Source organism: Emydura macquarii, unplaced genomic scaffold (assembly GCF_026122565.2).
Source record: "Emydura macquarii macquarii isolate MOO-44397 ecotype Brisbane River unplaced genomic scaffold, CSIRO-AGI_Emac_v2 contig_2676, whole genome shotgun sequence".
In the NCBI taxonomy this organism is placed as follows: domain Eukaryota; kingdom Metazoa; phylum Chordata; order Testudines; family Chelidae; genus Emydura; species Emydura macquarii.
Window position 1 is genome coordinate 13,957,893 of NW_027132813.1, and position 72,089 is coordinate 14,029,981.

The 72,089-nt window shown below is 42.8% G+C and overlaps 1 long non-coding RNA gene across 2 annotated transcripts; it reads left to right on the forward strand.

Annotated features, from left to right (window-relative positions):
- Nucleotides 1-33,095: 33,095 nt before the first annotated feature.
- On the forward strand, nucleotides 33,096-37,571 carry LOC137164508 (uncharacterized). 2 transcript variants are annotated; one of them, XR_010923061.1, is made up of 3 exons: nucleotides 33,096-33,617; nucleotides 34,604-34,765; nucleotides 37,330-37,571. It is a non-coding gene; the product is annotated as an uncharacterized lncRNA (long non-coding RNA). The 2 variants fall into 2 exon arrangements; XR_010923062.1 differs by lacking the exon at nucleotides 33,096-33,617 and adding an exon at nucleotides 34,310-34,399.
- Nucleotides 37,572-72,089: the final 34,518 nt, after the last annotated feature.

Sequence of the window (72,089 nt, forward strand, 5' to 3'; positions counted from 1 at the left end):
AATGGGAGCTTTCTTAATGTATTATGTACATTTATATTATTTTCACAGTAAAGAAAGTTCTAAGGTGCTGTAAATAAAATATTTTTCAATAAAACACTTGCTGTCCTATAGAAACTGGAGACCTAAAGTCAATATATGAAATTGATTTAACAGCATGACCATGATAGTTAAGGACCAATCCAGAGCTCAGGACTTGTTTGACTTCATTGTGAATCTTGCCTGTGAAAGGAGAATAGGTTTGGGTTAACCTCCCCCCCCATTTTTCAAATGTGCTCAGCAACCAGAAGCTCTTGTTAAGAAACAGGAGCTTTTGGGTGTTGAAAATCTGCGTCCAGATCAAACAGTTTTTGTTACACATTGGAGTGAATTTAGAGCTTTTGAGATGGAGGATCTAAGAAAGGGTACTGGCTACAGCTAGGCATAGCGTGTGCTTAGATTACAGATGCTGTGTTCAGTGTCACAGCATAGCTCCACCAATTCATATTTGCTGTTCTAGTGCCAGCTTCTGAGCAACTCTTGTGATTTCTGCTGTGGTTTTGCAGTGGACCAGAGTCAGTAAAGAGACTAAGCAGAAATTATTAAACATATTTTGGGCATGTGAACGAAACAGAATTTAAATCTAGATTTCTACCTGTGAAAATTATCCTTAGAGCTTTAATCCGCTGTGCTATATAGCTCCCAGGATGAAGCTGTTGGTGCTTACCATCTGGAAAAATGCTAACAAAGGGCCAAATCTTGCTCTGTGTAACAGATGCACTAGTGGGGGAAAGAGGGCAAAGGGAGCCTGGTTCCTGTGAACCCCATCTAGTGAACTGGTGCAGGAGCAAGGCAGGACACCTGCTCATGCCCCCTTGAACACTAAGGACTAATGCACTCAGTGGTCAAGATCTACAAGAGAGGCCCCTGCCTCCCTCGGAGTATGCTGCAGTGTGTAGTGAGGGTGCACACACAGCTGCAAATTTGTATTAGCAATGTTCAGCCAGAACAGTATTAACTGTGCCTGGTTTTAGTATTTCTATAGACAGTAAAACCTCAGCATTACGAATCCCTCGGGAATGGAGATTGTTTGTAACTCTGAACAAAACGTGATGGTTAGTCTCTCAAAAGTTTTCAGCTGAACATTGACTTAATACAACTTTGACACTTTACTATGAAGAAGAAAAATGCTGCTTTTAACCATCTTAATTTAGGCGAAACAAGCATAGAAGTAGTTTCCTTACCTTGTCAAATATATATATTTTTTAACCCCCCCCCCTTTTTTTTTAGTAGTTTACATTTAATACAGTACTGTACTGGATTTGCTGCTTCTCTTTTTTTAATCTCTGCTGCTGCCTGATTGCATACTTCCGGTTCCAAATGAAGAGTGGTTGACCAGTTGGTTTGTAATTCTGGTGCTTGTAACGCTGAGGTTCTATTGTAATAAAGATTATGGAAACATGAAGGTCAACTTTAATATTGATTGCTATGTCTAATGACTAAAGCATTAATGTGAGTTACATTCCCAGGGTCCATATAAAAAGCATGTTTGGGAAATCTGCATGTTCTATGGTAACGGGAGTAAGGGAAGGCTATAACCCTGGAGCTAGTCACAGCTTTAGCTCTGACATAATTAACGTATCAAAATTTGAAAGAACTGCACATATTGACATGCTTATCAGCCAGCATCAACTACTTGAATTTCAACGCCTTGGTGACATACAGGCCATTGTTTTGCTTTGTCTCATTTCATTGCATACTGGAGGACAATCTCTTTTTCCTTACTAGGAGTGGTTGCCACTGTTCAGGTATTTTCCTATTCTCAGGGAGTGATAGAATAATTGGAAATAATTTGGTCTGATGCAGAAAGGTCACATTTTTAAAATAACTTGCAAAAACAAGCATCCACAAAATGTGGATGTGTGCATGCAAACCTCAATGTTTATACAGGCAAAATTATTTGGGCTTTCAAATTCTAATTTGCATGGGCAAATACAGATGTTTGGCAAATGTGGGATTTTGTACACACTCATTTTTGAGAGTCAATTTCAGGAGACTGTTATGAAACATTGCCCCAGGATACCAGTGCACGGATGACAAATTATGAGATGAGATGTTGTGCTCCAAGGATTGGGATGTGGAAATCAGCGTGGCCAGAGGTAAATTCTGAAGGACCACATGAAACATGATGTTACATATGTAACATTTGACATGAAATTAAAGTACTGTGTTAGTGCAGGATGCAGCCTGGGAAATTACAGACATAGGAGCCATCTGATTAATGTCTGGAGGAGCCCTAGCCAGTCATCTGCAATGCTGACTTCTTCAGATACGTAGGGCTTTGTCTTCACTGACACAAAGGTGGGGGTTTTTTTTGTTACAGCAAGATAGAACTATTGCATGTTGGGTATCTTGTTGTAAAATCCTAAATGGAAACAAGGACTTTGTGGAGTTTACTGCGAAGTATCTAGGCGAGGTCAGCATTATCACCCTCCCAGTCCTGCCAGTGGCTGACCTCACCTAGTTTATCTTGCACTAAAACTATAGTGCTTTGTCTCCATTATGTTTTTACAGCAAGACAACTAGCATGAGTTAGCTGTTCCACTGTACAAACACACCCTTCTTGTCAGTGAAGATCTAGCCATAGTCACTTAAGTGTGAAGTGTTATATGTAAAAACTCTGAATTACACTCACCTTTTCATGCTCCACATAAAGTTATGTACTGTAACATAAAGGATAGCCACAATAATGAGACTAAACAAAATGCACCCTGAGCCCTCACACAGCAGCAGTTGTCTCTCCTAGTGCAGACAATGGGCAGTCCCACCCATCAAAAGAATCCTTTGTTTCTATCCTAGCCCCCAGCTGATCTCTCAAACCATGCCCACCTATAATCCAGCTAATAGAGAATGGTAGCCTATTACATGACCAAGAGGAAAAATGTAGCTAATTCAGATTTTCCTCAATGAAGGAGGTGTTCATTTCGTCTGCTAGCAGTGTGACAAATCCATGGCTGCCCAGACATAGAGTTATCACTGTGCTGTGTACCATGGCCACTTAGAACTCCATAGTGACAGCAGGGATATAAGTCAGATGCTTCTATTTCAAAAGGCTCTCCCCACCCCGCTTTTGAGCTAAAGGACAATCATGGTTAGCAGAATAGGTCCTGTGCCGCTCAGGTCAACAGTTATGATTGTATTCAGGAGTGGGCAGTGATGTGCACTCTCTTTCTTAAATTATTTAGAACAAGATGGATGCTCAACAGTCTTCCATGTGCAGGGATTTGTCTTGGTGGTGGTAGCCGTTCTGTGATTGCTCCTCATTTTCTATTACATCTCCTCAAAAGGCCAGTCTTGGTTGGACAGACCTATTGTTATATAGGAACTAATGTGTATGTACCACCTGAGCTCTGTGCTCTGCTGGATGGAATATCAGATCTACTGAAGTGTACGTGTCATAGAATTGCGGGACTGAAAGTGACCTTCCTAGGTCATCTAGTCCAGTCCCCTGCCCTGAGGTAGGGCTAATTAGTATCTAGACCATCCCTGACAGGTGTTTGTCTAGCCTGTCCTTAAAAACCTCCAATGATGGCGATTCCACAGCCTCCCTAGGGAATTTGTTCCAGTCTTAACTATCCTGACAGTTAGAAGTTTTCCTAATGTCTAACCTAAATCTCCTTTGCTGCAGTTTAAGAGCAATACTTCCTGTCCTGTCCTCAATAGTTAAGAATAACAATTTGTCACCCTCCTCTTTATTACAACCTTTCACCTACTTGAAGACTGTCCCACCTCAGTTTTCTCTTCTCCAGACTAAGAAAACACAATTTTTAAACATTGTTCCTTGGAGGTCATGTTTTCTAGACCTTTGATCATTTTTATTGCTCTCCTCTGGACTTTCTCCACATCTTTCCTGAAGGGTGGTGCCCACAATACATCAGGTGAGACCTTATCTGTGCTGAATAGAGTGAAAGAATTTCTTCTTGCTAATAAAACCAAACATAATTCTGGGATGTTCATTTTTGTTTTGCAACAGTATTCCACTGTTGACTCATATGTAATTTGTAATCCACTATAGTCCCCAGATCCTTTTCTGCAGTACTCCTTTCTAGGCAGTCATTTCCCATTTTGTATTTGTGCGATTGATTATTCCTTCTTAACTGTAGTTCTTTTCATTTGTCTTATTGAATTTCACCCTATTTGTTGCAGACAGTTTCTCTAGTTTGTCAAGATCATTTTGAATTCTAATCCTGTCCTCCAAGGCACTTGAACCATCTCCCAACTTGGTATCACCCGCCAACTTTATAGATATACTCACTGCTGTTATCCAAATCATTTATGAAGATATTGAATAGAACCAGACCCAGAACAGATCCACATGGCACCCCACTCATTATGCCCTTCCAGCTTGACTGTGAACCACTGATAACTACTCTTTGACTATGGTTTTCCAACCAGTTGTGCACCCATCTTATAGTAGGCTCATTTGGCCTGTTTACGAGAAGATCATGTGAGACAGTACCGAAAGCCTTACTAACACTGAAAAATATCACATCTACTGCTTCCCCCTATCCACAAAGCTTGTTATCCTGTCAAAGAAGAATACTAGGTTGTTTTCATATTGGCCTGTTGCAAGCCTTAATATCACTATAGCTAGTAGAGGTTCCCCTTTAGCACAAGCAGCAGGGGCTGGGTTTTTGAGGTTGAAAGCCCTAAGTTATCTTCCTACTGACAACTGTGGAGTCCTGTTCAACTATAGAATGGACATGCCATTTTCCTGGTCATGAGGGCAGGATATAGCTCCTCCAAAGCCTGTCCATGAACATTTTAGATTAGCTGGATGGGAGTCACTTGAGAATTATGCAAGGAGCCTCCTCTCAAGAAACTCAACATACTGTCTCTTCAGTTCTCTCAGCCTTTACCAACCGAGGAAAGAAGGAAGGGGTTCAGCTCTTGAGTGCAAGAATTTAGGGCCAAATTCTCAGGTGTGGAAATGAACACAGCTGCACTGACTTTTGCCCATTTCACCAGCAGAGAATTTGGCTGTTAATTAGGGTGACCATATTTCCCAAGAGAAAACGGGACACTGCATGAAGCTGGCCAAGGCCACCCCCACCCCCCCACAGCCCCATGCAGGACTAGCTGAGCCACTTTCCCAAGTCCCCTCTCCCCCATGCAGGGCTGGTCTGAGCTGCCTGGCATTGCTGCTCACTTGAGCCTCGCCACACAGGGCTGGCATTGGCACTCCCCGCCTCCACCCCGAATGGTCCTCTTTGCCCCACTAGGGAGGCATGCCCAACTTTTTTGAAAAATACTGGGCATTTGTCCCATGTACTCTTGCCAACTGATCATCAGTTTTGCCAAAAAAGTCAGGATGTCTAGGACAGGTCTTAAACAGGGCACTGTCCTGGCCAAAATGGGATATATGGTCATCCTACCCTTAATTCAGATATCCGCTATGTGGCGGAGGGTTGGGCTGCCGCTAGGATAGTGGACCAGTCCTACTGTGGAGAGTATATAGTACTTCATCGGTCACTCTTAGCAAGTGAAAATTTGTTTACCTGGGCACAATTAGGAGACTACAGAGCATTAAGGCAATGTTCTGTCTCCTCCGGTCCTGAGACAGAACTCAATGGCTCTCTTTATCATGCTATGTTTGCAACTCACAAATAGCAGTTAAGTCATATTTGGTTTTGATACAAGAATAATGGAGCTATCAGGTATTCTGTACTGGTCAAAAAATGATCACGTGAGACAGTAGCAGCAGGGGACCACGTGAAACAAAGAGGATTCCATCTGACAGAACTCTTTCAGAACAGTTGGTCACTTGCCCGTGGCTTCTTCCAAGCCAACTTCTCTTGCACATTGCCATACCCATTGCTGCCTGAACAGAGGTAGCCTTCTTTGTATGCGACACACACAAGGCAAAGAATAGCCAAGCCAAATGTGGTGTCTGGACAACAAGCCATAAGAAAGAGAAGCATGTTCCTTTTGCAAAGTGGAAGTTGTTTCCACTGTTATTGCCAACAGTGGCTTCACTGACTGAAAGGGAGTCAGAGAGACTCCAAGGAAGAAATGCCTTATGTTGCAGTCAGCAGCTGAGAGTTGTTACTCCAATCGCAATAAAATACAAATAGAGGTCACTTTTTACTGTGGGGTCACATCCAGGTGCATCTTCCCTATCTCATATATCCCTCTAACCTGTCCCTTTAAAAGTGGGGTGGTGTGATGTATGGAAGTTGGGTAGTATCCCTTTAAATTGTTTGAGAGCCCTCTAGGGTCTCCCAATCTTCTTTTGTAGAAGCCACCAGTACACTGCCAGAGCAGCAGTGTATATATACCTATCTATATATATGTAGTTAGGCATATATATCTATATCTATATCTATATATGTTTATACATAGTTTGTAAACATGGTTATCTGGAGTGCAATTGTGTCAATGTGATTTCCTCCTACTCTTAATGTTGTGTAGACAGCACAGAGACAACAGGTGATCCGTCTATAATCAGACCCACAAGACCTTGCCAGGCAGCCATTTACACTTGTCTGACTAAGCTGGGCAGAGGTGTGTCAGAATTAAAGCTATCTATTTTGATAAAGGTCATAGCACATGCTCATGTTTCATTATTTTTGAACCAATGTTGCTTGCAATTGTAAAGGACTAAGAACATGAAACACAATCTTTTCAATGAGCGCTAGTGCCAGTCTTGTAGTCTACTATCAGTGTAGAATGAGAGATTAATTATTCAATCAACTCTGAGGTCTGATTTCCCCCTGATACCTAAGCCCAAATCCCATTAACTTGAATAGGTGGCATAGGTACCGCCTTTGATGTGTGGGAAGAGGGAATGTGGCCACCTTTGATGGTTTTAGCACCTCCATCCCCATTTCACTTACATCCTCCTAAAACTTGATCTGAACCCAGGTCTCCAGAGGTGAAGACTACAGAAATAACCCACTGCTAAACCAGTACCTGTATTTTCTGTATTCTAACAGCTATCTAGATTGATTCTTGAGGAAAAAGAAAAAGATTATTGGGCAATAACATTGTTACTGCACTTCTGGCAAAATACTCACACAAAGTAGCTACTGATTCTTTTGGGAAAGTGCTACACTGCTATTTAATTCAATGGATAGCTGCTGCTGCTGCAATGTATTTCTAGTTCTTCACCAGTGCCACAGCAAAAATGATATGGAAGCTGCTTATCTCCCCTTTGCAACAATGTTAGGGCTGCTGCCCATCCCTGGTGGCTCATCTCTGGGCTGCTTTGAATCTTTTGGTTAGTTTACTCAGCTACTGTCCCCTGATCACCGGCCTCCAGGCATCTTGGGCCTCTCTCTAATCTCTTTTCCTCCTCCAGTTATCTCTAGGCTGCCAATCTACTCTGTGCAAGCCCTCCAGGGCCTAGATGAATTCTTCCCCCTTGGGGCCTCCCATCTTCAGCTATTATGGATCTTTTGTATGACTCGTGTTGTTTAATATAATCCATGAATATCCAAAGAGTGGAGGATGAGCATACAGGAATGAAGAGGGAGTAGACTGGAAAGGCTACAAGTTAAGAGGCTAGGGGAAACAGATTTGAAAGCTCACTGACTTTACAAAATTGTTACTCTGTGGCCTCTGATCTCCTGTTTCATGTCTAATCTTGGAAGCTGAAAATATACAGCCTGCTGATTACTGGTTTTTATCTTTTTACTGGAAGCCTACGAAATCACATACTGTTGTACAATAGCCATGTTGTAAAAGAGGGTTGAGTGGAGGTTGACACTGTGGCCCTTTGGTAATTATTCATTATTTGGATACATTTAAAGAGAAGAAAAAAGGAACCCAGGATGACTTGTTTCAAAGTAGTTGTCAGAAGTGGGTCACTGAAAAATAGGCCACGACATCATATTATGCCAACAGAAATGCAGAAAGCCATTTGGTTAGCAGGTATTTGCTGATATTAATAGGGATTAATATATATTATTCAGATATTAATAGGGAATAAAGTTAGTTTTGGGGGTCTAGCAAGAGTTCTTCTGGACAATTCCCTCCAACCTCATTTAGAATCATTTGTTTTTTTCACTTTGACACTGTTTCCCCAATTTTCTCTCCTGCTGTTGAATGCTCTTTCCCACTGGTTAGACTGGCAAAGCCTACAGTCATCTCCAAGGGTGTTCAGAGCATGTTCCTATTAAACAGAAGGATACAGGAGATCAGGGACATTGACAAGCAGCCTTCTTCCTTAACTGCACTTCCCTCCCACTTAAGAGCAAGCTTGATGTACCATACCTAAAAAGGGGATGAGCTGAGCCTGACCCTAAATCTGGATCACCTACATGCTGGAGACTTGCTCTGCCAAAACGCTTTACACGGTAGATCTGGCCAGGGATGAATTAAAACAGTCTGGGATCCCAGGCAAATCCCCACAAGGGGGCCCCGTGGCCCCCTATCTGTGTTCTGGCCACATCGGCATGCTGTGGCTCTACACTTCCTTGAGGTGGCAGTGGCAGGAACCACCCACACAAGACTCATCTGCTGGGCTGGTGGTGAGAGCTGCCTCCACCACTCCATTTTGGGTGGACTGGGCCTCCTCATATCACCCTTCCTTGGCGGGAGTCTGTCATGTGAGGAGACGGAGTCTGCACCCCCTCACCAGAGGTTCTCAGCAGTCAGCACCCTTTACATCATCACCCCACCATGGTGAGCTGCCTACAGAGAGTCCCTTGCTAGAGAGGTGTCAGTGGGCTGCCAGAGCAAAGGGTGTCTGAGTAAGACACACACACCATTCACATTGTACAGATGTAGTGTTTTATGTTGTCTGCATACTGAGGCAGATGTCACTGTGCTGGTTTATACTCTGTTCACGTTTTGAAGGCTCTCTTTGCAATCAGGAAGGCTAGAAACAATGTCTTTTCTAAATCAAAGCTGAGACTGACACCATGGCAGTCCAGGAGCTGGGGCACAGAACCTATGCCCATAGTGCCTTTTTCTTAATCTAGGGGGGAAATGAAGATGCTACATCAGCATGTGAGTGGCAAATAAAGTACCAGCATTTATCTTTAATTTCCATTCATATCTAGCTGTGTTTTGCAGTATGCTTTATACAAAATACCCTGTCCAGGTTGCAAGCTTCTAAGAGCAGGAAACTATTGACTCTGTTAGGTCTTGAACATCAATTAATGATAAGCCTTAAAAATCTATGAATAAATATTAGCTTCTTCATGCTATTCATACTTTGCAATTGCTGTATGAAGCCCCTTTTAACTGAGGGTCTTAAAGAACATACAATCATGAATTAAGCCCCACAACACATTTGTATAAGGTCAATGGTATTCTAATTTGCAGATGAGTAAATTGAGTCTTAGAAAGGTTAAGTAACTTGCCCAAGGTTGCACAGCAAGTTAGAGACAGAACTCTGGAGTTTTCTTACTTGGTCTGTCTGCTCATCACCTGCTCTAACGTCCAAACCATACCACCTCCCAAACAGCAGAGACATTGTAAGAAAAATATGTCCTTCTAATTTGTATAATATTTCAAAGGCGTTTTAGTGAGTCTGTGATGAATATAAAACTAAGAACAGTTGGTTTGTGTGTGCGTGTTGCTTTTACTTTTGGTTGGGGGGACAGGGGACGATAAATTTAAGTGTTTCAGCTTTAAGTACAGTAGTGCTTGATACAGACTCTTTGGTGTGTCACCTCTAAGGTGCATGTCACAGCTTGAGCAGTCAAACTTCCTGAACTCTATAAGATTATAATCATGACACAGCAAACATGCATTAGAAGTTAATGCTCATAACAGCATTTCATGTGGTGAAAGATTTCTAGGTTTTACAACTTTGAACCCATTATCCCATAATGTATAATATAACCTTCTCAAAATTACTTACCAAAGTGATTGCAAGAGCATTTGTGTTGAGATAGGAAAATTTTCTTTGATGAATGATTAAACAAATCTGACTAATTCAATTGTCTTATATTTCTGAAAAAGAGTGCATATCTCAGAGATTCCATGCTATTAATCTTCTACTCTGCTTAACTAAAAAAAGACATTTTGCAGATTTGAAAATTGCTAAGACCACTCTCTCCTCTGACGTATACCCATCAGCATGCACTGTGTCACTCCCATCAACAGTGGTGGGCACACATGCCCTGACTGAATATATTCCTATGTCATGTTAGATTCCGAGTGTTGAAAAAGGCTGAATTTGGTTTTGCAAAACTGAGTATTTTAGGGAAATTTCTCTACACTGTTATTCAAATACTGATGAAGAGTGAATGAGTGAGACTTTCATACCTTAAAAATGTTAACAAATATCTGCACTTTCTATAGTGTATTATTTTTATTATTATTATTACTATTACTACTTACTGTGTTTATTACAGGAGCGCCTAGGGATCAGCGAAGATCAGCGTATTATTGTTCTAGGCACTGTATAAACAGAGTCAGTCCTTACCCCGAAAAGCTTAAATTTAGACAGACAAAAGGGAGGGGAAATAACATGAGCAGAATGATGCAAACCTTATGTTAGCTGCACAATTTTGTTTTTTAACTGTTTTTGGGTGGGGGAAATCACTTTTAATCATATTATTTATGGTTAAAGGGCCTGATGAATCTTCCTAAACTACTATGTAGCTGTCTATTAACTTGAAACTGTTAATGGAATTTTTGACCTTTGATTACTGTTTGGTGGCCTATGAATTGGTGGTGTTGAATCCAGTGACTAGCAGGCAGGAGTTTAATAGATCCCTCCCCGCACCATGGATTAAATATTGGACCCATTGAATTCAGTGGGAGTTTTGACATTGACTTCAGTGAAAACAAGATTTCATTCTTTGACTTTGATTGATACCTCAGCCTCAGCAGAAATAGTGAAGACTGAATGAGTCATTGAACTATCCTCTAATTCCCTGAAGGGGGATCACTGAGTCAGCTTTGAAGACCAGTAGCTGGGTCCTATGCCACTGCTGTACTTGTGGAGACAGGAATGCAACAGGGGCCTGATCCAAAAGCCTATTAAAGTGAATGAGAAGGCTTGAGGGGGCTTTGGGTCAGCTCCTCAAAACCGTATACATAGACTAAAGCATTTGATATAATACCTCCTGCAGTCTTATGTAAAAATATTCAGATTGGCAGGAATCACCCCTTCTTTTATGGAAATCATGCTGAATTAGCATGCTGTGCAAGAACAGACTTCAAATTAGAATAGATTTGTTTATTTCCATAGTCTGTTTCCTTGTCAGATTATTACACTGTATAGCTTGAAGTCTGCTAAGTGTTCCTTGTTGTAGTGAGATGTCTGTTCTAAACTTTTGCTTTGAGTCACTTATTATAGAACGCTCCGATGTTCTCTTTTCTAACCATTCCATGAACTCACTATTGGTAAATAGCTCCTGAGATTGATAGCCATAGGTAGAGAGTCTCCCTTACCACAGACCCGAGAAGATCACCTCTGGAAGTGAGAGTCATCCAGTCTGACAGTAAATCCTTTGCTGGTAAATGTAACATTAGTGCTAAGTGCGGCAGCTGTGTGACATAGTCCCTTGTATCTTCCCTCCCCTACCATCTGTCTATAGTCATCTGTTGTCTTCTACTTAGATTGTAAACTCCTTGGGACTGGGATAATCTTTGTGTTCTGTATTTGTACCACACCTATCACAATGGGGTCCAGGTCCATGACTAGGGTTTCTAGGCATTACAAGTTATTACTACTTCTGCTACTAAAGATACGGTCACAGATCCGCTAAGAACTGGCTTGAAAACCATCGAGTTTTTGCACATAGGATGCTAAGCAGCTCTTAGCTGATAACAATGGTTGAATATTGTGTGTGGGCAGAGATGTGACTGACAGTGTGCTTTACTCACTGCTGGATGGCACCTCCTCCTGGCCATTCTGGGGATTAGCTCTGCCAGGCCAACATCCCTTTCTGCAGTTTTACTGCCTCACTTTCTCTCTCTGGGCCACTCTCCTGTTCCAGGAGCTGCAGCTTCCTCTTCATGACTCAGCCCTCCAGCCAGGCCACTCAGCAGTTTCCCCTTCTGTGGGGCAGGGGGTTCAAGGTTTCAGTCCACAAGCAGCATCAGGCAGTGCCCACCCCTATTGCCCTGACTATGGCACTCCAGCAGTCTTCATATGCACAGCCTTTACAATACCCTTCTGCAGTGGTTGGTGGGAGAACCCAGGCCCATCTTCTACTGCAGGTTCTAGTCCAGTTAAGGTCTGCACAACCTTACTGCTCTCACCCCTGGACCACTTCCTACACTGCTTCTTTTCTTCTTCCTTCTCCCTTATCTCAGGCTTCTTCCCTGAATTTGCCGGCCTCCTGGCTTTATAGAAGCCCTGCCTATTCCTTCCCAGGTGAGTTTCCTCCTAATTAGCTCCCACCACATAGCCTAAATCTCTCCCATTTGCAGCTAATTATACACACAAAATCTAAATTAAAAGAACATTAAGGTTGCAAAGTCAAGCACTCAAAAGTTAGGAAAGGCCAGAATTAAAGTTGCCTGAGCCAACCTCAATTTAGCCTTCTTGTACGCATGTCTTTAACTACATACTATGCAAAAGGAGGCCAATTAAAATTGCACAGGCTCTGGCCATTTCGTCTTCTCTCTAACCACACCCTCTTACAGAATCCATTGGAGGATTCTCTAGCACTGACAGAATACCCAATCAGCTGGTTAGGCCAGCTTTCCGCCTGCTCTGTGCTGTTGGAGTAACACAAAGCAGCAGAACCAGGGGCAAGGATCTGACCCAACATATCAAATTTTACACTAGAGTAAATCATTGACTTTAATAGACTTCTTGCACTCAACTTGAGTGATGTCAGTGGAATGACTTCAGATTTAAAGTATTGTAGTTGAGAGCAGACTTTTTCCTGTCAAACTTATCTCATTCCCATTTAAGAGTTATTTCTACTGTACCCTCATTGATGGTACAGTTTGTGCTGAAGAAGCATATACTTACGCTTTACATATCCATTACTTCACCTCTATTGCATTAAGTAGTGAATTCCAGTAGCATGTGTAATAGAGAATTTACATTAGATGTCTTGATATCTGCAATTGCCAGACCTACATGTAGATCTAAAGCTTTTCCTTCTGAGAAAATAATCTTTCCATTTTCCACATACAACAGTACAAATTATGCCCTGAGCTACAACTGTGCAATTTCCCAAAAGTTGCTTGAGTATAAATGAGGGCAGAATTTGACCAAGTGTTTTCATTTTCTTTTTAAGTTACGGGTGCCTTTTAAATTGCCCTATAGCCCTGTCAATGCTGGGATCATAACAGCGCTATTTCTTTGATCAAGGAGGGCAAGGAATATTTTTGAGAACCATAAATAGATTCCAGTGAAGCTTTATAACAATGCTTATGGTTCACAGACATAAGAATCTCCCAATCCCGTCTACCCAGTCAGGGAAACCATGTCAGTATATTGTTATCAACACCCATGTTTCAATATGGTTGTAGCTAGCTTGGTTCTGCTCTTAGCATGGGCAGAGCCAACACTGCTATGTGGCCTTGGGTCATCTGTTCCAGGTCCAAATTGACTCTGACATGAAGAAATTAACAAAAGTTCTAATTCCTCACAGCAGTCTAACTTGGGGTACTGATGGTAATGAAGACACACACAAACACACACACTAGATACCAGTAGAAGTGAGGAAATCAAGAGGGAGGTCTGAGACAGGAATGCAAGTAGGGAGAAACCCAAGTTATGAAGGGGATAATCAAAGCTGGAACTACCTTCTTTTCCCTCCTCCCATCAAGGATTTTTAAGATCAGATCCATCCCTGAGACTGTGATGCAAAATGCTGGTTCTGGGAGTTGCTTTCCTTTCCTGGGTCTCAGTCAAACATCTAGGGCCTGATATGCAAAGGTACTGAAACCTTACACCTCCCAAAGGCTTCAGATGGCCCGAGTCTCCTTTCACTTGTACCACTTTTACACTGATTTTACATTGGCTTCATGGAGTTACTCCTCATTTACAATGGCATGAATCATAGGAAAATCAGGCCCACAGTATCTCTTGATGTCCCAGTCAGGACCTGATCAAAGCTCAATGAATTCAGCTGAAAGACTCACTGACTTCAGTAGGCTTCAGATGATGCCCAAGGGTGGGGTTCACAATAATAGCCAATGAGTGGTTACATTAGCTTCTGAGTAACAAAACATTAATAATGATGATTCATAAAGAGGTGACCAAAGGCCAATTGTCCCAGCTGAACCACATTGTAAGCTCATGTACTATTGGCTACCCACTATCACCCCATGTATTCGTAAGCATTGCTGCTTTTCTCTTCCTATTCAAAGTGGGGTTCTACTCTGAAAAGGAACTCTGAAAATGGCACAATGGGGTTTCATGTTCATTGCCTCCCAACGTTTGCCTACTAGAAGTGCTCAGTTCACAATTAAAAGGGATTTTTTTCTTAATAGCCAGCATAAAAACTTACCCTGGCTCTGAGCTTTGTCTGTAATAAGATAACACCAATTCTCTAGTGTTGTCCTCACGTGCATCTCCCTCAGTGGCTTCAGAGTGGAAGCTGCACTGTGGAAAAGACTGAAGAATTTTCACTACCAAATCATCTAACCCTGCACTAGTAGCAAGCAGTATGGACAGAGCCTGAAAGTCAAGATGATCTCTTTCCTCCTTGTTAATCATTTTAATTTCTTTTGTAAAGTTTCTGCAGGCCAAACGGTTCCCTCAATTATGTCACTGGTTCTGGTGTTCCAGCCAGGTCTCAGTCCATAGGATAGCTCTCCTAGCAAGATCAAGTTGAGGATTTTTTTTGAAAGTAAGATTAATGCAGTACTGTATCAGATGTAAAGTCTGGAGATGTGATCCAAGTCCACTGAAGCTTCACATTGGTTTCCAGGGGTTTTGGATTAGTTCTAAATGTCTGAGCTTTTTGGCTGAGTTCTCCTTCCTCCTTTAGTGCAGCTGTTTACATATTAAAACACATACGCCCCTGTTCAAAGAACATGCAGCTTTATGTAAACCTGAAAAGTTACAAGAGTAACAGCACTCAGATGCATCCAATGCAAACAAACCCAATGAACCAAATAGTTCAAGGTGGTAAGAGTCCTGGTAGCAGGTTTACTGCATCATCCCCAGTAAACAGAAAAGTGAAACAAATTCTAGAATAAACCAAGTGAACTTAGGCACACCTATACCTGAAGGACTACTCTTCTGATTAGTACACAATCTTGCAAGGGAAAATATCTTGCAGAAGAGAAGAATGAGAGGGGATTTGATAGCTGCCTTTAACTACCTGAAAGGGGGTTCCAGGAAGGATGAAAGTAGGCTGTTTTCAGTGGTAGTAGATGACAGAACTAGGAGCAATGGTCTCAAGTTGCAGTGGGGGAGGTCTAGGTTGGATATTAGGACAAACTTTTTCACTAGGAGGGCGGTGAAGCACTGGAATGGGTTACTTAGGGAGGTGGTGGAATCTCTATCCTTAGAGATTTTTAAGGCTCGGCTTGACAAAGCCCTGGCTGGGATGATTTAGTTGGGGTTGGTCCTGCTTTGAGCAGGGGGTTGGACTAGCTGACCTCCTGAGGTCCCTTCCAACCTTTATCTTCTATGAGTCTATGATTCAAAGTGATGACTTTTCCTAACCCCCCATTCCTAGAATCATCATTTTTAATACTGTTTTAGGATTTTTCTTGGAGATAGAAGAAGCCTTCAGTAGATTCAGTTCTGTATTATGTTAAATACTAGTTATTTACCTAGCAGCATAAGCACAGATGGTAATTTATAAAACAGTTAGTAGTCTACCATCGTGATAAACTGTAAACACTGAAAGTGGCTGATGATAAAAAAAATCTAGATTTTTATTAGAGTAACATATAGTCAAAGGAAAACAAAAGGTTGTTACTATCTCAACCTGATGCACCAGGATCTCGAGATAGTTGTCTAGCCAGATCACTAGCCACCAGAAAGGTGGGATGTAAACCTCTTCTCCAGCAGTTATTTGTGAGAGCCTGCTCAGCACTGAACTCTTATAGGATATGGACTCGGGACCACTTTCCAGAATGCTCTTTAGATTGGGAGAGAGAAGAATTTCAGTCATTTTGTATTTGGTTGCTGAAGGCTATATGTTGATTCTTGTCGGTGGGTATCTAGATATTTAGTTATTACATTTATGCTTGTTTTCTCCTTTGTCTTATTCTCACACAGTCCCTATCCTAAAATTCTTCAATTTACCAAAGAAAAGACATAAAACAGAGGACTAAACAGTTCTGGCAAGAGAAAGTGTCCTGAGATTATAGGGGAGGAGACCAATGTACAAGGAATTTGAAATCCTGTAACAATTTATAGGGTTTTAAAGAGGAATTTCAAGGAGAAGAAAAGGCTGTTGGTGGGTAAGAAGTAGGAATCTTGGAATCTTCCAAGCACGGGGGTGAGCATGATAGAAAGCACTGAGTAGAGATGAAGTAAAGATAAGAGTTTGGAAACTATACAGGGAACAAGAGTTTGAGGAGGAGGAAATGAGGCTAGAGAAGTATCTTGAACCCTGACTACTTATTTGACACTTATCCAACCTGGTTTGGTATGGAATCTCAGCTCCCCCCCAAAAAAAAAAAAAGATTTCTGGTAATTTTTGGTGTGTGTGGAGGAAGGATGGAGATTGTTATGTTCATGGTATACACACAGAGCTAGAAACAAAAACATAGATTTTCTTTCTGAAAGATTGCAGTGTAACACTACTTTATTTCTTAGACTCCAGAAATCTAACAAACAACAATCAAATACAGAGAGTGATATAGCAAGCTGCTTCCCAAGGCAGAGGGGCAGAACTCAACCCACTTTGCTCCAGACTGGCTCTTTTGCAAGTGATTATTAAAGACCCATATTCCACCCTTCCCTACAGAGCCCCCTAGCTTCTAAGGAGGATCAGAAAACCCCTTAAAATTGCAAGCTTTAAGTATAACATAACATATAAGTATATTACATCACTTTAAGTATAACACTTTTCAATACACCACAGAAATATTTTCCAAAGACCCTTTTACTCTGTATTTGGGTACCTTTTCTGGATAAAATCAAGGTATTAAAAGGGGCATAAATCAAATATGGAAAAAAAGTCTTAACCTAACTTTTCTCAAACGTCTAAAAGTTTCAGGTACAGTTAATGTTTGGGGTGAAGTTTTCAGCTGGTTTTTATTTTATCCAAGCTGGTTCTCCTTGCCCTAATTCCTGCTACTAATAAGCAGACTAGCACCAAAAGGATCCAAATGGAAGATCTAAAACTCGGGATCCCAATGCCATCCCTATACCCCCAGCTTGGGAGGGTTTGGAAGATGTAGCCAGATCCAAATGTGACTGAATGCTCTTTCTAGAGTAAATGCGCTCAAGACCTTGACGAGGCATGGTAGAGTATCTTCTCTTGGTCTATTGAGGCCTATTAGTCTGTGTTTAAAATCACTTGTATTATTTCTGCACAAAATGTATGTGATTGTGTTTGCATGTTTATTCCTCTTCAGGGACATAAAAAGCTAAGCTAACAGTTATTATGATTATTGTCTGAAGGAGCTCAAAGGTGTTTGTGACAAAGGCATCTACATAGATTTTTGAAGCTTCAGTGGGATTTAAATAAAATGGAGAGCTATTGGGAATCAAAGACCAAATCACAGGGGGTAATTAAAGATATTGAAACCTGATAACCCTCTGCAGGGAGTCGGACAAGATTTTTCCATTCTATTTTCTCCTGTACAATGAGGATGTTCGTTTCCCTTGGGCCCCAAGGGAAGTGTTGTTGTCCTTATTTGACACTGTCCCCCTTCTCTGCAAGGGGACCATGCTTAATACAGTGGAACCAATGTGTGCCTATGAAGTAAGAGGTGGGCAAGCCACAGTAAGACTGCACCTGGGGATTCTACACTCTGTACACAGTGGAAGCATAAAGTAAAGACTAGGAGGGCAGATGGGGTGGACTCAATCAGTAATGGACAATATAGGTGTCTTGACTGTTCTGAAGATCAGTACCAACCCTGATGTCTTCCCAACCATTTTTGACCATCTCTGCTTCATGCTTGATGTGTTTATTTAGTTGGTGCTTTAGTACGGTTAATTAAACATGTGCATTTCAATTCTAAGTCCTATCACTTTATCCATCTCACTGAGAATACAGAACGGTTCCCTCTTTTCTAGTATTTTGCTCAGTCTAGTTTTCAGTTATGCAAGTGAGAGAGTTTCCACCACTTCTGTGGGAATATTCCACAGCTGACTAGCTACTAGGTGTTGGAAAGGTGGGGGTTCCTTTTATAATTACCAGGTTATTGGACTTGGGAGTCTACAGCTAGAGTTTACATCCAAGCCCTTCTCAGACAACAGCAGAATTGGCAGTGCTTGTGGAAAAAGAGCCCCAGACTCTGATATGGAGAGTGAAAGCTACTGCCTAAGATTTCCTTTGTGGGCAACATGAGAAAACACATATGCAAGCAGCAAAACCCAATAACCTAGCACAATCTGTCTACTCAGCAGCCCTGAAGTTTCATTGACGTAAATGCCTGGCCTGTTTGTGCCGGTTATCAGAGCAGTTGGTGACACTGAGTTACGTTGCTCTGCTATCAGGTTTTAATGGCAGTTGTCAGGTTCACTTTATGGTTCCAAGTCAATATTTTGCAGCCCTTATGATGTGACTATCAAGACTCTGAAATCTTGCTCTTTATATGTAATAAAACATCAAGCACTCCTTCATTGTAAAGAGGAGTTTTATATGCTAGGCTTTTTTTTAACCTTTACGACTGTAAGTGCTTACACATGCTCTATGAACTCGTTGTACTTGCAAGCTAGGCCATTCCTGTCCTGAAAATGTGTTGAGCATCAATATCTGAGCCAACTGTGTCACTGGTTCCTCGCCCCGCCCCCCCCGACAACTTCCTAAACCATCCATCGGTACAGAACCATTTCTATCATACATTTTAGCACCCACCTCTTGGATGAAATCAGTATCCATTTAACCTTATCATTTGTATTCCAGTAGAGTTGAGCTAATAATTGATAATATGGTCTGGAGGCAGAACTGAAACATTGGGGAAGAAATGGGTTTGGATCAATGCAAAATGTAAATTTTTAGTGTCTATTTTCCAGAGTGAAAATTGGAAAAAAACAAACTTGTTTTGGCTTTTGTTTTCAGGTGTTTTACACCCTTTTAAAAAAGTTAAATATATCTAAATTTTGAAACAAAATTTTGCACCAAAACATCAATTTGTGAAATGTCGAAACAAAACATTTAGACTTTCTATATTTTTTCCCATTTTTAAAAAAGCCAAATTCAGGTTGTATTTGGTCAATCGTTTGTGTCAACCCCAACTGCCATTTTCAGTGAATAAGCTATTTGTCCAAATTTTTTTGCCCAGGTCTATATTCCAGTAATACCTAAAGGCCACAATTGAGATCAGATCCCATTGTGTACATCCATACAATAAGAGACAATCCCTGTTCTTACAGCCTATCTATCTCAGGGTTTTATACCACCACCCATCATCATAGTATGCAAGCACCTTCTGCATACAATTGGTACCGATAGTGAAACCCCTAATGGACGTCCTGGTGTCTGTGGCATTTTTCCCCTTTTAGGGTAAAGATCACTGCCTGGCGCATGGCTTGTGTTTTAGATTTTATTAATTTACTCTTTTGTGTGTACTTTTGGTTGATTTGTTTCAGTTTTCTATTTTTTTGTTGGGGTTGGTTGGGGATATTTGGTTATTTGGTGGATGTCAGTGTTGTGAGTATAATTCTTGCGGTGGAATTGCCTTTAATCTATACAAATGGAATGGAGAAAGGGTGAGAGGAATGAAGCCTTACTATCCCCATTTTACTGATGAATAAATGGAGACAGAGAGAGACAACAACTTGTCCAGGTCACACAGACAGCCTGTGTCCAAGTCCAGAATTAAACATAGAGCCCCTGAGTCTCAGGTGGTGCATTAACACACAGAGTTTACTATAGGAAAAGTAGTGTAGGGGAAACTGAAGTCCTGCTCCTCTTCCTATTGATGTAAATGGCAATTTTGCAACTGACTTTTGCAACGAGCATTGGAACATGCCCATAGACAGGCTGAATGTGGTTGCTCACACTGGAATATGGCTAGGATCCCACAAGGATTAACACCTCTAGCCTTGGAAAAAGAGCCGTGGAATTGCTAACAACCAGAAGTGGTCAGGACATTGGTGTTTCATCTCATCCAAAAGACAGCAGACAAATCCTCAGCTAGGGTGAATTGGTGTAGACCCATTGGACACAAATTGCAATCTCAACCACTCAAAAATCAGACTCTTAAAAATCATGAGACTGTCTTAAAAGTCAGGAGATTAAAAAACAAACAGCTTGGGTTCTCTTTATTTGCCTTCTGATTTCTGAGCTTTGAGGGTGCACTTGCTTCATGTTTTCCTGCTTTTCTCCGCAATCAAAGATTAGAAACAAACTTTAAAGAAAATGAAAGCTAAGATTCTCATACAGTTGCCTGATTCCAACACTAGGGATTTAAGGCACTCACCAAATATCTTCAGACTTGTGGTAAAAATAAGTTGCCAGCATTGTGATTTAAATCCGCACAATGCTGGGGTGTTGGTTCTGCATTTGCTCAGGGGGAAGAGCACCATTTACTGAAACATCAGCATCTCTTCCCGCCATATTTGGGCTTTCTTTGGAAGTGCCTATCCAAGTATTGTCCAGCTTTTAGCTTCACAGGTGACAAGATCAAACCCTGAAGTGTTATGGCCTTAGGTTGGTCAAACCCTTTAAGGAAAGCTCATCCTTCTGGAAATATCCAGGTTATAATGTACATTTGCACGATTAATTCTCATATCAGAGAATATATTTTGAAGCTATATATTACACTTCTTACATGTCTGTTGAAATAGAGTATGGAGTTTTAGAAAGTGAAGAACTACTGCCTGTTTTGTGACAATCACACTGCTTTTCCACTCATATCTCAAGGCCTGATCCAAAATCTACTGAAGTCACTGAAAGCCTCCCATTGTTTTCAGTGGACTTTAGATGAGGCCCTCAGATGTACATCTCTGTATATCTTCTTTACGTATGGCAGTCTCTCTGCTAGCTGTGGTTTATTGATGTTTCATCTCAAAACCTAATCTTTTTTCCCTCCATGTAAATTTCAAATGTACATATAAAATGATCAAAAATTCAGTCTATAATAAAGAATTTAAAAACAGAATAAATCTTGGGCGGTTGCATCTGGTAATGCAGACACATAACTGTTGCTAAATGTCATCAACATTAAATAGTCCCATGAGGGTGTAACAGAGGGCATAATTTGCTTTACAGAGATTGGATGCTGGCAAAAGAGATAGCTGGCTTCTGTTCTCACAATCTTAAATATAACGAAAATGAGCCCTCTAGTGGACCGTAGAAAAAATTACTCAGTGTTGCTGTTTCAGTGTCTCCGAATGCTTAATAAGGGCCTGAGTGGAAAAAGTTGTCCTGTCAAAGAAAGTTGGTCAGAATTTTTCACAAGTAAAATTTCTCATGAGAAATGGCTTTATTCATAAATGAATTTTTGTGAAAAACTAACATATTTGAATTAATCTGGGATATTTTCCTCAAGTTTCTGTACCATTTTAATGCTTTTTAAAATTAAATAAAATAATTTGAAATCAAACAATTCTGAAAACAATTTTGATAAAAGTTTGTTTAAATGTATCAATAAAATGTCACAAGAACGGTCATGAAAAATTTGTCCATTTTGAACCCTACAAAGAAGTTTAAAAGTTGAAACCATATCAAAGGACAAATTAAGGCTGCCTGTTTGATAACGTGTTCTACACGCCTCCTGCTTACTTTCCTCCTCCAACACACCGCTGGGCCACATGCACCATATGCTTTTCATTGCAAATAATTCTCTTTATGCTCCTGCCCCCTCAGGTGCATAGTGTGTCCACCAGTTTCTATAATTTATCTTGTCCTTGTGCTGGTGTGTTCAGCTTCTGAGTTTCATGTTGATGGATTTGGCTTCCCCTCCCCCCATATTATTCTGCGTAATGTTTCTCTAGGTCACAGAGAGAAGATGTTTTAAGAGCCAGTAATTATGTGCAATGAAGCCTTATGAGAAACACTGCAAATAGTCACTGGCTGTTAAAACATCTTCTCTCTGTGTCTCTGATGAAGCAAAGATATGTCAGGCAGGATGGCACTGCAAAGTGTCCTGCAGGATGTGTCGCAACTTTAAGCTTCCTGGGGAGGCAAACACTTTTTAACTCCATGCACCCCTTTCCTTAATCTTATTTATAGTTTCCAGGAATAACTTCAAACACAGCTCGCTCTGTGATGGTGGGCAGCAGTCCGTTTCCCACACAGGAGACCAGTGGAAGGAGGGAAGATTTTGGTCCCAGGCCTAAGTCTGCTCCACACTTGTAGCAGTGTGTAACATTCGTGTAGCCAGAGGTGCTGGGGTGCATCTTGAAGTGGTTACCGTATACAAGGGGTACAGTTTTGTTCAATGGCTTTTAGCACCCCCACTATAAAAATAGTTCCATCTCCACTGTGTGTAGCTACACACCACAGTAAAAGCAAGCTGCATCCATGCTGCGCTGTGTAGCTAAATAAGAGTGTAGACGTGGGAGGCACTGCTTGGGAGTGTAGAGATTTGTGTTGGGTTTATACTCCAGGGTTCTGGTGTGTCTGACCTCTATTCACCAAGCTGTGCCTCACAATCTACCCTGCTGTTCAGACCTGTGCTAGCTAGGTCTGTATTCCGCATCCTCTGTAAGTGTAGACAGATGGATAGAGGGGAAACCCCTGCTCTTACAAAGAGTGCTGTGAGGTCTTCAGTAGGCAAAGTAGCTATAACCTTATTATTTTTGGTTTCTTCTGAAAGACATCACCCCCACTCACAGTATACTTTATGGTGTCCAGATTACCCAGCTGAAAAGGATGAAGGACTTTGCAGACTGCTAAGAATTCAACCTGTTGTCCCAGGCAATTAAATTGTTCGCTCAGCTAATACCAATCCTCTGAAACACTGAGCAACCTCAACTCCCATGGTCTTCCATAGAAGTTGAGGGCATTCGGCATACATGGTGAGGCAATTCTCAGTATGAAACTTAAACAATGACAACTTGCCTGAAAAAGGAGTGGCAAGTCTGCAGGGGACTGGGCAGAATTAGACTTTATCAGTTGTTTCTAGATGGACAAAATGGCCCAGGTCCACAAAAGGACTTCGGTGCCTAACTCTAAAATGTAGGCACCATTGTGGTCCTCAGAATCTCAGTTCAGCTGTCACCTAATATTGGAGGCACCTAAAATCCCTCAGCACCTGTTTCCTCCATTGAAGTCACCTAGGTTTCTGCCTCCAAGCACGCATGTTGCTGCCTCAGTCTTGATGGCTGACACCTATCTTGTGCCTAATCCCCAGCAGAATCCTTAATCCAGGTGAAACTAGGCACAGCCCCACCTATCTGGGCCCCAATCCAGTAGGAGTGCACAAAGCACACCTACCCCCATACAAAATGGCTGGCTGGGAGGGGAAGACCTCCCTTATAACTTTTAGTGCAGTGGTTAGAGAACTCATCCAGGATGTCAGAGATTGCAGTTCAGTTCCCCACTCTTCCTGATGAGAAAGAATTCCCCACCTTCCAGGTGCGTGCTCTTTGCATAGGACTGTGAGATATTCTGATGTGGGTCTTTTTCAAGCTCTCCTGTTGAAGCTGTTCACAGTGTATACATAATTAAATGTGCATTGGACCACAGTGCAAGTGAGTGACTTTATAACCCAGTGGGCTATAGGGTATTAATTTGAGAGTGGGAAATCCATGCTTATATCACTTTTCCTTATCAAGCGGAGGGAGAATTGAACCTCGGTCTCCCACATCTAAGTAAGTGCATGGCCTCATGACTCTTTGCTCCTTCCCCCAAGACCTCTCCCCCTCCCCTTTGCCTTTGCCCCCTCCCCTGCAAGACTTGGGGCCTTGGGTGGAACAGGGGCAGGCCTCATGGGAGGGGGCAGAGCAGAGGGTGGGGCCATGGTCAAGTACTGCTGTGTCCCCCACCCAGCTTTGCCAAAGGCAGAAGTCACATGCCATCCATACCACTAAGCTAAAGTTTTTCTCTTTCTTCCTCCCCCAACTCTGCCGGCCATTTTGTGTGGAGTTAGGCACCACTGCAATTATTGCAAGAAATGACTTAGGTGCCTGGCTCCCGAAGAGGGTTCCCCGCTGTGAATCACAGTTGGAAATAAGCACCTAACACCAGGCTAGAGGGAGGTATCTAACTGCCTGGGGCTGGAGGGTGGGTATTAGGACACACCCCTATCCTTAGTGTTTGCTATTATCTAATTTAGATGGCTGTGACCCAAGGACCTCTTGATGCCAGCTAGCTGAAGGCACAGGGCTATAAGTGGTACAAGGATCTGAAATCTATCTACTATCCATCAAATAATGGAAGGTCTCTACTGAAAGTCTGTGTCACACAGGCCATCATCGTCATCGTGATATGTATGTATGGAAAATATGTAAAGAGTTATGCATAGATACTAAAAACTAGGTCTGTGAGTTAAGGCAAATCATGAAAAGATGACCCACATACCCCTGGCAGACAGGGGTGAAGAGACACTTATCTCACTCTGGCAGGTCATGTGCAAAGGGAGTATGTGATGGGTCACTCTACTCACTGCTACAAGGGTGCTGCTTCCTGACAGTTTTGGGGATTAGCTTAGTCAGGCCAATGCTCCTTCCAGCAGTTACACCCTGTCAGTTTATCCACTACAGCCCTTCTCTAGCTCTCAGGAGCGGCAGCCGTCTTCTTTGTAACTCAGCCTTCCGCCCTTCTGAGGGGAGTGGATCAAGTAGTCACCGGCAGTCTTCTGCTTCACTACCTCACAGTGCCACTCCTGTAGTGGCAGATAGAGGAACCTGGGCTCACCCTCAGCTCCAACTCCACACAGCAACCCTGGGCTGTTCCCTGCACTTTGCTGCCTTTCCCTGAGCAACTTCCCCACCTCCTTGCCTTCCCTACTCCTCAGGGTTTGCAAGTCTCTTCACTCCTTCCTCCCAGGGAGTAACTTTGACAATTCATGGCTGCAGCCCCTTCTATGTTCAATTTCCTGTCTTTTGTAGCCCCACCTGTCTCTCACAGGTAAGCTTCTCTCTAATTAGCTGCCCCCAGCCTAAAGCTCCCCCACTTTGCAGTTTACTTAGGTGATTGGGCCCACCTGGCCCAATTCAGCTCTTGTGGGGTTAGTGTGGGGCACATGCCCCCTCACAGGGCATTATGGTTCATAATGGTTCACTCTTTTACAGTTTGAACAAATAGATTGTGGGGGCTGGAGGCAAAAACAGTAGGGGTTATCTTGTTTGGGAGTAAGACAATGAACTATTGAATCTCTATCCCAGGTGCAATGAACCTCCGGGGATTCCTTCAATCTGTGAGGACAAGCAGCTAATAGGCTTAATCTCCTGAGAAAGGATCTCAGCAAACCTGGTTGAAAATGCCTGGGGAAAAGGACTTGGGGTAAGCTATCAGGTAAAGAGACAGGGAAATGCCTTGTTAGTTAAATTTAAACACTAGAAAGCATGTCATGATTTCATTTTATATGTAACCATTTGTTCCCAGTATTTTGGTTTTCTATCACTTGAATCTTTGTTCTTTGATAATAACATTATTCTTGTTTATATATATATATATATATATATATATATATATATATATATATATGTGCTGTGTGTTGAATGGAATGGTGATCCTCAGTTGAGTTTTACAGGCTGGGGTGTACTCTTCCTTTGGGAACAGCAAACCTGTGGGTTCTGTGGGTGTTCAGTGGAACAGGGGCTGAGCACTCCAGAGGGATGCTCGGACGACATAGGGGCCATGTGGAGTGCATGGCCTGTGGAGGCTTGGAAGGCAGTGCTTGTGTCGCCAGAGACTCATGATTTTATGGAGCTGGTCCACAGCTGAAACAGACAAGACTTCCTCACACAAAGGGCAGGTGAAGGCAAGATGTCTTATGACTGTTGCTGGGTTCCCTCTGGAAAGCATCAAAGCAGCTCCCCCCAGCATTCAGAATTTTATGAATCTCATTCTCAAGTGCCTGGCTCTTCTCACAGGGACCCTAGGTGCCAAACCCAAGTTTTGTAGGTTGCACTGGGTTGGCAGGCATATGAAAGTTAAGTATTGCAGAGCTCAACATTGCAATGCCTCAGTCTCTGAGGATTTGGGCCAATACTTGCTACAAACAGATTTTTTTTGCCCCAGGATTTATAAATAATGAATAGGACAGATCCCTGATACAAACAATATCCATTTCAATATAGCTAAATGTAAATGTATCCATCTGGGAACAAAGAACGTAGGTCAGACCTCTGGGATGGGGGACTCTATTTGGAAAGCAGTGACTTTGGAAAAAAAGATTTGTGGGTCGTAGTGGATAGTCAGTTGAACATGAGCACCAAATGCAATGCTGTGGCTAAATGGGCTAATGCAATCCTTGGATGCATAAACAGGGGAATCTCAAATAGGAGTAAGAGGCTATTTTACCTCAGTATTTGGCACTGGTGCACCTGCTGCTGGAATAGTGTTCCTTGTTCTGGTATCCACAATTCAAGAAGGATGTTGATAAATTGAAGTGGACTCCGAGAAGAGCCATGAGAATGATTAAAAGATTAGAAAACATGGCTTATAGAGACAGATTGAGCTCCTTGAGTCTATTTATCTTAATAAAGAGAAAGTTTAAGGGGTGCCTTGATTACAGCCTATAAATTCCTATATGGGGAACAATATTTAATAATGAGCTTTTCAATCTAGCAGACAAAAGTATAACATAATCCAATGGCAGGAAGTCGGAGCTACACAAATTCAATAAAGTGTAAATGTGTAAAGAAATAAAGTGTATATTTTGAACAGTGAGTGTAAATAACCATTGGAACAATGTCGCGAGGTTTGTGATGGATTCTCCATCACTGACAATTTTAAAATCAAGATTGGGTGTTTTTCTAAAAGCTACTCTTTAGGAATTATTTGGAGGAAGTTCTATGGCCTGTTCTATACAGGAGATCAGACTAGATGATCATAATGGTTCCTTCTGGCCTTGGAATGTATGAATCTGCTCTCTTGGCTTTGTTATTCACTATTTAGTAGGCTGCTCCCCTGGAACATTGCAGATATCATCTCTGCAGTGCGAAATGAGTGCAAGAACAGAATTGATGGATCTGTCATTACACACTTCCACTGGTTTTTGCTCTCCTTGGAGCAGGGAACTGGAGAGGCTGGTGCTTCTGCAGCCTCAGACCTTCAGGAATAGCGACAAAGACTCCCCATCTCAGACTCCCTCATCCTTCGCAGCACAAACCCCATTTACTTGGGGTTGGTGCAAGAATTACACCTCTGGCTTTTTCAGCAAGAAGGCCAAATCCCTCTGAGCCTTTGTTTTTTGTCATGCTCCTAGCTCCATAGACATGTCCTTGAGCAGTTCTCTTCATTATTAGGTTTTAAAACTTTTTATTTTCAGAAGTTTCCCAGAGACAAGAAAGAAACAAGAAGCATCCAAGGAGAAACATTGACATATAAATTAAATTGATACTTTTGCAAATTTGATCTATACTTTCAGTGAATAAGAAATAAAGACATTGGAAAAATTCTTGACAATCCAGTGGGCCATATTCTGATCTGAGTCTGAATCCAGAGTGACTCTTTTAACTTTGATGGAGTTAATCCAGATTTTAACTGTTGTAATTGAAATCAGAATGTGGCCCAGTGTTTCCCAGTGGTGTCAATGTGTTTCGCGCTTTCATTCATATCAGTTCCAGCCCTTTTATTTTGGCTAAAACAATGTAAAAAAAGACAAAGAAAGGAGTTATTTGAAGCATGACAACAGTAATTCTCATTGAAATGAAATGCCATGTTGTCATCTTTTGGCATCTTAGTTTGGAATCAAATCATGATTGAACTGAAGGATTTTGTCATATTCACATTTTGTTTGATAAAAATATTAAACCACTGAAATGTAAGGAATTAGCTCATTCTGGGCACTCCCCACAGCCCAGCTGTTAGATCATTTATTAATTATACTTTTTATAACATTAAAGAGCCTGTGGCAACTTCGTTGTAAAGAGCAATTAAAAATATGCTATCAAATTTGATTTCTCAGTACCTTTAAATCTCAGGAGAGGAAGTTTTATGAGTTTTAGCTAGTGGAGTTTCCAACTCATCCTTCCTTTGGAGTGGGTGACTTGCATCTCCCCCCACTGTAAGAAAAGTAGGGGTTCCACCCCATTAATGTGTGGATGCCCCCCAAGATCCACATGAAGCAAGGGACATTCACATAAATGTTTTACAATGCTGTCTGGCCCCACTACATTCTGTAGCAGCCATACTTCTGGGGTTTCTGCCTAATGGAGCTACTCATAGAAACTCCATTAAAGGACAGTCTACAGCGTAGCAGTGCAGGCTGAAGCAGCTTTGGGAGTTGTGAATCTGGAGGACCCAAGCTGGTTCTCCCTTTCCTTCCAGCTCTGTGGCATTCCAGCCTCATGGAGATCCTGCAGAAGGGCTTCCAAACGGCTAGGGGAACATGGCACAAAAGTGGAAGACCTTATTCTATGTCTGAACAGGCAACCTCCTCTTTGTGTGGAGAGGACCATAGTTTTATATTTTATTTGTATTTGATGTTACACAGTGTCTCTGATTTTAAGTATTTCTTTTTAATGTGTGAAGTTAATGGGAGCCTTTCCACTGTCTTCACCAGTAATTGGATCGGTTCCTTATTGAACAAGAGCTTGACATTTACTCTGACACTGCCTGTGAATGGCTCTTCCTTATTCACTAGAGGTGAGCTTGAGCCCCAGTATTTGGATCCATATCAAAACTTTCCCAAATTTTAGGAATATTCAGATCCAAAGTTTTGCTTTGGGCCATTGCAGAGAAAGGGCCCAGAAGTCAAGTTCAAAAGGTGACTTCTGCCCATCTCCATGCTGCTTTTTATTTGACTTCCTCCTTTGAATGCATTTTCGAAAGCTTGGACAGTGATAGTAATTGCGTCACTGAGTTATACAATTCTAAGTAGACAAATATTAATATGTTTATTACTCTAATTATATGCCTGCACCAAGGAATGCAGTAAATTGGCTAACAATGCCCAATCAGTGTGTTCTTTCAACATTTGCCCTATGTATAGTCTATAGGAGGTGAAAGCAATTTATGCAATTATGTAGATATTTTAAACAATCAGACCTGACAGGCGGTGAGTTTCAGCGGGAGCATTATTACGTGCCTCGAGTATGCTCTGAGGCAGGAGGCTGACCTCAGCAGCCCAAGCAGTCCAATAATCCCCCCGACATGCATCACACACAGGGTCGCATTGCTCTTGTGAAATTAATTTTTATTATTTTTTTAAAGGTTTATAGGTTTTCCCCTTGCAACAAACTGGAAATTTAACACAGGTATGACATCATTGGCAGCCAATCACAAAGCTATATCTGTGTCCAGCATTTTAAAGGCATGTCAAATTTCTAATCATCACACGATATGAAGGTTATTATAAAGTGAGTCTGTTTGGAGCCTATATGAAGTACCTAATCTCTTCAGGCTGAGTTTTCCAATGGCCCTTCCTAGTGTGAGCATCACATGCTTTCTCAATGGAAATCCTTGTATACTTGCTGAGGGCTCCATTGATTTGTGGCATATCTTTTGGTTTCAGGTGCAAATAGCAAGTTCCATTCTATATTCTATTGTATTTATTCTTTTGGGGAACTGGGAAACTATTCACATTTAATGAGTAGTTGTTTGCCAGGTACAAAATTAAACACAAAAGGGCTGTGTTTTTGTGTACATGGTGCAATGCCACTTCCTGAAGGGGTCTGTCATGTTCCCCTGGTGTAATCTGGACTGGTAAACTGCTGTGTCATCCCAGTCCCCCACTCCTGGAGCCCGTCTTACTCTGCTCTGCTGTGAGAACCCCCACTTCTGGGCTGGTCACGCATAACCTCCAGCATGTAAGCTGCTCCCGAGTGAGTGAGTGCTTCTAGCTAGCCACTCTTCGGATTATGCAACAAAATGACCCCAGCCAATACTCCCAGTCCCAGATGGCACCCTAGGAACTTCACTTTTACAATGTTCAGTTATGCCCACAGAACAATATAAGCTCATATAAATTTGTCATTTTAACAAAGAAATTGGTATGTACCAGCCTTGTTATTCCAAGTGGAGTCTCCAAAACACTTCAGACCAAACACACTGCTTTAGGTAAAACAAACAAACAAATTTATTAACTACAGAAAGATTTTAAGTGATTATAAGTCAAGTGTAACAGATCAGATTTGGTCAAGAGAAACAAAGACAAAAGTGTTCTAAACTAACACTTTCAGCAACCTTACAAACAGGTGATTCTCACCACAGGCCATCTGGTTTCCCTTCAGCCAGACTCTCCCTTTGGTCAGCGCTTCGGTTGCTTGGTGGCGTCTGTAAGAGTGAATATGTGAGTAGGGCATTGCAGTGTCATAGCATCTGGACAGCCAGATGTCATTTCTAGTAATGGGGTGCCAAAATATGGATAATTTGACATCAGTTACTTGATGTAAAAGTGGCAGAGACTTTGAGATTTTTTTAAGGAAAATAATGTGTATGTTGTGCTTGATGTGGATGTACATCACTTGATTCCATAGGAAGGGAGAGAAAATGATCCATGAGCAGTATATTGTTTGTTCTCTGCATAGCAAGGATGCAGTTTGGGGAAAATATTCAATTATATAACATACATCAAGTGAGAGATTCTCTAGTTAGTGTACGTGGGGGGCAAACTCTTTTGGCTATGGGGGTTTGCAGGACTGTTGTGAATTTGGAATGTCAAAGCTTGAGCACAGAAAGTCAAGAATCAATTCTTGGGAGAGTAGATATTGTTGAACTCTCCTGTATTTGTTTAGTTTGCTATGGGAAAGCAAACTTTGTCTCTTAGATAGTAATAACTTACAACGTTATAAGAAATACAGGGTGTAGGAATTTAGACAATCTGACAGCGCAGCAGTTGATTGAGAAGATTTTGGAGAAAGATAATGACTTTAAAGTTATTCTTCAAAGTATCTCAAGTAATATGTGTGGTACCAAGGAATATTTTTACAGCTGTGTTTGAGAGTTCTCATGTATGCTAAGGAAGAAATTTATTTTGGGGCTCCCACTAGATTTCTTACTCTGAATTGTGTCGAGTATAGGTGGGAAGAATTGCTGGATTTATCTAAGTTGATAAATAGTGATTTAGAAGATATTGGCAGTGAAAGTGCAGAGGAATTGTGTTCTCTTGACCCTGCATCAATGTCTTGGCATTTTCACCACAGATTTCAGGCTACATTGCTCTTTATTCTTTCCAAAGAGAATTCTTCCCTGGATGAAGTGCAGCATAGAATAGGATATCAGAGTCATTGTGCACCACACAATCCTATAGTTCTTTGGGTGAAAGGTGTTCCAATAATTGGAGATAGCAATGCATGAACTGTACTTAGTTTTATAACAAACTATGTGACTTGTAGGGAATCTTCTGCTGTGGAGAATGCTAGTCTGCAATCACTGGTTGATTATTTTCAGAGGCCCAAGTGTATTAAGTATTGTAGAAGGACTGTGAGAAATTGGAATAAATATTATGCATGTTGCCATTTTGGGTCTCCTTGAAAAGTTAATTCTGCTGGTGAAGCAAACAAACTGTTTTCAGCTGTGCAGCACCATTTAAAAGTCAAAATCATTGAAGAGAATGTATGATTTGCCATATAAGCAGCCTGAGCAATTTATTAATGATTACAATTTTGTTCTTTTGTTGGCTTGGCAAGATAATGGCATTAACAGAGAGTATTATTTCGTACAGTGTGATATGATTATAAAGCTGACACTCTCTGAAGATGCTGAGAAGAGAAGATTTTGGTGTAAGGGATATTGATGGATGTCTTGTGAAAAGGACCAAACCATGGTTGATTAATTATGCAAAATTGCAAGGAGTTACTTCAGAGAAGTTGGAAATATACTATTTTTCTATTTTGATGCTTTTTAAGACAGAGAGAGATGAAGATAAAACTAGATGGTCACACCACATCTGAGAAGAACTAAAATGAAGATGTTGGTCAGCATGATTATGAAGTGTGAAACATGCTGAAAAATTTAAATAGAAATTGGAGCAGTTATAGTATGTTCAAGAGCAAATATTCAGGTATAGTTTACCAGGCAGTAAATATTTTGAGTGGGGTGCTGTGGATGTGTAGGTGAGCCGTAACCTGTTAATGAGGCTGTTAGCTTTGGCTGATATAGCAGCTGCCATGGAACTGTGTAGTTTTGAGAGAATGGATTTAAATACTGTGGTTGGGCAATTAAATATAAATAAAAAAACATGCTTTTGTTGGGTGATCTCTCGCAACTGGCTCTAGCAAAGAGAAATCCAGTGCTTAAAGCAAAAGAGCATCATTGGCAATATCAGTTTATGGAATGAATATGAAGAACCAATTACGAATGAGTCAGAATACAGATGAAGAATATGGAAACATTTTGAATAATGAGTGGGTTGGCAAACTGGGGACTTCTGAATTACTCAGATTGAAGAACAGTTCCTAATGTCAGTACTGATGCTCATGCTGCAGAACTATTCTCTTCTGAGCCAATATTTTATCACTTTTATTTCCTTATTCATAATACATCTGCTTTGTAGATTTTTTTCCATAGTGTCTGTCATCAACTTGTTCAGCTTCCTTTTCATGTTAATTGTAGTGATACTTTTTTTAAACCTGTGATTTTTATGAATCTCTTGCAACCGTTTTACCTCCTGTTCTAGTTTTATTTTTTCTTAAGCTCTACCAGCCAGTGGCACCATTAAGAAGTAGTGAAAGGAAGGACTGCCTGGAACAATGGGTCCTGAGATCCTTTGATACCCCAGAAAGGAAAGACTACAGTGACCTGGCCAGAAGGCCAAGCAATGAAGTAGGAGCAGTTGAGTCCCCAGACATGGGCAGAAGGAGGCACTCTGGCAGTGAGTAGAGAACCCTGTGACAAATTTTGATAGAGAATGCAGGCAGGTGATTACCTTGATACAAGGGGATGGTGAAAACCTGTGCATGACAGGCACTCCCTATAAAAGGGACTGTGGTGGACTCTGAAGGACTGTATAATGCAGTTATCTCTGATTCAAGGGTAGTGTGAAAGGCCATAGCAGGAAAAAATAAAAAGGAAAGAGCCAATAGATCCAAATTATGTGAAAATCTTTTTTTTACAGATAGCAGTTATAGGCTCCCAGGCTGGATCCCAGAGTCACCACCTGTGCACAAGGGGGCTGACAAACAGCAGGATTGGGTCCAGGCCCTACTGAAGCAGATGCTGGATAACCATCAAAGACAGTAGGGGACACATTTATACTTGCAGAGCTATTTGAACAAACTAACTGAACAGCAGCAGTATTTGTACAAGCTGCTGAAGGAAGAGATTCACAGAGGCCACAGAGATGGAGATTGGAGAGAAAGGAGGTACCAGGGCCAAGAGGGCAGAAACCTGGCCAAGGGAATGTCATGCCTGTTGATGGAGAGGACACCTAAGGAAAAAAAAAGAGAATGCCCCCACCTGAATGGGGATGAGAAGCTTTACCCACAAGGCAGGAAAACAAGACAGCCCCAAAGAGTCCAACCTGTGGGAAGAAGGGGAAAGAGAGAGGCATGTTTTGCCAATAGTTGGAAGTAGCAGGTAAGAAGGACATGCCCATTTATGAACTGTGCAGTGTAGGCCAGCCCAGGAGAGGGGATAGACAAGAGAAGGCCAAAGCATGGCCTACTGACAAGGCAAGGACAAAGATTTATTTTGGGTGCTGTGAGGTTGAACATATAAAAAGGCACTGCCCTCTCAAGAAAGTATGGGGTAGCAAAGGGTAAGGCATAGAGCCCAGGGAGATAGCAAAAAAGGAGGAGGTGTCCAGGGACCGGAATATTCTGGGGACAGGCAAGGTAGACATGGTGGTTTTGATGATGGCTTGGCAGGTGGTCAACCCACGCACCCAGTAGTGGGTGTAAGGAGCTAGCAGATAAAATGATTGGGACAGAGAGGGTCTGAGTGAACAGGTGCTGGGTGATCCTGTGAGGGTAAGTAAAGGGGCTGCAGGAGAAATCAGTAGCTGTGGAGCAGGCTTTGCAAGAAGCTGCAGAGGACCTGCAGCTCCACAGGCAAAAAGTTCAGGAATGTCATGGAGGAGCAGGATGGACTGCATCGGGGGGACTTGCAAATGCAGGGCAGGAGGCAGCCATACCCCCCCGAGGGTTACAGGTTTCAGGGGAAGGGTTTGTGATGTGGTGTTCAGCCCACACAAGGCCTGAAGGGATTAGGGTGGGCCCATTAAGTACCTAGATTGCACATGGCTGGGGAGCCAGGGCTAATCAGAGATGGGAGGGGCCTGTATAAAGCGCACAAACTGATAGTGGCTGCGGGCTGCAGAGGGTGAAACTGCAGTCTCTCTCAGGCTGAGAGAAAGTAAGGTAGGGAGTAGCCCAAGGATACAGTAATAAGGTTAGGGAGTGTGCCGATTTTGACTGCTTGTGGTAAGGTTTCTAGGCTGGGACCCAGTGCATGGGGCAGGCCTGGGTTCCCCTACCAGCTACTGACAGTGGTACCATTAAGGGGCAGTGACAGGAAGGGCTGCCTGTGATAATGGGTCCTGAGATCCTTTGATACCTCTGAAGGGGAGGACTACTGTGACCTGGCTGGAGGGCCAAGCCATGAAGGAGGAGCAGTCGAGTCCCAAGTGAGTGAGGCAGGGAGAATGATGGAGTGAGAAACTACAGGAGAGATGTTGGACTGGCAGAGCTAATCCCCAGATGTGGCCAGAAGGAGGTGCTCTGGCGGTGAGTAGAGCACCCTGCGACAGGGACCCATTCAAACTATTACTTGCAATGGGGCATGATCTAACCATGTAGTAATGCCAATTTCTGCAGATCTTGTCCACTTTATTAAGAATTTAAATTAATATTGAATTATAGAGGATGAGGGTGGTGAATAAAACGTATACTTTCGTTCCCTGGGTGCTGTTCTTTCCAGAACTAATGGTATAGAAAGATTAATACCACACCTGTTTTCTTTTTATCTGATCTATTCCAATAAGGATTTGATGTATAAATTCCTCTTCCCCAGAGTGCTACATTATTTAAAAAATATTTTTTTGTACTGTTAGTAATAACACAGTAATGGTGTCTTCTTTAATAAAATAAACTGCCCCTTCTTAGCCTCAAATTGACCTTTAATCTGAAAGGATACATCTTTAGCAAATATTATGTCCACTCCTCTTTTCTTTTCTGCTGAAACAAAATATATCTGCTGAAACCAGTGATCTTTCATACTCCTAATGTGCTCCTCCTGAAAATCAGTGTCTTGAAGCAGAATGATGGGTGAGTGAGATCTGTTTAATTCTTCCAGGACTTTTTTAAAATGACATTATTTAGCACTTTGAAATTCAAAGATGTTACTTTAAAGGGAAGAATGTATTGATAACTATTTAGCTTCTCAAAGAACTTAAGTTACGTGGTCAGGTTGTTTTTGTTTTTTTTCTACCCTTCTTTTCATCAAAGGCATCGGTCAAGCTAGCCTTTTCCTTTGCTTTAATGCCCAAGGATTTTGGACATTAAAGCAACAGAAGACTATCTGACTTGAACCTTTGTGTGGTAAATGTACCTTGTTGTAATTGTTACTATTATTAATTATAATAGTCTTTTGTGCTCACTTGTGTGGCCGGATATTGCTTGATTTATAGCATTTGCCTTAATTTCCCACTTCTACATTCTACTTCCTTTCATTCCAAATAGCATATAAATGACTGCCTTGCTGAACTGTATACTCCCCCCAGGAACACTTGGACTGCTTCTCTTGCAATCCAAGGGATGTACATACTCCTTCTGTGGGATCTCAACTCTCACCCTTTGGGATAGTCACATCTGTTCATTTGAGCTACCTGGGGAAGATTTACACAAACCCCTTAAGGGCTTCTGCTCATCCCCCTCTATTTTCTTCAAATCTCCTCCATCCCTGAGACCCCTTTGACCTCTTAATATCCTTTAATTCTTTGATTTTAAATACAGAACAGATTCTGCAGAGTTACGCCCACCCCAATTAAATCAAACTTCATACTATTTTCTTTACAATGTTAACATAATTACCGTTCAACTGTTTGTTCTTGATGACTCCCAAGAAGTCCCTTCTAGTTATTCTTCAGGTCACTGTCCAGTGCCTGAGTTCCCTTTTTCTGCTTCACTTCTGGCACTGCCAGTAGTACACTTATAGTATCTTTCATCTTTTCTCTTCCTACCCTCCTTTTCATCAGTTTCATAGACCCGTGATTTTATCAGCAGTTTATTATTAGTTTCTGCATCTAGAGTATCTTCTTGTGTGTCTGGGATACGGCTTTCTAGCCCAAAAGTGTAATTTTCTTTTCTTTAATGTCTCCCACTGTAGAAGACTGATTCTGGAAGCTGAATGAGAGTTTCAGTTGGAATTCTTGTCTGTAGTGGATTATTGCCCACCTGAGTGCTGCTGCAATTTTCCCCAGCTCTCTCCATTTTTTTCCTCCAAAGTTAGGACAAAGGTCTGGGGTGTGTGTGTGTGGGGGGAGGGGAGAGTGCAGATTGTGGTCTTTGAGTATAAGCTCTAGGTGTTCTCTAGCTTTTCCATAATTGCATCTCCCTCCTGCTGCAATTTCACAATCAGATCTCTGGATCTGTTACAAGGCCCAGGTGGAGGGAATAATCTCCTATGCACTCAGTCCACTTTCAACTCTTCCAGAGGGCTCAGCTTTAACAGTTCTGCAATCTGGTTTTCTTTCTTCAGTATTTTCATGCAGTCCCTATACTTCAGATGATGTTTCCCCTTTCTCTGTTTTCTATTACAGCCAATTTAAACTGCATCTTCATCTCTCTGCTCCAGGAAAACCATACGGCTCTGCAGCTCTGTCTCACTTGTTTCTTCTAGGCCTATTGCTAGCACAGTGACTCAGACTTCTGAATCAGTAATTTTTTTCTTTTAATGCTGGAATCTTACATCACTGGATCATTCCTCAGGGTCTTAAACACAGAGATCAACAGCCCTGCTGTTGTCATCCCAGGGGGATCATTATAAAATGGTGGATTCACCCCAAAAAGCCCACTTTAACTTGGTAGCTCCAGCTTCCGGGGATCCATCTACATAGAGGCTCAGCATCCTGCAGTGGTTCTGTCCAGAAGCAGTTCTCCTTGGCTTCCTGCTAACAGCACTCCAACAGAGCTTATCTGCCAGAGACTTTCTCTGGATGCAAGTTTCCTGGTTCCCCTGTGAGGGAAATCTGGAAAGTTAATGCAGGCTATATATAGCTATATTAGCGTCTGGATGAATTCTGCAAGGCTGGAGAAGGGCTGATGTGTATCACCACCTGGTATCATTTCAGGCCAGCTGCCTCCTGCCCTGGCCTGCTTCAGCTCAGCACTGTATCCTTCGCCTGCTCACTGGACCAAGCTGAGACCCCTCCTCAGAGTCCAGAGATGGTGCCATGGATGGGCACTCAAACCCCTTTTCCTGAAGAAAGGGTCAAGCTCGGCTCTTGGAGGGGACCTCATTAAAGAGATGTCAGCGTGTATGTTGTGGTCCATTATTTATTATCCAAAGTTTACTGAAATTGTGTCCGAAGAACTTGTTAGTAGTCTTTCAAGGACAGGTGTTTGCTTTCTGTTCTTTCCTACCTGGGAATCAGGCTAGAAGTACAGTAATACTGGTCCTTGTTACATGTTTATAGTTCCAGGTTGAATCTGGAAATGTCAAAGGTGCTAGAAGATGGGGGGGGAGGAGAGAAAATATCTAAAAATAGGTCAGTTTGGGAAAATGTACAGGCAGTAGGGAATTTCCCTATTTACTTTCCTAACAGATCACTCCCTCCTCCCAGAGTGGGAATATTTGCTTTTTCACTCCGTTTTAACTGGTTAACATCTCCAGAACTGGTCACAGGTATCAGTATGCCCTGAGCCATTATGGTATCAGGAACATTGCTGCATCAATACACACTCAGCTTTTTGGAATTTTCTTAGTGATTACTCTGGGGCCATGGGGGCGACATATGCCATGCAAAGAACCATTAATTCTATCATCCGCGGAGAACGTTTCATTATCTAGTAAGTTAAAGAGAGAGACAAGGAACTGGGCATATCTATCTGTTTGAACGGCACCTAGCATAATTCTGATTGGGGCCTATAGGTGCTACTATAATATAAAATTTTTAAGTAACAATAATGAGCAGAATTTGCTATAAAGGTTTGCAATTTCAAATGGGTAAAACTAAATGTCCACATGAGGGCACTGTGACATTAAGAATGAGGATACTCTGCTGTCTTCTCTGAGGACTAATTGTGAAAACTAGTTGCACTCCATTCATATTAAAAGGGGGTCAGGCAATAACATTGGGTGCTCCAAGGAACAACCATGTCCCATGGCCATAATAACTAGATGAAGTTAACTACCACTGTCTTTGCTTTTGCTTTCCTGGGCCATTCTATAATTGTTTGTATTGTGTCCATCCACATTAGATTATAAGGTCCTTGGGGTAGGGAACCTGTCTAAACAATGTAGTGCCATGCACACCTATGACACTGTGTAAATAATTAACAGTAATTAATGTGCCCATAAAGTAGTATCATTCGACATTGCTACTGGGTAATTGCTATCATCCTCCACATTTTAAAGTGACACTGTCAACTAGATTTAGACCCAAAATACAAAATGTGGATTAACCCCTACCCCCAACCTGATTATTTAAAAAAAAAAAAGTTATGAAAACAGGGCTTTAAAATTTAAATAGCTCCCTGCAGTGTTATGGATATAAACAGCATGTGACTAGTGTACAAGACTTGGCTGAAAATACAAAGAAAAGTGTGTATTTTCATTACCCAGGTTCAAATGAAATACAAACAGCATAAATAGTTGAAAAGGAAACTTGATTTTAAAACTTTAGTTTTGTTGTTACATTTTAATTCTATTTTACCATTGTGTCTGAGGGTCAGCAAGGTAATTGGCTCTATTTGAAACACAAAGAAAAAGGATAGTTACAGTCTAAGAGCTCAGTCCTGCTTCCATTTGTACTCCCAGACAAAACTCCTATTGATATCAGTGGGCCCTAAATAAGACCATCTTTTTAGACATCCAGTGTGCATGATGATGATCAAATTTCAAAGCTTCATAGATGTCATTTCTGTTTAATGGCTGTATTCCCTCTGGATATGTACTTGATTTCACTTGGTCTGATGGCAACATCTTAACAGTTTGAGCTAACGGGCTAAGTTCCAGAGCTGGTAGCTGTAGCAGATTCATTTGCGTTGACCAGCCAATAGACCCATGCTTTCCTAGTGAGGATTATATGTACTGCAGGGGGTTAATCAGTGCTAGATTTTATAGAAGAGCATTTTAAAGAGGAATTTGAATGAAGAAGGTAGTCATTAGGTGTACAAACGAGTTCCCTTTGGAAGAAGATGGTCATAGACTCCATGCTTACTCCTATGCCTTGCCTTCAGAATGGGGCCCTGCAGGAATTAATGTGCATATAGTAACTTAGCACCCTACTTGGGCATATAACTTTCCATTTGGCTAGCAAGGCCACTGAAACTCATACATCCCCAGCTACACAGTGCTCATGGGGAGAGGTTTCCATGGGCTTGCAGGAAAGTGGGGGATAATGTCAAATTTTGAGTTTGAAAGCTCTAGTTTTGCTAGTAGGTTACAACCATCACAGCTTGAGTGATTCAACTGAGCCAGCCAAGATGAAGAACTGCTAAGCATCATTTTCCTATCATAGTAGTTTAGCAGACAAACCTCACAGTGTAATGCTGAATTCTGCCTAGAGTATCATTTATGAAAATGACTGACTTTAGCGATGCTGCTGTGTGGTTCTAGAAAAGGGTGTTGAGGCTAAAGAAATTACTCCAATATCATTTAAAGCTTCTTTTAACTTTCCCCCACATACTTCATTTTGGGTCTTTGCTCTAAACCAGTGGGCCCCAACGCATCCCCTCACCTGGTCTCAGTGGCCTACCATGGGTTTCTGGCACCCAGGGGGCCAATACTTACATTTGCGCCCACCCCTGTTGGTGGCAGCGGCAGCAGTGCCCTGTGGGGGTTGTGTGTCTGCAGGCCTCTTTCCTGCTTTACCCCAATCCTCCCCCGCTGTGGGGGCAGAAGGTGGGCAGGGAACGGGACTGGGGGAGAGCAGGAAATGGACCTGCAGATTCCTCCCCCGCCTCCGGGGTGCTGCTGCTGCCGCCACCAATGGAGGGCGCAAATGTAAGTATGAGGGGGCTGCCCAGCAGGGGGGGCATGTGATGGGCTCTGCCCTGAGCCTCGCCTTTGTCTACCTGTCCCCTGCATGGCTGGGATCCCTAGGGCTACCTCCTTGTGCCCAGCGGAGGGGCCGGGAGGTGGCGGGGCCGGGTCCACGCGGCTGCTGAGGATGTCAGCGGGGGGAGGTGGCTCCTACGAGGAGGGCACATGACCCCCCCCCCTTCTCGGTACGCCACTTCCTGGTCTCTCCCTCCCCCCCTCCAGAGCCACAATCAGGAGCTGGGGCTGGGTCCAAAGCCATGGTTGGGGGCCACAAGTGGGGCCAGGAGCCTGGGCCTGAGCTGTGGCTGGGGCCAGGGTAGGGGCTGCGGTAATGGGGACTGGGAGTCAGGGCTGGCCAGGAATGGGGCATGGGGCCACAGCTGGGAGCTGAGGCTGGGGCGCAGCTGGGTGTGAGGGGGCAGAGATGGGGGCAGAACAGGACTGGGTGGCGCTTCCTTCCTGCCCTTGTGGTGGCTGGCTCAGGCCCTGCTGCACCCCCAAAGGTTCCTCTGTGCCCCCCTAAGGGGGTGTGCCCCCTAGTTTGGGGATCTTTGCTCTAAAATGTGTTCTACATTTAGGATTCCCTAGATTGAGATTTAGAAAAAAATAATGAATACCTAAGAATCATTAGTAACTAATACTTTGGACTTCTATGACCTCTTTCATTTGAGGACCTGAAAATACATCAATTAACTAAGCATCATGACACTCCTAGGAGCAGGTGCATATTATTATCATCCCCATTTTAGAGACTGGGAAAGTGCACCACTAAAAGACTCAATGATATGATGTGGGGGTCTCAAACCCGACCCCCAGAGTTCATGGGAGCAGCCACACTCTAGCCCTCCACCTGGCAGCCTGCTGACAATAGCTTATCTGGGACCCATGCCAGCTCCAGTGTGAGGCTCTGCACCTCACTCCAATTGGTGGAGTTCCCGAGGGGGTGATTGGCCCTATATAAGCCAGGAACAGGAAGCTGTCTGAACAACTAGGTTTCACCATGCTCTGTATGGTGCCTTGTGCGTCCTGCTGCCTGCCTTGATTTCCTGGATCCTGACCTGGCTTGTCTCCGGGCATCTGACCTGTAGTTCCTGACCTCCAGTTTGCCTCCTCCCTCATTATCTGGCCATGACAAATGACTTGATCAAGGTCACACACGTACTTGAATGAGTTCCAAGTTTTATATTTTGTGGGGTGATCATACTAGTTTGCATCACTATAGCACACAGTTTACAGTCCATAATGGAAGACATAGTGTGATATATAATGGCACAATAGTTGATGGAAAACAGTATAGAAAACATTGTGTTTAGCAGGATGCCTAAATAGTTTGCAGCAGCAAGTTGGAAAACATTTTGTACCTTGGAAAGACGTGCAAAAATGCACACAAGCTTTTTCTTTGTCTCACTGTCCTCAGTTCTCATCTCAGTGCCAGAGAATGGCAGATACTGTACTGAATGGATTTCAAGGTCTGACACTGCAAGCAGCAATGCTTCTTAAGAGCATAAGGGCCTTATCAGAAGGCATTTTCCTATCCATTTCTGCAGAGCCCTATTGTTTAGTCTTACGGTCATCTTAGGTTTACAGCATATTTTACTTATGAAATGGGGTTGAGCGGTGCTTGATTAAAATGTCCCGTTAAGCCATTTGTTGTGAATTCATACAACCTATCTTCATCTTCCTGCCCAGCCTTAAAGATATATGAATAAACGTGATGCTTTAGCTTCACAACAACCCTGTGTGGTAGGCTGGTGGTATTCCCATTTTAAAAATAAGGGTGAATTGACTTTTCCAAAGTCCCTCAGCAGATCAGAGCCAGACTAGAACTCAGGTCTCCTGACTTCCATGCCAATGCTATAGCCACTAGAGTATATTGCCCCCATTCTAGCCCACTGAGAGACATTAATGTTCATCCTATATAAAAAAAGACCAAAGGCCAAGCTCTGCTCCCTTTAACATGTGCACAACTCTCTTGACTCAACCGGATCAGATGTGTAACCGAGAACAGAATATGGTCCTAACTATGCAAAAGCTTTTAAATGGATGATTGAGGCCTAACGACAAGAGGGATTTCTGAAAAGTAACAAAGGTTGTGAAACTGCTAAGGGATTAAATTGTTTGAATCATTGCTCCAGCCCTATTAAAAAAGGTATAAATTCATTTCAATTCTTAGTGGATTTCAAACTGCCAATTTCTGAGCTTTCAAAGAGCTTTGATGTGATTCCAGTATTCTATGAGGTAAGTGGATTATTTTCTCCCTTAATTCTGAAGAGGCCACTTCCCTCCCAGCCTCCTCCCAAAACATTATAGCAATTAGACTGTAACCAAATACTAGCCTGGGCCCACTGTGGATTTTAACCCATTGTGTGCTGTGGCTCATGTTCTCTCTACTTCTATAGAGAGTTGCTGTGAGGATGGTGATGATAAACTATTTTTATATAGGAAAGCTCCTAAAACACACATTGAAATGTATAGTCCTGTTCCAACCTGTATACATAAAGAACACTTTATCCATTACTTAAATGCAGCCAAGTTTGGGGCGGAACATGGAAGCTCTTTAACCGTGAGGTACAACAAAGCACAATAATTTAGAACAGAAAGTGAGGAATAGCCTATTCAACTAAAACCAAAGGTGAACGGGAGGCAGGAATTTAGTCAAGACAGACACCTGCCATTTCCACCCCTACTCTTGTTAAAATTGCTATAGAATCTTTACTGAAAACCAAGTGGTCAATTTCAGTTGTACTGCTGGAGATGCCTTCTGCTGGATGAGATGGACAAGTCCTCCTAACACTATGGTGGGTAATTGATTCATTACTGAGCCAGAGGAAGAGTGCCACGTACTGAATTACTGACCCCATTGCCTGCGGTTTCTAGGTTATACTCGAAGGTCTCCCATCCAAGTGCTGATACTGCTCAGTTGTAACGTGCTGAAATCACAGCTGTGGGGTAGGGCTGCAGATAATGAACTTAGCTTTGTGGGTAGGGCCAAGGAACACGCAGCAGTGCTTGGGAGGGAGGTGGAAGAGTGGCCTTTATTTCCTCAGTTGCGGGCAGGTTGTGTGCCCATCCTGTCTTTCCCGGATGCTCTAAATTACATTGGGTCCCAAGGGGAGGATACAGCATCCAGGATCACTGGGGCACACAGCCCCCGTAAATGGGCAGTAGGAGGAGGCTGCAGCTCTATGAAGTCAGAAGTTCCCCCTACACTGGGGTGACCCTTCTGTGGCTGGCTAAGCTGTCCAGAATCCCTCAGAGGTACATTACAATACACTTGCACCACACTCCAGGATCTGGACCCGAATCTAGGTGAGATGTGATCTAGTTTTGCAAACAAGAATAATCCTACAAACTAACTTCCTGGGGTGGGAACCATGTCTTCTTTTATGGCTGGTGGAGCATTGAGTGCACGCAATGAGTGCAGAAATTCAGTGAAATCAGATTGAAGCATCCAGGATTTTGGTTTCCTACCCCAACTGAACTTCCAGCTCTCTTGAGGATCAGCAGACAATAGATTTACCAGGAATTGTTCTAAGGGGGTGCTGTACTTTATGCAATGTATTTTTCTTCGTGTGATTTCAGAAAATATATTTATTTAAAATCTGGCTCTTGTGACCAAAGCGCTCAGCCAGAACCTATGATGACTCCATCCTCAGGTGCGGTGCAGCAGTCAATCCACAAACAAATGTTACGTCAGATGACAGATATTTAATCCCACAGGAGAGCAGCAAGCCAGTTTGTGCAATGTTACCACTAGGCTGGAAACTCCCTTTCCACCTTGATGTGTTAGACTGTCCAAGCACCCAGCCTGCTCCAGTTCTTTGCCTCAGGCTTCTAGTCTGCTCCTGTCCCTACCACAGACTTACAGACTGCTCTTGCCAGATGATCTTGTGCTGGCATCCACCTGAATCTGCCCAAGCTGCATGTGATACCCCTGGTGCAGTGAGTTGCCCAGCAACTCCCTGACCGTTTACACAGACTGCTACGCTGAGTTCCAGGTCCTAGATGGAACTCCTGGGTACTTCTGCTCCAGAGATGGTGACCCTTCTCCAGAATCAAGTTGCCCAAGTGCAGTTGGAAAATGCCTCCCGTTTAAGCACATTCTGGGCCATTTCAGGCTCATTAGGTCTGCCTGCAGCAGCAACCCTCGTGTGCAGTCGGAAAGTCCTGTTGCCAGAGCAGTTTGATGGTGACCATCAGAGGTTTTGAGGATTCACTAACCAATGCAGTCTGTTGTTCATGATATGACCAGCCATGTACCTAAATGACCAGGCAAAGGTGGGGCTGATCATCAGTTTGCTAATGGAAGAAGTTTTGGACTCTGCATCATCCCTTCTGCAATGGGCAGACTCAATTCTTAGCTATTTTGAAGAATTCATCCAATCCTTCTCGCTCATATTTGATGACCCTAACTGGGCCCACACTACTGATGCCACCCTGCGTTCCTCATGCAGTGTTCACAGCCTCAGCCTGAATGGCCCACTTCTGGTGCCTGGCCACCAATGCTGCCTGGAAGAAAGGGGCACAAATCTACCACTTTCATCGAAAGATGAACAATGCATTAAAGGATGAGTTGGCCCACATTGACAATCCACCCTGCTCTGCCAAGCAGTCATCTTACATTGAGCTCTGTATCTGAATTGATATCTGGCTGCATGAGGAGTGCCTGGATAAGGACTTACACTGGACCCCGGCCTAGTACCGTGCTTTCTGAGTATGCATTTTAGCTCTGGAACCCTGGCCTATTCAAATTGGCACCACTCAAAGATGCCTCACAGACTGAGAGAAAGCATGCCTCTGCTGGAATGCCCTCTATCTGTACTGCAGAGGGTGAGGCCACTTTGCTTAAGGATGCCCCCCCAAAGTTCAGCTTGGCCCTGGTGCCAGCAAACGACCTTGTCGAGCCCTAGTAGAGGGGTCATGGCTGGATGTAACCAGGGGAATGGGTTCCCCAAATGAACCTTCTCTACTACCTGAGTGCGCCACTGCACCGGCGGACCTGTCTGCCCCGCTTGCGGGCTCAGCTGTAGGCCTTAGCCCCGTCCAAAATAAACAGTTCCTCACTTTTATTGGTTGACTCAAGAACATCTAGCAACTTCATGGACATGGCTTTCATCCAAACTGCATGCCCATACTCAGGAAGCCTGCTCTGGATTGGGTGGAGATGATTTATTGGCCATATGCTTTCCTTTGTGCTGTCTTTTACAAGCCTTTTTGGGTTGAGATCTGGAACCAGCATGAGACCCTGCAATTTGACCTGCTCCTTTTACCCCACTTCCTGGCCATACTGTGGCTCTCCTGACTCTCCCTCCATGATCCAAATATTTCCTGGGCATCACAGGAGGTATGGTTCAACTCTGGATTCTGCCAACTGTGTTTAACCAGAGCCAGTGTGCTCGAGACTGAGATGACCCCTGGGACAAAGTCCTCTGTGCTCTGTACCTTGTCAGCATTGGGAAATACCAGTCCCCTAATTCTGGCAAAGTATAGTGACCTTGCTGATCTAATTGATAAAAAGAATGCAAATCTCTTTCCCCCCCACACATTGACCCTACAAGTGCCCCACAGATCTCCAGCCATGGCTTAAAAGTAGGGATGTAAAAGCCTAAACCTTTAAATGGCAATCAGCTGTTTAAATGTTTTAAACAGATGATTACCATTTAAACTGGAGGGTGGAAGGGGAGTGGCAGCTGGGCTCAGCTCCCCGTAAATGAGAGCAGCTGGGCAGCTCTTATTCTGGCGGAGGCGTGGAGCCCAGCGCAGCTCCCCCTGCACGTGCAGAACAGCTGGGCAGCTCTTCCTGGTAAGGAGGCACGGAGCCCAGTGTGGGTGGGGAGCCGCAGCTTGCTCGGCTCAGCTCCCTGTGAGTGAGAGCTACCCAGCTACGGCTCTGCACATGCGGCAGGGAGTGAGCGGCAGCTAGGCAGCTCTTGCTTGGCAGTGAGGAGCTGACCCCAGCACGGCTACCCACCCACGCATTTAACCGTTCTATTTTTAGAACGTTTAAATGGATTTTTAATTAAATGAATTTTTACATCCCTACTTAAAGTCCCCATTCAGGTGTATTTATCCTCCATTAGAACCCAAGTTCAGGGCCCTAAGGGTATATCTTGATGAGAACCTGGCCAAGAACTTCATCCAGCCCTCCAAATCCTCTGCTGGAATGCTGATCCTGTTAATCAAGAAGGACGGAACGCTGCGTCTCGCTGTTGTTCAAGGCCTAATAGTCAACATAATTTGTCAAACAAGCACTTTCTCCTGGTGATCAATAAACTTCTGGAACAGGTTGGTGTAGCTAAAATTTTCACAAGGTCAATTTGCATGGCACATAAAGCCTGGTCCGCATCTGGGAGGGCAATGAGCGGAAGACAGCTTTCCATGGGCACAAGGGAATATCTTATCATGCCCTTTGCCCTCTCCAATGTCCCAAGACTCCTTGAATGACATCTACAAGGATATTCTAGACCAATTTGTCATAATATATTTGGAGGACATTCTCATCTTCTCTGAGAACCTGACTCTGCATCACCACCATGTCCGACAAGTACTGGAATGCCTCCAGCTAAACGGCTTATCTGCAAATCTGAAAAGTGGTGAGTTCCACTGCATCACCATTGATTTCCTGGGCTATGTTGTCTCACCTGATGGGATCAATATGGAGCCCTGGAAGGTCTCCACCATTGTGGATTGGGCCAAAGCAAAAACCACCCATAATGTTCAGTACTTTCTGGGGTTTGCTAATTTCTGTCAGCAGCTCATCAAAGAGCTTTTTCCCTAGTGATATCTTCCATTACCCAACTCCTCTGAGAGAACTCTATCTTTGTCTGGTTACCAAAGGTGCAACTGGTTCTTGAACAACTGAAGAAGGCCTTCACCTCGGCACCCACGTTAATGCACAATTGGGGCCTTACTATCACAACAGCAGGGATCACCTAGTGTTCGCCTTCTCCCCCGCCCCCCGCTCAATTTACTCAGGGAAGCTAAAACTCACAGAACATAGCTGAGATCTATATCAAGGAGTTAATGGCCATCAAGGCTACTTTTGGAGAGAGATGACAGCATGTGAAAAGTGGTGAACACTCGAACAGGAAAGTGCACAATCACAAGAACTTGGAGTACCTGAAGTCTGTGAAGCTCTTAAGGCCGGAATCTGATAGTCCGTCTTTTTTCTCCCATTTTTTAGTTTACTCTATGCTATCGGCCTGGGGGCTGTAACCACAAGCCTGATGCACTCACTCACAAAGGGGAGTGCCTTTTTAGCGGGGAAAGACTATCAGAACTCTCCATTATTTTGAAGCCCTGCCATTTTGCTAATGTGCTTGAGAACACAGGTGCCTTGTGAGATCCTTGCTACCTAATGACGTGCTTGTAGCAGAATGGATATTGCTCAGTGCCTACCTTCACTTCTGGTGGCCAAGATTTCATGCCTCATTAAGTTCCACACTGATTCTTGTGAGGTGTCTTTCCAGACAAAGGTCCCCCACACTAAACCTCTATCCCACTACCTACTACTTCCCAAACTGGGAGTCCATTGATGTACTTCAGTGTAGACCTCCTCAATTTCCAGAGCCACACAGCCATACAGTTGTGGATCTCTTGTCTAAGATGTCCGACTTAATGCCCTGTCAAAGACCCCCCTGCAGAAATGACAGTTTGTTCTTTGATCACATCTTCCAAGCTTCATGGATTACTCTCCACCATTGTGTCTTGATCACAGATCACAATTCATCTCCCAATTTTGGTGAGAGCTATTCTGCCTCTCTGATGTTGACCTGTGCCTCTCCATAGCATATCACTCCCAAACAGATGGACATTTTGAATGGATGAATCAAATTTTGGACCAGTACTTGCATTGCTTTATTAATTTATTACCAGGATGATTGGGTCCAACTTCTACCGTCCACAGAACTTGCTTATAACCACTCCTATCACAAATCCACTTTTCTTTTCCTGCTATGACTTTCACCCCCAGTTCTACATGTCTTCACAGCCTCTGACTTGGTTAAATACCACCACCACCACATCCAGGAGGAACTGAAATCCCAATAGGAGACCATCAAGGAAACTGATAGGCCTCTTGCTGACTGCTATTAGCATGTCGAACCTTCAGTCACTGTTGAGGACAAGGTATGGTTCTCCACCTGGCACTTCCCACTCCTCTGAAAACTTAACTACAAGTACCTGGGCCCCTTTCCAGTCATTCAACAAATTAACCCAGTCACCTTTTGTCTCCAGCTACCACCGATGATGAAATTGCACCCTGTTCATCTTTTGTGAAAAAAATGCACTCTCAACTCAGTTCCTGGACCAACATAGCCTCCTCCCCTCCAGTCATGGTGGAGTACCACCTCATCAGGAAAAGGAGAGGAGTACCATCTCATTAGCCAAATCCTCAGTTCCAAGATCCTTTGTGGAAAAGTTCCTGTACCTCACTGATTGGGAATGGTATGGGTCAGAGGAATGCTCATGGGAACCAGTTAGTAATATCCAACACTCCCAATCTGCTCCATAAATTCCGTTGAACCTATACACCTCCTCCCCCTTGAAAGCACCTCCTATCAGGAATGTGAGCCCGAGCCTGTAATGACTCATCCGTCAGGTGTGCTGCAGCAGCGAATCCACAAGCAAGGACTGGTCAGATGATCTCCAGGGACAGCTATTTAATCCCAGAAGAAGAGCAGCAAGCCAGTCTGCAATGTCAATGTTCTTCCCCTGCTTCATGATGTTACAGACTGCCCAGCACACAGCCTGCTCCAGTCCCCTGCTTCAGGCTTCTGGCTTGATTTTTGCCAGCCACTTTTCACAGGATATGTACTCGAAGAAATGCACATTATAATGTGTAATATGGCTCACATGATGTAATACCATTTGCTCCTGCAATAAAGTTAATTATTAGAATTCAACTTTCCGTGCTTTCAATTTAGCAAATGTAGAAACAAGTTCCTTCAGGTCAATGTTTTGTGCAATTTCATGTTCTGTTGTTAAGGTGGATAGTCCCATAAGTCTTTCTTGCATCATTGAGGAACCAATGTATGTTTTGAGCAACTTTAGCTTGGAAAAGCTTCGCTCACCCCTCAGAAACAGGGAGGGTCAAGAGAATGCGGAGAGCAATAAATGTGTTGGGACCACTATTTCTCAGCTTATTTTTGCATGCAAAGTTCAATTCATCTTGTGGTAATGCAAACTTTGGAACTCGTCTTGCAATGGCTCGCAATTCATGGCACAAATCCGAAGCATCAATATCTTCAGAGTCCCCATGTTTTAAAGCTTGCTCTAGCTTCAAGCAATATTACATAATTTACTTTGCTGTTCTATTCTGCAAACTGTGAACATCATGGATGAAGCCAAACACAGAACTAATCTGATGCATCTGCAGGAATCTTTTTTCAACCGCTTGTATTGCTGTGTCAACGACTGCAAAATAAAAGTTCACTTTGAATTTTTCCTTGGGGGTCGGAATAGGCTCATTGTCCACTTCATATGTGAACTGCTTCCTCTTACAGATCGGGTGTGGTCGAAAGTGTGATGGTATCTCCACATCCTCAGCAAGTTCACGTGCATCTACCAGTGTTTTTTTTCAAACCGTTCATCACTCCTGCAGTCTATGAGAAACTTCTTGGTTTCGCTCAATCGATTAATGGCATCATGTATGTCCAATTCCTTCGCGTGAAGTTGTTTGCTAGTCATATTGATCTCATAGAGAATGTCATACCACACAACAAGAGAAACTGCAAATTGAAACTAGAAATGCCTTTTGCAAGAGCTTGTGCATCTGTCAGGAGGTATTGTGCCCCAGACAATGTTTTTCTATCCACCATGATGCCATGTCAACTGAAACAGAATGAGGAATATAAGATGAATTTTTGGGCAAGACTGCACTGTAAATACATGGAAATCTATATGTATGTCAGTATATGTGGATGTATAGCAGTAGATTTAGACCTTTCATTCCCACTGCTGAAGCCTGTTTGTTTACTTATGTAGTTTCATGAATAGTTCATTCAGTTTTTTTCTGCCTTCCAAATTTTGCCACTCTAGGTGACTGCCCAGTGGTTGCACCGGCCTTGCCAGCTGTCCTTGCACTGGCATTGACCTGCACCTGTCTGAACTGCCCCTGCTGCAGTGAGTTGTCTAATGATCATCTGATGCTACTAGGAGGCTTTAACTAAATTAAAAAAAAAACATTTAAATGTCAGAGACTCAATTAGTGACATTATTCTAGGTCGCAGGGTCCCAGAGCCTGGGCTCTGGCTTGAGCCTTAATGTCTACACTGTAGTTTTATAGCCCTGAAGCATGAGTCTCATGAGCTCTGACACAGGCCAGGACGAGCGTTTTATTGCAGTGTGTCTGATCTATAGTCCATTATAAAATGACCTATACAGACACATGTAGTCTAATATCAAGCATCCACTAGATGGCAGCATTTTATTGTTCATACAGGTGGTTTGCATTGGAGTTGAGCTCACTGTAAGCAAGAAAACTTGGCACTGAAATAGCTGCTAAATTTAAAATACTGGAAAACAAAATCTATACCTTACACAGTGTCTGATTGTCATTTAAAGTAGAGACTGATTCAAAGCAAAACACTGGATCTCAACCCTCCAGTGGGAATTTTGGCTCTGGGTCTAGATTCAAACTCAGACTCAGCCTAAACTTGACCACCAAAATTTGGGTGAGTTTTATATCTAATTTTTTTTTGTGGTTTCACAGTCCCCAGATGTAAAATGAGGGTGATAATCCTTCCTTTCTCTCATCTAATTAGATTGTAAACTCTTCAGTCAGAAACTGTCTATCTGCCACAATACCGTGCCCCTATTTCTGTGGTTTTTTGTAATAATAAAAATACCTGTTCAAAATGAGGGGCCATATGAATCTATGGTGAATAAGTAAAGATAATGAGATTTAACATTTGCATCATAAATTGGGAGTAGAATTACACCATGTGGAATAAAGAATGTAAATGTCAGTTGAGGTTCGCCAACCTTTCTCAGTCACAGCATTCACTCTGGTAGTAACAATCACAATCTACTGCATGGAAAAGTTGTACTACATGATAAACTACACCACAGTACAAAAGTTCACTTGATCAGTTTGTGATTCTCGGCTGCAGTAATGTGTAGGGAAAACCTAGTGAATTGAGTCATTAGTTCATTGCATCCTCACCCAACCATAGGCAACAGAAACTTTCGGCTCTATGGCCAAATTCTTCAAATGTGGCTGTCCAAAGTTAGGCACTTAAATCTATATTTATGCACTGAAGCAAAAGTGACCTGATTTTCTGAGTTGTTGAGCAGATACACCTTCCACTAAAGTCAATGGGAGAGGCAAATGCTCAGCAACTCTGAGAAGCAGGCCACTTTTAAGCAGGTGCTTTGTTAGTCACCCAAGTTTGAAGATTAGGCTCTGTCATCACTTCAAATTCAGCCCAGTTTGGTAACAACTTCATTACCATTTAGTGATGATGGTGGTTAGATGTCCCATGTGGTAGTCTCAGTGCAGTTCACCGTGGACAAAGGTCCACACTACAAAAATTACTATAATTGGCATACGTACAGGGAGACAGAAAATGAACTATTTCTCACCCCTAGAAGAAGTCCCTCTAGGTTGGTGTTAAATACATTGGAGTAGGGTAGCTTGCACTACTATTGTCTGTGCTGCATTTTTTTTCTGTGTCTAAATAGAGGTCTTCGTTCTCCAGTGATGTTACTCAAGTGCCTTTCACCCAGCACTACATATTTTCACATATACTAAAACTATCAGTTCTACTGTCTTTTTCCTTTTATGACCTTCATAAGCATCCACCCAGCATTTGTTTTAATGGTGATTCTCCTTTAGGGCCCCAATTCAATACGAAGTTTTAGAATGATTTCCCTGGGAGCTGAATCAGGCTCTAGGACAGGATCATAAATATCCCATTCAGTGTCCGCCACACCAGGAGTAGAACCTGGTTCTCAAGCAATGACAGACAAGAACTGTAACCCAGCATGCCACCCAATCACTCGCAAAAGCTAGCGTTTTCAACTATCTTTTAGGAGGCAAAGAGCTTTTTCCTCCCTATGCCAAAAATGACACTTCATTCTGTTTTCATTCACTAGATGGCACAAATGCATAAGGGACTGATTTGGGATGGCTTTTTCTGCAGTCTTTACAGTTGATATTGTAACTTTGTGCTTAGAGAATAATTCTGAATGAATTTCAGCATGATCAAAGCTGCAAAGCCCAATTTGAAGCAAGGTCCAAGCTGATCGTGTTATACATTCTCATTTATAGACTAGCCACCATCCAGAGCTTCCGCTGCCCGGGCCCAAATTCTTCTTGTCTGGTTAACCTGGTGCTCTGCAGCAGGCAGGCTTGCGGCAGTCTGATCAGTAGTGTCTCACTAGTCTTGATTTGTTTTTGTCCCAAGTGTCCAGGCAGTGACGGTGTTAGACTCACTGGGGCCCAGGGCAGAAACTAAAGAGTGGGCCCCAAGCCTGCCTCCCTTACCTGCTCACCCATTGGATTTCTGCAACATTTCAGAAGCCAATCATGAGCTTCTGTGGTGCGGGGCCTGCTGTGGCATGGGGCTGTGGCTGGCAGTTACCTTGCTTGTTACCCCCTAATGCTGGCATTGTGTCCAGGCAGGGAAAAGCTTTTTGTATCACCAGAACAATATTAACACTGTGCAGATGATGATTTGCATTCAAAAATGATTTTAGGTTAAATCTGATCTGCATTTTTATGTTCCTACCCAAGTCATTTATTTAAATATAAGTAACAAACTAAATGCACCTGTCTTTGCCCAGGTATTTAGTTGTTAGATGTTATTTTCCCCATTAAAGACCGAGAAATAGAGTTGGTTGAAAAATGGAAAAAAAAAAAAATTATTGAAAAATGTGAGTAGTCTTCGTTCCACAGGAAAAGGAACAATGTTCCATTCATTTTTTTTGTGAAAATTTTTCATTTTAGAAATATTTGGGGTTTTAACCCTTTTAAAAAAAATTTTTTTTTATTTTGCTAAGGAAAAAGGGAGGAAAGGGGGAAAACCCAAAAAGTCAACTTTCCTTTTTTCCAGCTTTGCTGTAAAAGCAGAATGGATCAGAAAGCCAAATTTGTTTGTGAAAAGCCCCAATAAAAAAAAACAACCCTCTTTGGATTGGAAAAGATGTTTACTTTGAAAAACTTCAGTCTGCTCTAGTCAGAAGGAAGGAAAACTCCTGTAATGCAGCAGGGGAGGTCTGAGTTGGACAGTATTAAAAAAGGCATGAGGGGAAACAGGGAGAAGTTCTTGCCTTCTTTAGCTGAAGGCTGATTTGGGGAATACAGCACAAGGGAGGGCAAAAAAGCTGGGAATGCTTGTACTGCGGCAGTGGTACAACTAGTACAGCTAGGTACTGGAGATGGTGGGGAAAATCTCATTTCTTATGGGCTGCAGAGGATATCTGAGCCAGACAGCAAAGCTCAGAAGCTTCTCAGGTGAGCTAGGAAGGAGCACTGTTGATCAGATTCATATTCTTTCTCCTTCTGCACACTCTAGTTTTCTCTGACTGGCATTCATTCTTTAGATCGTTTTTATTTCCCAAGTGAAGAAGTAGGAAATTATTTTTGATTTTTCTGGAGAAGGGCTGGTACTGTCATTGCTGGGGAATGAAAGTGAGAAGAGCAAGGGCTCAGCTCCTGTAATCACATGCTCACTTTGCCTGTTTCTTATCCCTGGGAGAAAAGAGAATTCAGCTGCTGGTGTAAACTTTAAATGTTTAGTACTCTGGTTTGCAGCTCAGTTTTGGTTGAGAAATACAGCTCTGGATTGGATGTTTGAGTTTTAGGATCCTTAAAGATCTGTGTCCTCTACTCCCTCCCACCCTTTCTAAGGATCTAATCTGCTACTTGCCAACTACAATGAGTTTATATATATTTTAGATATCACACCTTGGTAAATTCTTTATTTTAGGGGGAAAAAAGATTATGATATGTTTCTTTCTCTGCCTCTGCTAGTCTAACTCAGGATGACAGAAGTCATGTGACTTCAAAGTTAAGGGTGAGTGCCAGATCTGCCAACTCATGAGGTTGCGCTCCTGTTAAGGAGGCAGCAGATAGTGGCAGAAAGCCACTGTGACCATTAAAATTCAAGTGGCACACCAAAGGTAGGGAGAGCTCAAGCTTTAAAAGCAAGTAACCCAAACGTTTTCTTTCCAAACATCTGCAAATTGTTAGCCCGATTTATTTTGAATTAAAAAGTCTCTTTTAGCAGACTGACAGCTTATTTTAATTTTCAGCTGTTAATTTTTTTTCAGTCATTGGAATTAGGCCTTTGATGTCAGAGGAATGTACCTTTTCTACTTGGGTACACCTGGGTCTCTTACCAATAGGCAGTGGCTTTCTGCCACTATCGAAATGGACGTTTAACAGCTTTATTTCCTTCTGTTTAAAAGCTTGGGGTTGTGCGGTCTCCCTGCTTGCAGTCACTCTGGAGTGACTTTTAGTCCTAGTAAAAAGCAAAATGGGCTCTGTTCCTACTCTAGTCACATGAGGCAGAGTCCCAGTTCAAAGTACCGGTGTCGAAAAGGATAATAACTGGCCTGAAAACTTGGGTTTTCTGTCTCTCCCTGTAAATGTCTTTTTTTTTTTAGCTTGAAATTGTAGCCACTATAAAAAGCTTCAGGACCTATCTAAAGTCTCTGCAGTTTCCCCTTCTAACTTTTGGCATTTTGCTCTAGCCAGACTGGTTCCTGTTTGTTCAGCAGCGCTTCCTCTGCTCACTCTCTCTACCTGGGAAGCCCAAACTGAACTAGCGGGCTAGTTAAATGGTATCCAACTTAGCAGTTTTTCATCTGTCAGAGCTTTACAAAAGGAAGTAAATATCCTTCTTTCCATTTTACAGTTCAGAAAACTAAGGATTCACCAGGGGGGCTCGGGCACTGTGATATTCCGTGTTATAGCGCCTAACTTTCAGGCATCCTGCTGCCACGTGGAATTCAAAACCCTGAGAGAAGCACCCAGGCTCCCCATACAGTTCGTGGAGAGAGGTAGGCATCTAAAAATGGAAGCCACAGAAGCCTGCATGTTGAGCAGGGAGTTGCTTATGTTAACCAATAGCAAACGCTGGCCTAAGCCCTGCTCCCCAAAAGGAATTTAGTTCCCTGAGTGCAGGCTGGAAGGAGGCACCTGTCTCGGCTCAGGATTCACAGCCCACTCTAACCCGTGGGCTAAAGGTTGTTGGGCGGCGGGGAGGGAGGGGGAGGTGCTTCTCCACTGCTAGCTGTTTTGTGTGGGTTTAGATGCACGTTGAGCCTGCCTACTGGCTTGGGCTCCAAAGGCAAACTATGTGGGGAAACACCTACTTTGTGACGCTTGATTGGCTTTAGGCATGAGCTAGGTGCCAACCTGCTGGGAGGTGTCAGGGCTGAGATGTCAGTGTGCACATCCAGCGGCTGAAATGTAGGCGCCTGGCAGACTTTCACCACAGAAACTTAAGCATGATAGGGCTGTAGGGGCTACAGCGTTGAGTGGCAGCTGAGTGGGGGTTTTGGGATTGCCAGTGGTGCCTACATATCCCTTGTCAACTCTACTCAGAGGGGTTATAAACTTGCTGAGGGCTACACATCTAGATTCTGATATAACTCATTGGATAACCTCTTCCTGCAGGAATAGTCCCACTGGATCTACTTGTGGAGAAAGGTGCTGCCCAATACAAGTAAGGAAGGGTATCAAAATCTGGCCCGGTGTGACCCGGAATAAGCTATTTAACTTCTCTGTGAAGCTGGCTGATGGCTAGAACCAAAGGTTCCTGATTGGTAGCACGATGATCAATCCTCCAGACCACACCTGCCCCCAAATAACACTCACAGTAGTAAATTACACCGACCTAGCACAGGGCTCAGCCCCCATAACCCTGAGACTGAGTTTTGTGCTCTATCAGCTGAGGTAGCTGGGCTGGCTTTTTAAAATGGAGATGGGCTCACACTTTGGGGAAGTTCAGAACCAGCTCTAGAGACCAACTTAGCTCCAGCTTTAGTCAAAGCCTTGGGCAAATCTCTGATTCTAAAGGGAATAGACCAATTGAAAGCCAGCACCAGCTAGTGGTAGGCAGCAGTGCTACGGAATCTCTGAGCCACAGGTGTGGTGAATGAATGACTGACTTTTGCTGGCAAACAACTGACCAACCCACAAAGACAAATGTGGAGGAGAAATCACCTAATTTGTAAAAATGGCAGGGTGAGATGTAAGAGGCTAAAGTGGAGATGTGATTAGGTAATAAGGGAGAAGAAACTAGTGGGTAGGGATAGGAAAAATGGAAGGATCATAGTTAAGGTGACCATATTTTCAAACTTAAAAAAAAATCACTTTTGTGGCAATACTTTTAGAGTGGTAAAATAATTAACTTTTTTTAAAAAGTGTGCCAAGTCTGCTGGCGTCTGACTCAATATAATCACATGTATTTTTCTTGGAGTGGAGATTCTTTTCCCAGGGCTAGACAGTCTCCTAGCTTGCAGCCTTGGAAAGACGGGTACAGGGACATAAGAAGTCCTCTTGTACCCCTCCATGGGCTAGCCAGACCCAAAGCCTGGGTGCAGAAGGGTAAGCATGCGCTGCACACCTCTTACCCCATCCACAGCACATAGCTGGTGAAGGTGTGTGTGTGTGTGTGTGTGTGTGTATGAGAGAGAGAGAGAGAGAGAGAGAGAGATGCTTTGCTGCTGATACAGACCTGCAACAAATTACTACATCCCTTGTGTAAGCAGAAAACAAGGAGGGTTTGTGGATCCTTGACCCACAGCGCTTTCCTTGGAGTGGTGCAGCAAAGTCCCATCATTCATTATGGCCTGTGTCCTGGTGGTGCAATCTAGCCCATTGTGTTCTGAATGAATTCACCATGAAACAGAACAAGAGCCGTTAACGTTCTCTCAGAGTAAAAGAACAGCTTTGCTAGAGGCTGTACACAATTGACTTTTCTCTTACTCCAAACACTGTCCATCACACTAAACTTTCATTCTACTGGAGTTTTTGTGGCTGGTAAAGGGTGAGAAAATTCTGCTACCTCTGTAGTTATAAAAACAAACAAAAAAGTCAACCCAAAATATTTTGACAGATTTAAAAAAAATCTAATATATTTAAGACGTCCCCAAAGACCTTCTCAGGATAGTAAATAAAAACTGGGTTTGTCTCAGGAAACCTAGAACACATGGTCTCTTGAATCCTTGTGAGAGCTGGGGTCTGAAGGCAGGAAATGAATAACTGAGGGTAGAGCGCTAAAAGTCAATGGTTTGGGTTTGCTGCAGTTTCATAAATGCTTTGTCTTGGTATAGATTTCATTTTTTGTTCAAATGATCCCAACATCTTAAAACAACTCAGCTGAAACGGCTGAGGTTTTTCCCTGATTTCAGGTCAAAAACCAAACAAAATCATGGGGTTTCAAACAGTTCGTCAGAATACAAAAATGCTTCCTCAGCACCTGAAAACCAGCCCAGTCTTTGAGTGGACAGGTGGATTTTGCGTCATTGTGTTGGCTCTAATAAAGGCCTGAATCTGCTGCCACTGAGGCACAGGTGGGAGTTTAGTAGGGGGAAAATAGTAGAAAACCCAACTCTCCTAAGAAGTTCCTTAAAATTGTCACTGATTATTAGATTTCATTGCCAACTTCTCTTCAACCTGCCTTCCCAAGGTGCTCTGTTTAAGTGTGTCAAGTTCTCTCTATTAGGCTAATATATACCGTATCTTAACTTTCGCCCATACGCCATACTTGAAAAGCCCATTCTAACACCTTGTTACTTCTGTAACCCTTCTGCCAGACAGAGTCGGCAGCAGCAGGGGCCAGGTTCTATATCTAGGGGTCCCTGACAATGATACCACCAAACTAGCTCGAGCCCCCATCCAGTCAGCTGGGAAATCACACACTATCCCCTGGGCGCTCCAAAGGACAATACTTCCCCTCTCACAAGCACAGAATCTGAGTGTAGAAAGTAAATCTTTTAATAACAGAAGGGAAGTAACACAGCACTGGTTTGGGAAACAGTGCAAACAGAATTCACGAACTCAATGAGCCAAACCCACTCCAGAGTACGGGGGCATGTCCTTTGCCTCTCCCTTCTTGCTTTCCCCTGTACTGACCATCCTAGTTGCAATGTCCACCTCTCGGTTGGGGCTCAGCCAGTCCCCCTCTGCAGGCTCCTGCCGGACGCAGGCTTGACTAGGCCTCCTCCGCTGCTGCCTCCTGCCACCTCCATGCCTCACCGAGTCCCCTCTGCTGGCTCCCGCCGTTTGCTGGTGCCCCTTTGTCTACAGATGCTAACCGATCCTGGCATCTGCAGGCGCTGACTGCTCCTGGCTCCTGACGTCTGTTGGTGCCAACCAATCCCACCATTTGCAGGCTCTGACACTGTTGCTTCTGCCATCTACTGTTGCTGACCGATTCTGCTGTCTGCAGGTGCTGCCCACTGTTGGCAACTCTCTGGTGGTTGTCAGTCAAGGTTTCACAGTCTCTCTACTGATTCAGCTCTTAGTGAATTTCAGTTCATGAGAAAACTTTCTGCTGACACAGGAGCAATGTCCGTGCTTTTAACAAACAAAAGACTCCAAGAAGAATAATTAATTCTACCTTTTAACAGGCGGAGGAGATTGTCAATCCATGCCTAAGGGTAGCCCTTTGCCAGGGCTAATCAATCTCAACAAGAGACTTCTCACCTCCTTCCTCTCCCCTTACAATGCTGACACATCCATCCACCAGCCTTGTTGGGCTCTGTTTGGGTGAGAGTGAATTTTTTATCAGAACAAGCTAAACACAGATCTGATACCATTTGTTCATACAATTGAAGGACAACATTTCATTACCCCTGCAGCTAACACAAAAGTGACTTGTAACACAATGCCAGACACATTGACCATTTCCCATCATGCTCAACACCTAGTGTGCTTATGCAATATGCTGAGTACTTAACTGTACTCATGCAAATACAAAGCCCTTGCAAATAACATGCCCTCCTTTCAGCCGCTGAGCGGGGAGAGTGCCACTCAGACCTTGCTTACACTTCTAGTGATTTCTTTTTTCAATACCTCAAATTCTAAACTGTTGAGACAAGATACTAAAAATAGTGTAAGTACATCAGTGTAAATGTTCAATAGATATATCTGTATTTAGTTGACCTGGCATATGTACATAATTAACCTCAGACACTACCATAGGATGGATTAGTATTGGATTTAGGACTCCCATTCTGACATTTGGTGTAGCCCTTCCTGAATAGCTCTTCCTTGAACTTGGACACTAAAAGAGAAATATGAGGGCTGTTTGCAATTCAACAGAGATAATATCTAATATATGCAGCATCTTACTGGTTTATGGTTAATAATATGTATGCAAATAGGGCTTCCTGCCCCCCACAACATTTTTAAAAAAAATGGAGTGATTTGTGCTGAATGAACTCTTAACAGAATATTCTCTGACCAAGACAGATCCAGCAAGATAAGGAGCAGGCTCAATTCTCATTAACCCCCTCCCCACTCTTTTTAGCTGTCCAATGTGTAGAACTAAGGATCTAGCTTCATGTATCTAATGCATATGTATATGGTAACTAGTAAAGTATATCTTAATAAAACAGAGGAAACTTACGCATAGACTATCAGTGGCAAAAATACCCAAACATGGATTTAACATCTGCACACCTAGCTTAATTCTATAGCTTTTAAAGTGCTTTTGAAGTCCTCAGATCTAAGGCAATATGGAAGGAAAAGTTGTTATTGTAGAATGTTTAATGACTGGTGACTACCAAAAACCAACTTGTTAATAGTGCTGATCCAGTCTCAAATGATTAGCTTTGGAAAAGCATTTTAAAAAGTTCAGACACTACTTCGGACTGAAACTTGCAAGATCAGGTTTTCTTCCATGATTTCTGGTGTTGATGGTTGTATTTAGAACTAAGCAAAATTTTTTTGGACAAATAGTTTATTTGATGAGAAGTGCAGTTTTGGCTGACTCAAAATTGTTCGTGACTTTGACACTAATAGTAATAGTAAAAAAAGCATTGAATAATTCAGCTTTTTCCACCTCATCTGTCACTAGGTTGCCTCCCCCATTCTGTAAGGGGCCCATACTTTCCCTAACCACCTTCTTGTTGCTAACATACCTATAAAAACCCTTCTTGTTACCATTCACATCCCTTTCTAGCTGCAACTCCAATTGTGCTTTGGCCTTCCTGATTTCACTCCTGCATGCTTGAGCACTATTTTTATACTTCTCCCTAGTTATCTGTCCAAGCTTCCACTTCTTGTTAGCTTCTTTTTTGTGTTTAAGCTCACCAAAGACTTCTTTGAGCCAAGCTGGTTGCCTGCCATATTTGCTGTTCCTTCTGCACACCGTGATGGTTTGTTCCTGCATCTTCAGTAACATTTCTTTAAAATACAGCCAGCTTTCTTGGACTCCATTCTGCCTCATATTTGCCTCCCAGGGGATCCCGTCCATCAGCTCTCTGAGGGAGTCAAAGTCTGCTTTACTGAAGTCCAGGGCCCATATCCTGCTGTTCTCCTTTCTTCCTTTTGTCAGGATCCTGAACTCTACCATCTCATGGTCACTGCTGCCCAGGTTACCACTTCATAGAGGTTATCATGGGTTCACCAGTTTGCTAGGACCAAAATTAGGGCTAGTGGCCAGAACTGAAAAACATCACATGATTTTACCAATCGGATACTTCCTACCAGATGTGGTTCACATTCTAAATGCAGCAGCTTCAAATAATTCATGGGAATCCAGAAAGATCAAAGAAGCCCTCAAAACTCTTTGGAGGTCAGTCTGTGCACACAAATAAAACTGAGGGCTCACACTGTTGAGCCAAGATTGATTTCAAATCTCGCTGTGGCTCAAAGTTTCACAGCTCTACTCAAAAGAGAGAACCACAAAATCCAGATCTAGCTTCAAAATTTCCTCAGAATCCTGGAGGAGTTCATATCTGGAGGTCTTTTTGGTCCCACTATAGAGATAGCTAGTAGTAGTGAAATTTGCACCTGGATCTGAATTTTCCCAGGTTAGATCCAGGGATAAGATTCAGTCCATTATACAGACAGAGGGGCACCTGGAACTTTTAAGACACAGATGTGAACCTCTCCCAAGTTAAAGATTGTTCACATGTTCAATTTTGGTTTCACCTAATCCATACTAACCCCACGTACTCTTCAGAACTTTGATGTGCCATTATCCATGTGAAATGCTATTGACTGCTACTAGTGTTTGTCCTGTATCTGTGTGTGTGTGTCTTCAAGACATCAGCACTTCAGGGCACAGACATAGTTTTATATTTTTAATCTGTGTAAATAATGCTAATGAGAGTATTAACACATACTGGAACAAAGTTTTTAAAAACTAACCCTAACAATTCAACCAACAGCATAGACCAGACTGAAACAGCCCATCTAAATACTTTGTATGTGCTTTCTTCACCCTCCACCCCTTCCTCCTTTCCAGTCTGAAATTCTTAACTAAAAAGCAAATAGGGAGATGACAATATACTGCAGACAGTTGTCTTTGTGTGTTTTTGCTGGAGCTGAAAGATGGTTTAATCAAAAGGGTTTTGAAAGATGAGACTCTGTTTTAGAACTGAAGGAATGGCCAGTAAGGTTCCCTCCCACGTCCCACACACACAAAGAGCAGTGAGGTAGTTTATCATGATCTATTTCAGACATTCTTTAGCATCTGATGCTCTGGCTTCATGGCTTGACAACTGACTGATAAATTCTCTTTTGTAGGATAAAAATGACCGACCTTTTCCTTCTGGATTCCCAGTATCTTCTTTCTTGGCCTAGAGCCATGGGAAAGACATTGTGTAAAAAGAGCTCGAAGCCTGATTCATGCATTTAAAAAAAATAATTGAAGAAAGCTTTGAAAATCACTCAGCATTATTGTGAGCATACTAAGTATATGTGAGGCATTTGATCACATAGGGAATCTCACTCATCTCTGCCCTGGCCCTGTACATCAGGATGAGTCTTGCTTTAAATACATTTCCCTGAACATGTGTGGTCTCTAGGAACTTTTTCAAAAGAATTATCCACTAGGGTCAATTTCCAAGGAAAATCCATCACATTCACAGCTTAGATTTCCACCCTCACAAACCATTAGATAAACTGAAAGAACAAATTATAGCAACTAGTTTGGGTTTCCCCCAGCTCTTAAGTTTACTATCGTGTCACCATATCAAAGGTCAATGATGCCTAGAATTGCTGCTGGGAGACTGATAGAAAGGAACAGACAGCTACTCAGGTTGTGAAAAAGCCATTTAGACCTCTCCCCACACCATGAAACTTCTTGGATTCCCAATGACTTGTTGAGATGTTCTTCATTCACAGTTACCTGCAAAGATATAACTTGGCAGTTGAACCTTGTAAGATATATAGTAGCCTATAGAGTTGGATTAGAACCAACATCATACTTCATCCAAAACTTAACTTTAAACCAAACATAAACCCTTTTTTGAGGTTCAAGAAAGGTCAGTTGACTTTTTATTTTCAGCTGGGGCTACAAGTAAAGAAATGCTGCTAGAGTTAACTGACTGAAATACAACTAGAGCTGAGTGAATAACTGATTTTTTTTTGTGCGGGGGCAGTTGTGAAAAATCAAAAAAAATTTTGGTTTGGGTCAAACCAAACCTGAAATTCTTTCACTAAAAATTCCAATAAAGAAGTCCATTTCTGATCTGTTCAACATCTTAATTAATGATCTGGAGGATGGAGTGGATTGCACCCTGAGCAAGTTTGCAGATGACAGAAAGCTGGGGGGAGTGGTAGATATGCTGGAGGGTAGGGATAGGATACAGAGTGACCTAGACAAACTGGAAGATTGGTCCCAAAAAAATCTGATGAGATTCAATAAGGAGAAGGGCAAAGTCCTGCACTGAGGATGGAAGAAGCCCATGCACTGCTACAGACTGGGGACTGACCGGCTAGTCAGCAGTTCTGCAGAAAAGGACTTAGAAGTTTATAGTGGAGAAGAAACTGGATATGAGTCAACAGTGTGCCCTTATTGCCAAGAAGGCTAATGGCATATTGGGCTGCATTAGCAGGAGCATTGCCAGCAGATTGAGGGAAGTGATTATCCCCCTCTATTTGGCACTAGTGAGGCCACATTTGGAGTATTGTGTCCAGTTTTGGCACTCCCCACTACAGAAAGGATGTGGACAAATTGGAGAGAGTCCAGAGGAGGGCAACAGAAATGATTAGGGGGCTGGAGCACATGACTTATGAGAAGAGGCTGAGGGAACTAAGCTTGTTTAGCCTGCAGAAGAGAAGAATGAGGTGGGATTTGATAGCTGCCTTTAACTACCTGAAAGGGGGTTCCAGGGAGGATGAAGCTAGACTGTTCTCGGTGGCAGTAGATAATAGGACTAGGAGCAATGGTCTCAAGCTGCAATTGGGGAGGTCTAGGTTGGATATTAGGAAAAAGTTTTTCACCAGGAGGGTGGTGAAGCACTGGAATGGGTTACCTAGGGAGGTGGTGGAATCTCCATCCTGAGATATTTTTAAGGTGCAGCTTGACAAAGCCCTGACTGGGATGATTTAGTTGGGGTTGGGTCTTGAGCAGGGGGTTGGACTAGATGACCTCCTGAGGTCCCTTCCAACCCTAATCTTTTATGATTCTGTGATGGTTCTTTAATGAAGCTTGGGGTTTCTGAAATTAGTATCTTCACCTATTTGTATGAAATGCTAGTAATTTCCTTCCTACATTATGGACGCTCTGTGTGTGTGTGTGTGTACACACCTGCTCTAATCTATGGGATTAATTCACACCATGGATACACATATGTGCAAATTGCTAGTGGAATGATGTTGACTCTGAACTAACACTGAGTGCTGACTAAGGTTCAAATGAGCCTGGGACAGTTTCCAACTTCAGGGCCGGTGAACTTTCTTTGACGAAAAATATTTGTTCCCATTCTGAACCGAGCATGGGAGGGTTCACACAGCTCCAAGTTTCAACAGATATGGGCAAATTAGGGGTGCTTTGGTTTCTGTGACACTTTACTGGCCTGGGTTTTGGTAACCAAAATCAAGGGCGACTCAGATCCTGGTTCTATTTTGTCAAAACATCCAAAGCTCGTCAGAGGAGAAGAGTTTGGATTAATGCAGAGATGGACTCAAGTTGCCAACGTTGGATTTCAACCCAGATTTCAAATACTCCACTATTCAGATCTGGTGATGATGGGTGTTTGGCCCGTCTGGGTCAATTGCACAACTCAGATCTGGATCTAATTATGGAGTTCAGGTTCAGGGTGGGGCCCATCTTGGGCTAAATCATTCTGGTTTTTCCTATCACCAGTCTGTGTAGGAGTGATTTGAAGCAAGAGTGGGAAGATGGTTGGTAAACTAATACTTTTGCTACCCTCGCTGAAGATGATTTAATCCTTGGTTTAAAGAATATAAAACTAAGGAGCCATAAATAAATACAGGAGGCATTCCAAGCTGAATGAGTAAAGGATGCATATTTTGGTTGTGTTCCACTTGTGTTCTTTAGTCACCACCCTGACTATAATGGTTAAAGCCAAACTGCAGAACCATTGTATGCTTCCTCCCAGCATTGCCAGCTATGACAATAATTACATTCAATAAACTAACATTGCTAAGCTACCTCTCCCTCTCTAGCTACAGCTAAAAACATGCACACAATCCTAAGAGCATTTGTACAGTATTTCATATGCTCTTACTTCATGCCACAACCCTGGGGGCCCCAGAGTCTGAAACACACTGTGGTGTATGTGCACTCACCGGACACAGAAGGGAATTCACTTGGGGTTCTGATTTGCTAGACCCTGGTGTGCGGAGATGTGCTTCCTGACTGGCTTAGCTTCTGCTCTGGGACAACCAGCCCCAGATGTCTCCTAGCTGGAGACTTGCAGTCCATTTCCTTTTAGTCCAGCTGCTGAAGTCACAAGCCCATCTGATTTTTGCCAGCATTTCTTGTTAATGAGCCATTCAGTTACACCCTGCAAGAGGAAGTTTGGCTGTAGTGACATTGATGAACTAAGCTAAAAGGGGTGAAGTAGGGTGGGGGCGGGGGACAAAAGCCACAAATCTTTAATGATATTGTGGGTTTCTGAACTGTATATATTTATGTGCTTGTATGAAATGCTCTCCCTCGCTGTCTGTCTGTGTACACGTATGCATGTGCATCATAGCTAATCTACAGGCTTGATTCATCCTGTTAATGTAGGGGGTGCAAACTGCACTTCATTTGCTTCAAAAGCACAGACCCCTTCCACGTGGGCTATAAGGCAAACTCCTTGACCTTTTAGCAGTATAGGGCTTATGACACACTGCTGACTCTGTCCAGGAAAGGGATTTGGATCTTGCATATCTTTACGAAAAGCAAGAACTGGGTTTTCCATCCTAAGGTGTGTTTCACTCATCAATGTGGAAAAGCTGCAGGATGGGCATATTATTTCTCGCTTTTTAAGACAATAGAATATTAGGGTTGGAAGGGACTCCAGGAGGTCATCTAGTCCAACCCCCTGTTCAAAGATGCCATGAGAGGTAATACAGTTGGTTTTCAAGAGCCTTAGAAAACATCCATCAGTAGGAGGGAAGGATAACTCACAACAGACTTCTGTCTGCTCAGGAGTATGGCTATTTTTCATATCTGGGACAGTTCCATTCTTCAGTTCAGTCATGCACTCCTGTTTCAGGATACACTCAACCATTTTCTTTAATTTTATCTGACATTTTACTCATAGTATCCTGCTCTTCTTCAGAGGAAATGAAAAGCACATGGTCTCCTTGGCAGCAGAGAAAAACAAACATGCTGCACAAGATAGTTGTTAGATGTGAAAAGGTGGCAATCTACGTTCGTGCTGACCCATGTTAAAGACATTCCAAGGACCAGCAGGCTGCATAAAAGAGCTACAGCAATTTGCTGCACCCTAGATTTCTCAGAGTGCTCTTCAGTGAAGACAATTGTATTTTCTCCAGATTGTATTGCGAAGTTCTGCTAAGTAGAGTGGGTCAAAAAATTTTCAGTGAAACATTTTTTTCCATCAGAAATGGCCAATTAATTGAAATGTTTCACAGGAAGATGTTGATGAAATTTCATTTAGAAAAAAAAGAACTGAAGAAAGTGTTTTGATAAGATCAGAATGTCTGGACAGGATTGGAATGGAACATTTTGATTTTTCGTTTCAAAATTCATATTAAACAAAAGGCAATCAGAAATCAGTTTAATCAAAATGAAATTTTAATTAAACCTGAAACAAATTTTGGAGGGAAATTTCTAAATTTTGACATTTTGTTCTGATTTGGAGGAAAATAATTTTGAAATGTGGGAATTTCCTGCAGAACAGAAATTCTGAATTTTGATCAATTCTGTGGCGAAGGCTTTTTTTTTTTTTTTTTTTTTTTAAATAGAATCACAGAAATGTAGGGCTGGAAGAGACTTTGAAATGTCTGGTCGAGCCCTTTGCACCGAGGCAGGAAAAAGTATATCTAGACTGTTCCTGACCACCATTCAACCTGTTCTTAAAAGCCTCCAGTGATGGGGATTCCACAATGTCCCTTGGGAACCTATTCCAGTGCTTAATTATCCTTATAGTTAGAAAGCTTTTCCTAATATCTAATCCAAACCTCCCTTGCTGCCCGTTGCAGATTAAGCCCATTACTTTTTGTCCTATCTTCAGTGGACATGAAGAACAACTGATCACCCTCCTCTTTATAATAGCCCTTAACATATTTGAAGACTGTTCTCAGTTTCCCCCTCAGTCTTCTTTTTCTCAGTGCTAAACATATCTAGTTTTTTAACCTTTCCTCATAAGTCAGGTTTTCTAAACTTTTGTAGCTCTCCTCTGGACTGTCTCCCCAGTTTGTCCACATCTTTCTTAAATGGTGATGCCCGTGATTGGACACAATATTCCAGCTGAGGCCCACCAGTGCTGAGTAGAGGGGAACAACTATCTCCTGTGTCTTACATAAGACACACCTGTTAATACACTCAAGAATATTACTCTTTTTTGCAATTGCATCACATTGATTTATATTCCATTTGCGATCCACTATAATCCTCTGATCATTTTTATAGTACCGTTCCTCATTTTGTAATTGTGCATTTGATTTTTCCTTCCTAAATGTGGTACTTTGCACGTATCTTTATTACATTTCATCTTGTTGATTTCAGACAATTCTCCAATTTGTCAAGGTCCTTTTGATGGTAATTCTGTCCTCCAGAGTGCCAGCAATCCCTCCCAGCTTGGTGTGATCTACAGTTTTTGTAAGCATACTCTCCACTCCACTATCCAAGTCATAACAAAAGTATTGACTAGTATCAGACCTGGGACAGACCCTGTGAAATCCCACTAGATAGCAAACCATTGATAACTGCTCTTTGAGTACAATCTTTCAACCAGTTTTGCACTCACTTTATAGTATCTAGAAAACCTTTCTCATTTGCTTATGAAAATGTCATGTGGGACTGTCATAAACCTTACTAAAATCAAGATGTATCATACCTACAGCTTCTCCCCATCCACTAGTCGAATAACCCTGCCATCTTTGTCCCTAGACACCACTGCAGAGTCCTCTTCCCCACACTTCTGAAAACCCCTTATTGGAGGCAGAAATTAAAGTGTTTCCATTATCTTATAGGGGATGCAGAGGCCTCTGTGTTGATATTTTATGGGAGATGTTTGCAGATATTTCCTGATGAAGTCAAAAAACAAACTCTTGAAAGTCATAAGATTTAATCAACAGGTAGAAAAAGCACTCTGAAAAATGCATGTCCCTTCTGTTTGCACACAATTGAAGTACATGCTGTTCTCTTCTATTCAGATTCCTGTACCCCACCTGCCATAGAGGTATCTGAGTGGCTGTGAGGTAGATGCATACAGCTGAAAAGGAGACTGCAGCAGCTCAACACTGAAGCTCTGTGCAAGCAGATGTGCTCCAAATACAGGCAGTGCTGTTGGACCTTTTGGCTCTTTGACCAACCCTTGCCCTAAATATACATAAAATGCTCATAAGGTACATTTTGATCTAATCTCTTTCTGCATTGTTGTCTCTTATGTTCCCCTGCTCCATCCAATGACAGATTGGCACCTCCTTAGTTTCCTTCTCCCACTTGGGTTTTAGTGAGGCCTGAAATGTGAAGTTCACAGCTGTTACAAATTCCACAGATTGTGGCAAAATTTATAGCTTTTATGTGACTTGAAATATACTTACTTACCAGATACTATTTTATACCCTCTCTACCCCATCCTGAGAGCCATAGTTAAAGTTTTATGGAATTTGTAAGCTTAGACAGCACAGCTAGCAAATGTTCGGAGCACCAGTCTCACTCAGTTACAAATAAAATGTTTGTCTGGTTTTTTTTGAGTTACGTGAGCAGAAGATAACTTTTTCTTATTAACATAGGAAATTCCCAGACAAAACATTTAGTTAGAATAGAATTAAGTTTGTTACTGTATTGTCCTTTAAACAATGTTATTTTAAAAAATACAACCCATAACAAGCATTCTGGAAACTGTTAGGTTTCCTACATCAACATCAATTTTACCCACTACCCCAGTCCGGTGCTCAAGCCAGCCTCTCTTTTCTGACCCTATTTAAATTTCCCACATGAACCACAGACCCATGTGCACTTTAACATATTGACTGAACTATGATCCAGAATCCCAGCCCCTTTCCATTCCACTTTCCCACCATAAACCAGAGACAATAACATCTTGCATTTTACCCTTCACATCTGGGCCACAGACAAATCTCCCCTTTCATTCATCGTACCATTATGCACCTGAGATTCTAGTCAGCGTGGCTTTCATTTCTACATTTCCCTGGAAACACCATCATATCTACCTTGTTCACACTCCTGATAAATCAGGTTATGCTCTCCAGATATAGTCCAGACATTAACTCATGATTTCAACCCAAACTGACCGTAGGTAGCAGGGACCCCATCCACCACAGTGAGGGTTATATTTCTGATTAGGATTGGTCAAAATTTGTCTGTCAAAAATGTTTTTTTGATAGAAAATTGGTTTTTCAATTAAACAATATTTTTGTTAAATCTGCTTTTTGTGGATATTTTCAATTTTTCATAAAAACTCCCAATATATTTCAATGTAGTAGCATATCCAAAGTACCTCTTGGGAATTGTAGTTCATTTATCTCTCTCCCCATTCTCCTCTATGGTCCGGGTTCCCCAGCCAGGTTACATTTCCCATGATGAACCATGGCCAGGGACTCCTATGAAGCACCATCTCCCTTCCAAGAGGAGAGACCATGGTGAATCATAGGAGATGTAGTCCAACCAGGGAGCCTGGCATATGGAGGATGGAATCATGAGGCTCCCAAACAGCAACTTCTTTGAAGTACAAGGCAGTATTTCCAAGTTGAAATATTTTGGGTTTGGGCTCAAATATTTCAGTATTTGAACTTTTGCCAAAAAAATTGAAATTTTCCAGGCCCCCCCAATTTTTGAGCAGTTTTACTCTGACCTTCTCACCATGGAATGGAGCTAACTTGCAGGCCTCACATGGTAGCCTCCTTGTACCTCAGCCTGTGACAATTGTAGGCTTCCCACCTTAGGCCACTCAAGTGAGGTAACCTTGGGCATGGACACATGTCTAGTGTATCTCCTGTTCCTCACTCACTGTGTATATCAATGGCTCCATGTCTAGCTGGCAACCAGTCACAAGTGGAGTGCCCCAGGGGTCGGTCCTGAGGCCGGTTTTGTTCAACATCTTCATTAATGATCTGGAAGATGGGGTAGATTGCACCCTCAGCAAGTTTGCGGATGACACTAAGCTGGGGGGAGTGGTGGATACCCTGGAAGGTAGGGATAGGATACAGAAGGGCCTAAACAAACTGGAGGATTGGGCCAAAAGAAATCTAATGAGGTTCAACAAAGAAAAGTGCAGAGTCCTCCACTTAGGAGGGAAGAATCCCATGCACAGCTACAGACTGGGGACCAACGAGCTAGGCAGCAGCTCTGCAGAAAAGGACCTGAGGTTAACAGTGGATAAAAAGCTGGATATGAGTCAGCAGTGTGCCCTGGTTGTCAAGAAGGCTAATAGCATATTGGGCTGCATTAGAGGGGGCATTGCCAGCAGGTTGCGGGAAGTGATTATTCCCCTCTATTCGGCATTGGTGAGGCCGCATTTAGAGATTGTGTCCAGTTTTGGGCCCCCCCCCCACTACAAAAAGGATGTAGACAAGTTGGAGAGAGTACAGAGGAGGGCAACAGAAATGATTAGGGGGCTGGAGCACATGACTTATGAGAAGAGACTGAGGGAACTAAGCTTGTTTAGTTTGCAGAAGAGAAGAATGAGGTGGGATTTGATAGCTGCCTTTAACTACCTGAAAGGGGGTTCCAGGGAGGATGAAGCTAGACTGTTCTCGGTGGCAGTAGATAATAGAACTAGGAGTATGGTCTCAAGTTGAAGTGGGGGAGGTCTATGTTGGATATTAGGAAAAAGTTTTTCACTAGGAGGGTGGTGAAGCACTGGAATGGGTTACCTAGGGAGGTGGTGGAATCTCCATCTTTAGAGGTTTTTAAGCTGAGGCTTGACAAAGGCCTGGCTGGGATGATATAGCTGAGGTTAGTCCTGCTTTGAGCAGGGGGTTGGACTAGATGACCTCCTGAGGTCCCTTCCATCTCTAATATTCTATGATTCTCTGATGCTATCTTGACTGGCAGAAGGAAGCACACCACCAGCAGTCAGCTGTGCATGACCTGCTGAAAAATGTAAGGACAATTCTCTTTTCCAGTGCACAGACTGAACTGCAGCACTATTAGACGTCACCATTACCCAGTTCCGGTGTTTTCCTAGGACAACAGAGAAGCCCCTCTAGGTGAAAGAGTGGGTGTGGGTGTGGGTATCAGAAAACAACTAAAAATTTGTAGAGATGAAAAAGCAATGCTCAGCAGAACAGACTTAAATTTCTTGAGAATTGGTTCGAGAAATGGACAATGTATGATAACATATGGCACCTCCTCCACCCCCATGAGGTGATGGCTACTGGGAAATGCAAGAAAATGATGGGGCAGAGGCGGCCCTAGCCCATGACCTACACCACTCTAAATTACAAAGTGAACTCTGGTGGACAGTCTTATTGGCCCAGACATGGCACTACCAGTGACAATAATGTGAAGTTACTGGAGTGAGTGTAGCAGTGGGAGAGCGTTATGGGTGGCAGAAGAAGTGGAGCAACAGGAAAACTCATGGTGAAGATAGGGGACCATTCACTTTCCTAGTGTAGAGAAGGGTTACCTGCTACCATGGAGAAAGGGGAGGAAGAGTGATTGATTGGGCTTGGGGATTTTGTAGTAAGGGTGTGTGGATGCATGAATACCTCCCATGAGCCCTGTCATGGTCTTAGGGCAGCCTGTCAAGCAGCCCCTTGCCTCACATAAACTCAGTACAGCTCTCTGTATATATGAGTAGCCCCTATTGCATGCTTAATTACCAGATGTCCCACTACCATAAACCAGAATCCCACAGCACAGTCAGTCGAATGGTAGATTCATCCCAACACCATGTACAGCTCTGGCATCTCTCACCACGCTCTCATATATGGCTCCAGCAACTCTCATCACACTTCACCCTAGCCAGGATTCTTTTTGGCCCTGTTTCCTTCCCGACTATGGGTCCAGCACTCGCCCAGAGACATCAGTGGCTTAACCCCTCCATCTTTCCCCAGACTTCAGACTTCTTTGCCCCTCCTGCTGCAGAGAGCCAGCAAGGCAGCTCCCTCTGCTGCTCTCAGCCTTCAGTTCTCTCCAGCCATGATTCTCTGATCTGGAGATGTTTGTAAGTGATTTCCTTCCCAAGTGACCTTCCTGCCCTCAGCTCCATTGCTCACTAGGGAACTCTCACTGCTGCCCCTTCAGGGCCATCCCCTCCCTG